This window comes from Apium graveolens, chromosome 9, assembly GCF_009905375.1.
Source record: "Apium graveolens cultivar Ventura chromosome 9, ASM990537v1, whole genome shotgun sequence".
In the NCBI taxonomy this organism is placed as follows: Eukaryota; Viridiplantae; Streptophyta; class Magnoliopsida; order Apiales; family Apiaceae; genus Apium; species Apium graveolens.
Genome location: NC_133655.1, coordinates 58,491,639 through 58,563,727, shown reverse-complemented (window position 1 = coordinate 58,563,727; position 72,089 = coordinate 58,491,639). Strand labels below are relative to the sequence as shown.

Here is a 72,089-nt window from a genome sequence, read left to right as displayed (position 1 = left end):
TTGATGATTCAGTCTTGCTCTTGAATGAAGATTTTCTTTGTTTGGCCTTCTGACAGGAATCATAAAGACCATCAGGAGCAAATACTGACTTTGGCAGTCCTCTCACAAGATTTTTCTTGACCAGTTCATTTATATTGTTGAAATTTAAATGAGAGAGTTTCTTATGCCAATTCCAGCTTTCTTCAATTGATGCTCTACTCATCAGACAGATTGCAGAACCATCAGTACTTGTTGAAAGCTTAGCTTCATAAATGTTACCACGCCTGTATCCTTTCAGAACAACTTTGCCTTTAGATTTACTCACAATTTCACAGTGTTCTTCAAAGAAATCAACATGATAACCTCTGTCACAGATTTGACTTATACTCAGTAGGTTGTGTTTAAGTCCTGAGACCAGAGCTACTTCTTTAATTATGACATTTCCAAAATTGATATTGCCACATCCCATTGTTTTTCCAATGTTACCATCTCCATAAGAAACACTTGGGCCAGCTTTCTACATAAAGTCTGATAGCAGGGCCTTATTTCCAGTCATATGTCCTGAACATCCACTGTCCAGAACTAGAATATTTTTCCTGTTGCCCTGCAATCACAAAGACCACTAATTATTAGTTTTAAGGACCCAGACTTGCTTGGATCCTTTGGCCTTATTAAGTTTGTTAACATTTGCAGCGGATTTAGCATCAGAGTTTATGTTAACATTTTTCTTATCAGAACTTACACTATCAGACTTTGAATCAGAATTTACACTAGAAGGAACAATGGAAACTTTCTTCAAAGAAGGTTTTATTTGATAATAATCATAGTACAAACTATGATATTCCTTACAAGTATAAATGGAATGCCATAAACTACCACAATGAAAACAAGGATTTTGTGGTTTGTATCTAACAGACTGACTCTTAACTCCTGATTTTGAAGGTAAGGAGTTAATATTCTTATTCTTCCTGCAAAAAGAAGCCAGATGGTTAGAACTTCCACAGTTATGACATGTTTTCCTAGGAGCATCAGGAACAGGTTTATAATTATTGCTTTTATTCACACCATCCTTTCCATTCCTATTTTTCCTAGGTGATTTTACCTTGTTTGCATTCTTAACATCTTTCAGCTTATGCTTAAGCTGCTTCTTTGTCATTAAGCCTATGTTCACTTCAGCTGTCTTTTCCTGTTTTAGTTTGTCAGAAGTTAATTCCTTTTTAACTTTTGATTTCTCATTTTTAGACTTTACAGTTACAAACTTAACAGGCTTTAACTTTGGCTTTTGCTTAACAACAGGCTTAATTTCTTCAGTTCCTTTATCATTCTTATCTTCTCCATAACCTAAGCCCTCTTTCCAGTTTCCACTACTTAGCAAATTTTGAGTTGTTTTGCCAGAGTTAGTCCAAGTCCTGATAATCTCTCTTTCCTTTTCTAACTCAGTTTTTAGAGATTCATTCATTTTTAGCACTTCATCCCTAACATAAAAAGCATCATCTCTATCCTTCTGAGTTTGATGGAACATGACTAACTCTTTTTCTAAGAAATCATTTCTTTTCTTAAATACAAGATTTTCAGAAGTTAATCTTTCACATGTTAAAGTTTGATCTCTATAACTAACAAACATGGTTTTAAGATATCTTCTCAACTCATTAATATCATCAGTATGAAAAGCATAAGTAGTCCGAGGTACCTTTATTTCAGCAGCTTCAGAACTGCTTTCAGCACTTTCTTTATCAGCATTTGCCATCAATGCATAGTTTTCCTCACTTTCAGAGTCTGAGGTGTCTGTCCAGCTTTTCTGCTTTATGACAAGAGCCTTGCTTTTGTCACCCTTTACCTTCTTGCAATCAGGAGATATGGGGCCTTTCTCACCACAGTTATAGCATTTAACATTGGTGTAATCTCCTCTATCAGACTTTCCTTCTCTGCCTTCAGATCTTCTGAAATTCTTCTTATCAGAACTTATGCCTTTCCTGTAAAACTTCTTTCCCTTCCTGAACTTCCTGTATGTAATCTTTGTGATTCCTTTCACCATAAGAGCACACAGCTTCATCATCTCCTCATCAGAATCAGTCTCAGGCAAGCTTTCAGAATCTGAGTCATCATCACTTTCAGAACTTGATGACTCAGTTTCAGACTTTATGACAAGAGCTTTACCCTTTTCTTTCCTTGAGGAAGCTGTTTTGGGGAATTCTTCTTCAGCCTTAAGAGCAACTGTCCTTGACTTTCCTCCTTTCCTCTTGCTTCTTTGTTCCATCTCAAGCTCATGAGTCTTGAGCATTCCATAGATTTCGTCAAGAGTTGTTTCATCAAGATTGTAGTTGTCTCTTATTGTCGTTGCCTTCAAATCCCAGCTTTCAGGAAGAGCTAACAGGAACTTAAGGTTTGAATCTTCAAGATCATACTCTTTATCAACCAATGACAAATCATTCAAAAGTTTGACAAATCTATCATATAAATCATTCAATGACTCATTAGTCTTTGAGTCAAAGTGTTCATACTCTTGAGTGAGTATTGTCTTCCTGTTCTTCTTAATTGTGTCAGTTCCCTGACACCTTGTTTCCAGAGCATCTCATATCACCTTAGCAGTCTTGCAGTTGATTACCCTGTTTGACATTACATTATCAATGGCACTATGCAGTAAGTGTCGTACCTTGGCATCCTTAGCAATTGATGCTATATCTTCAGCAGTATAATCACTCTTCTCCTTTGGTACGGTCTTTGCTGCTTCACCTGCAACTGCAACTGCGAGCTTGGTTGGTTTGTGAGGCCCTTCCTTGATTCTATCAAGGTATTCTGGATCTGTTGCTTCCAGGAACATGGTCATCCTTACCTTCCATATGGGATATTCAGATGGTCTCAGTATGGGAACCCTGATAGTCTCATACCGACTTTGAATTTGTGGCTTTGGAGGTTCTTCAGTTTTGGTAGGCTTAGTTGGAGTTTCTGTGTCAGACATGATTGTGTTTGGATCTTTAGCTGTATGTGTGTTAACAGATTAGCTCTGATACCACTTGTTAGGTCACACACACACTGTAGAGGGGGTGAATACAGTGTATAATACAATCAAATCGAACTTTAATATATTAAGTAATAGAAAACAAACTTTATTAAAACAATAAACTCTGTTACAGTATGGAACTGTTACCTCTCAGTGATGAACAAATATCACGAGAGCTGCTAGGGTTACAATGAATAAACTTCTCGAATATATGATAACACTTATAGTGTAAACCCTATGTCTGTGTTTATATACTACACAGTTACAAGATAATTGCTAATTGATATGGAATATAATTCTGCTTCCTAAAATATATCAATCAGATATCTTTTCTTCCAAGTATTCCATTCTTCACGGAATTCCTTCTTCATGCATATCTCTTCTTATGTTTATCTCGATCTTCTTTCCTTTAATCAGCTACTGTCCTTCTCTAATCATCCTTCAGCACTTAAGTTCTGATATCTAACTTCTGATAATTATCTCCTGATAATATAAGTACTGATATCCTTAAGTCCTGACTTCCAGTATAAGTACTGATCAACAGTTAAGTACTGATTTGTCCTGTTAAGTAAGATCTGAAATCTAAACATAAATTATATTAGCCATGACATTATCAAATATATCTAACAACACGCAATCACGTAATCACATAGTCTGTATACAAATAGGGGTAATACGCTTCATATTATATAGTACGTTTCTCGTATTTAAAATAAATTTTTAGAAAATTTTGGCAGCAACTTTTTTGTTTATAAGCCTACCCGTTGATTACAATTGACGCCAATCCCAACTATCACAACAATCCACAATTCGCAACACAAATTTCAAATTCCAAAGTCATTTGCATACGAAACCGGTTATACGAATTATTTTATTTATTTATAAAATTTAGGACTCAGATAACGATCATCACGGTCCACCGTCCGCTCGTAAAAAGTCATCGCGGACGGAGAAAAAATTTCACGGGTACTCGTATAATTCCTGGGTTTCCAATGCGAAACTTCGCTGATTAATTATTATCAATTTCCCGCACGTAACCATAATTCATGTCACGAAATTACTCAAGTAAAATCCTGCAGAAATCAATAAAATTATTATTATAATACTTCAATTCATAATCTGCAAAAACAGGACATGAACGAAACAAATGCCACACAGCCTCAACACGCGCGGACGCGCCGCCCACATACAGACACGACCAACACACACACGCACACACAGAGACGCACACAACACACACACAATCGAGCACAAAGCACACACATATACCAAGTATATACATATGCATATCAACGGAATAAAGGTAGAACCAAGTCAAACCGAGGAACAGTGGCGGCCCACCGGAAAACAAGCCGGAATACAAGCCGGAAAACAGGAACAACGGTGACCGGAAACACCGGGAGGAAGAAGAGGAAAAGAAGAACGCGAACTGAGGAGAAAAAGAGAGAAACAGAGAGGGATTCGAGAGAGAAAACAGAGAGAGGTCAGGATAGAACGAGAGATGAGAGAGGAGAGTGAGATTGTGATGTGTTTGTGTGTGTTAATCAATTGCCACGAAGCTCCCAACCAAGAAATGTGGCACATAAATAATAACCCGGTTACTTACACGCATTTCTGACCCGAATAAAGTAAATTTGATTCATTTTTCTTAATTAAATACCGAGGTGCACATAAAACAATCTCCAAAAATTACGAAAATAGTTTTAAAATGCCATAAATATCCCGAAGTTTATAAAAGCATAAATTTCGTAGTTTTAAAACAATTTTTGAAACACAATTTGTACCTATTTTTAACAATTAAACGAATCGACGCGCGGGTAAAATTAAGCCCAAAAATTTCCAAAATAATTTTAAAATTCTCAGAATATTATAAACATAATAAAATATGAGTTTCATGATTTTTGAAGAATTTTGGATTTAGATATGGATTTTACAAATAAACACAATCAGAAAATCATTTAAATATAAATAATTAATGAAATATTGATTTTTCAATTTTATAAAATCCTAAAAAAATAATTATTGAAATTATAAAATCATAAAACTAATTTTAGAGACAATCCAAATATTTATAGAATTAAAACTGTAGTAAAATCTCTTTTTAAAAGTGAGACAAAACCATATAACTCAATAACAAATCACACAATCCAACCTACATACCAATAGATCACAAATAAATAATAAGAATACCCGGAGGTATAGAAACTTTTCCAAAATATTAGAAAAAATTAAGAAAAATACCTGGAGGTACAGAAAAATTCATAAAAATATTAGAAAAAATTATAAAAAATACCTGGAGGTACAAAAAATTCCTAAAGTATTAGGAAAAATTATAAAAAATACCCGGAGATACGGAATAATTCCTACAATATTAAGAAAAATTATGAAAAATACCCAGAGGTACGGAAAACTTCCTAGAATATTAGGAAAAATTAGGAATTATACTTGGAGGAACAAAAAAATTCTTAAAAAATTAGAAAAAAAGACTTGTGAGTATGAGATAATCCCTGAAAATTAAGGGAAAAATTCCATAAAATTCCTAAAAATAGAAATAAGGTAAGAAAATGAGTATGGGAAATTATGAAAATTCAGAAAATATCCTGAAGCCTCAGATAAGGATAATCACTGTAATAACCCCAATTTTTGGAAATTTTTGAAACCCTTATGAATAGTGTTTTTGCTGAATGAGAAAACTGTTCATGCCACGCTATGTAGGGGTTCTGTTATTGATCTTATGGGATATTATTAGTACTCTATGAAGTATATAAGTATATGTAAAGATCGTCAGAATCCAATTCCGAACACTTTGATTTTTCCCGGAAATCCACTAGATACGGAGAGAATTGAGTATAAGGTAACAGGATAAAAAGGATTTAAATTAAAGGATTATAATAGAGGATCATAAAAAGGAATATAATGTATTGAGAAAGGTTAAGGGAACCTAAGTAATAAGATCCCGGGTATGATCCTTCAAACGATAAACGAGAACGAAAGTTAAGCGAACCGTATAACAGATCAGCGGTCATTAGGCAAACGATTAGGAAGTTAATCAAAGGGATAAGTGGGAATGATGTCATCCAACCAATAGAAAGAGGACAAGGAAGGGAGGATGACATCATGAGGATGATATAAGCATGACATGGGAAGGAAGGAGGTGTGGTTGAATGAGAACCACACAAATTCAAGGGCAAGAAGGTAATTGACTAAAGCAAGCACAAAAACCAAGCAACCAAGCCAAGCAAAAATCATTTTCATCAAAAATCAAAAGCAACCAAGGCTTGTTCATGAAGCTCTCGGGTGGTTTTCTTAAAAAATGAAAGTCCAAGCTCCTCCACTTACTATTTAGCAAGGTAATTATCTAAGCTTCCCCATGGATAGTTACATACTTCCTATAAGTTTAAGCTTCTAATTCCAAGCCAATCTTTTTCTATAAATCATGAAAGAAGATGGTGAATAGTGTTTTCAAGAACTAAAATTTGTGTTCTTGAAGTTTTGTTTAGATTAAGCTTGGATAAGGGCTTTAAAGGTGATTCCAAGCCATTCTCTTGATTCTCCACTCTCCAAGGAAGGTATAAACTACAAACCCTAGCTTTAGTTTTGAGTAATTAGGATTGAATGTGTTTGATATAGCATATGTGAAGCATGATGCTTGAATGGTTGAAGTTTGGTTGAGTTTGTAGAGATTAGTTGGTTTTGTTGCATTGTTGGAGTTGTAAATCTTGGTAATTAGTTAAAGAACCTAAGTAAAGCTTTTAGTTCATGTGAGGAATAAGTATAAATGGTTAATGTGGATTTGTTGGGGTTGTTATTATGAGATAAGGATGGATGTTTGTTGTATGATGGATTTGAGGTTGGATTTGAGGTTGATTTGGAATGGGTTTGAATGGTTTAAACATTGGTAATCGCGTAAACATAGCCGTCGTAACGTCTGATTTTCTTTGGACTGTTTTTGTGCATAACATTAGGACCCGAGAACCCCCTGCTAGATTATGACCACTGCCATGTTTAGATAGCTCATGTTACGAGCTTCGTTTTGATATGTAGTTCATTCGATTCCGATGCACGGTTTAGGAGAAACGACCGTTTCAAGTAACGGCGTTTCGCGAACGAAACTTTTCCCCTCGCCTTACTTTGAAACATGGGTTAAAGACCAAAAAGGACTAATTGATGTATGAAACATTTATGGTAAGTGTGCTAGGCAGTTAGTAAGACACTCGCGAAGGAATCGCTTTAAAACTCATAAAGGTTAAATTATTAAAAATGGTGGAGCCGAGGGTACCCGAGTGGCTTAAGCGAATCAGTGAGCGCAAAACAAGCGTTAGAGTCTAAGTTAGTTAAAGTATAGATTTACAAGTGACTTTGGTTTAATTCCAACTTACTTGTTGTTTATAGGTTACCAGACTCGTCCCGAGCCATTCGTAACCCCAGTCGCTCAGGCAAGTTTTCTACCCGTTATACTGTTGCTGTGATGTAAATATATGTATATGCATTATCTTGTGATATTGCATGATTGTTATTAGCAAATTTTGCGATATATTGGAGCATGCTAATATGGTATATATGCATGTCTGTTTCGTAATCTGGTTATCTATCTGTTGATTTCAATGCTTATAGTTGCATAATACCTATGTTAGAAATAAGCAAGTAGTTGCGTATACCCTTAGTATAGGGGATAAAAGGTGAACATATTTCTAAACCGGGAGTCGATGTTCCCGAGTATATTATATATATATATTTATTTATATATATATATGGATATAGTTTTTAAAACTATTAATCGAATAAGGTTTATTCGATAACTTTAACTTTATTTTATTATTGAATATTATTTTGAATATTCATTCGAGGACTTATGACTCCTTTTACTTTATTAATGAATATTATTTTGAATATTATTCGAAGGCGTATGACTCCTTTTATTTATTTATCTGAATATTATTTGAATATTCATTCGAGGGCTTATGACTCTTTTATATTATTTATTGAATATTATTTGAATATTCATTCGAAGGCTTATGACTCAGTTTATATTATTTAATGAATATTATTTGAATATTCATTTGAGGATCTATGACTCTGATTATTTGCTGAAATATATTCTTTATTTTATTAAAGAATAAGGTGTTAATAATCAAACTTATTTTCGATTATTCAAATAAAGATAATACTTTCATATAAGTATATCTTTGGTTATTTAATACTCGTTTCAAGTATAAGTTTTAAAACTTCTACTTCAATTATTTTTATAAAAGATTATTCTTTATGGGAATATTATTTAAATAATAATATTCAGTCATTTTCTAAATATTCTGGGGACTGATTTACTTCATTAAATCAGCTTTACTCCAAACACTCTTTAAAGTGTTTTCGAGTCTTCAAAATGATTTTTAAAAGTTAGAGCGGATCCCAAAACTCATTTTTATATTTAAGATCTTCCTTTTAAAGGGGATTTAAATACTCGTTCAAAACCTGGGGAATCCGGCTCTGTGGTGTATTTTATATTCGCAACAAGGTTGCAGTTTTGGTAAATGAATTGATTACTTACCCAACGTTCGGGAAGTAAGTCCATCTATTGAGTCGGCATAAGCAACATGGGCTCAGTGGGCGTCCATGATAGTGTAAGTGGCTCAGTGGGAGTCCATCAAATGCATAAGTGGCTGAGTGGCAGTCCAGCATAGGTCCTAATGCGGCCAGGGTGATGACCAGTGGGGAATTCGTCCATCTACTAGTAGAAAAGGTTACTTATGGGTATCTTTGCCTGATCAGCAAGATATCTGGTTTATGCCAAAGGTTTTCTTTTCCTTCCAAATTCATTGGATATTGCAACTCTGTTCATACTTTACATAACAGAGGTTCCAGGAAATGTTTAAGAGATATATATATGTGGATATATATATATCGGGACTAAATAAAGTATCTCGTAACTTTATTTCATTCAATAATATTTCAAAGATTGAATCTATTCAAATCTTGTCTTGTAGTCTCATCTATGTGATGAACTTTTGAAACTGATTATAACTTGAACGGTGGTAGTTCAAGTAGTATTGGGAAAGATATAAGTATATTGGGGTATTTGGTAACCTCATCTTTTAAACTTATATCTAATTAATAATTGTCTTAGGAATGACAAAGATTTTCAGAAAAACGTTGAAACAAGGTTAGATATATGAGATCACCTTGCAACGATATTTTTATACAGTTATACACTGGGACTTTGTGTATATTATGCATGGAAGAGGACTTCCAATATTTTGAAAAATATATATGTATATATACTGAATATTTTGCGACTTCATCACATTAAGATATCAAACTTGGTTCATTTCTTTTGACCAAGACTTTCATGAGTATTATGAGTAGGCTCATATATTGTAAATCATTATACATATTATTTTGGTGGGCTTGCTGCTCACCCTTGCTTTCTTCTTTCATCACACAACATCAGATAGACAAGATGAACCGGACCAAGCTCCCGATTTGCAAGAGGTTAGGAGACGTTCCGCAGTTTTCTAGAAGCACTGATGCCGCCATAGCTGAGGTAGGAACTACCAATAGGCTAGGCTTTCAACTTTTGATGTATCAGATTATGTATATTTATGAATTGTAATAATGGCAAAGAAATGTAAATTTATTCAGAAACCTGTTTAAGGTGTATTGGCATATAATTGTGGAATAAAACGACTTGTGATTATTTTTGGATATTCATCTCTGAGACTATAACTTGTGGTGTGTGTGTTTATTGTGGGGTCACAGTACAGAGTAGTTGATTATTTATTAAGATTGGGTGTTGTTAAGGGAAATGGAACTCGTGACAACCCGGATCCCCGACCCCGGATTTGGGGGTGTTACAGAAATGGTATCAGAGCTAAGCGTTATAAACCTCAGAGATGATGGGACGTTAAGATAATAAGATTCACTAAGATAATAAGAACTCTTGCCAAGTTCATAGTCGGGCTACCTAACGTAGTACTGACAGTTAAAACCCTTATGGGAACCCTTATAAATGTAGCGATAGAAGCGTAGTTCGTTATCGTATATGGTAGCGGGACTCCGAACCCTGAAGTTGAGGAACATCAACGTGATGATGTTTTATTATTTATTGGGGATCAGATTATGGATCCGATAGAGCGTCCTAACGCGGGACCGGATGATGTTGATACTGAGGATGTAGCGGTTGAGGATGTTGTCCTAGAAGGGATAGTTGCTGAGAAGGATCCCATGGAGGATCCTGACAAGAATGAATAAAGGACCACTGATGAATTGATGACCATGGTTAGGTCGACTACCAGAGGTAGGATTGGCCGGTCACTACCGGAGGTTCGTTCAAGTTGTAAAGATAGTAGCCCCTTTAACGCGGCTTACTCGTAAGAATGAGAAGTTTGAATAGACAGAGAAATGCGAGAACAGCTGTTAAGAACTGAAGCAAAGGTTGGTGACGGCCCCTATGTTGGCGTTGCCAGATGGAAAAAGGAGATTTTGTGATTTGGAAGAGACGCTTCGCATAAGGAATTAGGGTGCTTCTTATACAGCACAACAAGATAATCGCGTACATGTCAAGACAATTAAGGTAATATGAAGTTAGATATCCCCGCCCATGAGCTTAGGCTCGTGGCAATAGTTTTACCCTAAAGATTGGAGGCACTACTTGTATGGAGAGAAGTGCGAGAATTACCTAAGCCATAAGTGCTCTAGTACATTTTCACGTAGAAAGAGCTCAACATATGCCAGAGGAGGCAGTTAGAGCTAATCAAGAATAATGATTGGGAGATTCTTTATTATTCGGGGAAAGCCAATGTGGTGGCTGATGCCCTTAGTAAAAAGGAGAGACTCAAGATGATAATGTCTTTGGGAGAGTTTATAAGAGATTTTGGAAATAGTAGTGAAGGTAACCGGAGCCGGTACCGAAAAGCTGTTTGAGATTGCAATAGAGACCGAATTATTGGAAAAGAGCATACGGTGCCAGAGAAAGGTGATGAATGAAGGCAGAGAGCCAACAAATAAATATGAGATTAATACCGAGAAAGATGATAAGGGAATAATGAGGTATTCCTATAGAATTTGGATTCCAAATGTTCAAGAGCTTAAAGATGAGATCTTAGATGAAAGTCATAGTTCAAGGAATAAGATTAAGGGCAAACCCTGAATGTGATAGTCAGGGAGGACGCCATCAAGATAGAAGGAACCCATAACATAATGAAGTGGAAAATGAGGATTTTAACGTATAAGATAACCCCAAGTATGGGGAGTAGGAAGAAATATTTAGACGGAGAAAACAAAAGTCGAGCGAGATAAGGAGACCCGAGACGGTACTCCTATACGGAAATTCATGGACCTGCCTAAAAAGAACTTAGACTATTATCCCTAACCACCACCTTGAGGAAACAATGCGGTAGGAAATTCTTTCATGACCTTTAAGTCGCTAAGCTCTCAGAGTTCCAAGGAACAAGCTGACCCAGTCGAGGCAAGAGCCTGGCTAAAGGAAATAGATGAATCATTTGAGATTCTAAATGATTGACGAACCACAAAAGACTGTTTTGTCACTTACCCTCCCAAGAGAGAGACCACCCGCTGGTGAAAGGCCAAGGAAGGCACGGAGCAAGAGATTATAATAAACTGATTAAAGTTCAGCCAATTGTTTTCGGGAAAGTAATTCCCAAGGTTATGGAATAGTGTAAAAGCTTTAGAGCCAGAACAAAGGCAGACGAGTATGATGAATTATGAATCTAAGTGGTAAAAGTTATCAAGATTCGTTCTGAAGACACGAATCTAGAATGACGGGATGTTTGAAATCAATGCTTATGTTGTGTTGGTTCATGAAATAATGATAAGAGAAGGAAAAAAAAAAGAAAAAAGAAATTGAAGTGGAAAGGAATATAACGGCAATAGAGTTTGAGGTATGATAAGGGAGTTGGGTATGAGGAAACCCTAACGACTCGTAGCAATAGAAATAGGAAAGTATGTAATCGTCAAGATGATGATGATCCACTATGAGTTAAAATTTATGGTTGAAGGCATAAGAGATACATATATTGTACCCCCTTTAAGTTGGGAGGATTCGAGGAAACCTTGAGATAGTTCGAAGGATAAATATTGAGACGCGGATAGACTGAGGAGACAAGGAAGTAAGAAATTAGGAAAATTGGATGAAGGAAGTGACCTTCAAGAATGTGAAGTGTAAGATCGGTGGCTCGATACCCAGAAAGGGAGACGCCAGGTATGAGAGATATCCCAACATTGAGATGACTGTTGAGATAAATAACAAAAGTAAATAAGGAATTATTAAGAAGAGGTTCACGTTGAACATGACCAATATCTTCCAGAACATCCATGTTATCATTACCAAATCAGGAAAGAAAAGCGGATGACCATTGTTATCTTTTGGAGGCCATATGGATTGACCTCAATTTGAATAAGGATGCTATTATGAAGTTAGGTATAGACTATCGAGGTGGGAATGATGAATAAGATAATCTATCAAGGATATATGACTTGATTTATCCATGGAAGGATGCATGTACCTTTTAAAGGTGGAATTAAGAATAGAACATCGGTAACTTAAAATGAATCCTAGGGGAATGCATAAAGGTTGGCATTTCACCCTTAATAGGGACAGTATGAGTTTTGACAGGGTGAATTGGAAAGGATTAAGGTAATAACAACCTTTAAGAATCAGTGGAGAATTTTTTCAGAAGTATATAGACAATGGTTCTAGTAGTAGTAAATGGTATTTTGATATGCCCTGTATCTAAGGAATACAGGAGGAACGATTCAAGGATAACCCTAGAGGTTTTACAAGGAGAAAGGTAATATTCAAAATTTTCAAGAATAGAAATGTTGATAAAGGAAATATGACGTAATTATATTGATGCCAAGTGAGGCACGTGTTAAACCACGAGAAGGTATGGATCGAACCAGTAATGGTCGAAATTGTTCAGGGCAATTAGGACTTAAGATAGAAGATGTTCTAATTATGATTGAGAGTCAGTCATGACAGTGATTAACCTCTAAAGACTGAGGCAATAACTTATGGAAAAAAAATGGTGATATTTTTTTTCCCATCTGATTTTAAGGAAAACATCTTCACTCAAGCAGTGATCGGAAATAAGGTAGAAAATTTATTTGGAGGTGGTTAAAATGACATTGACTGTAAGGAAATTTTACTATCAGGAAAGGCCAAAGAGGTGGCCGACACTTTAAAGGTAAGTGGATAATTATAGGCGCTTGTGCCAAAAAAAAAAAGATACAGTGATGATGGTTAAAAATTTGAAGGTTGAATTATGGTTTGGAAGATTGACATTCCTTCTGATGACTGTGCAATATCCAACCGTAATAGTAGTTGGTAAAGGTTTAATTCGTGTAATCGCCATGAGCGGGCTATCTATCTCAGAAGATACTATCTTGAGATAAGCCAGGACCATAGTTCAAAAAGGACTAAACAAACCTTTGAGTTAAGTCTTCTATTGAAGGTATATGATTAAGAATGGTATTAACCTGCTATCATTGCTTTGATTGAAACTCTTCTGCAATTTTATCTGCTTCATGTCATGAAAGTACGTCAGAGTTTGGAGTGTTCTTCATGAATTGTGATTGGTGGTTATGTTAACTCCTTAGAAGGATTTGATACGACATATATGGACTCCGTATGGTTAGATATTAAGACTTCATGGAAAATGAATGACTACAGTAGGTCAGTGGTGGACCATAGTAAGGCAGCAATGATTCTGCGAGTATTGAGCTGAATACAACCGTGAGAGTTGTATTGGAATGGGTGTTGAGATTGAGTACCACTAATCGGGTCGTGGTAGTGTATAAGTTATCATTGATAGACTAATTAAGTAGAGTATCTACCTAGTGAATAATTATTCTTTCTTATCAATAGAGAGTCGTATTATTATACGAGGAAGGTTGCGGTGCAAGCATGGATTCTAGTAACGATGAGGTCTAGAATGAGATCCCAGATTCGATTTTCGATATCGAGGGAGTTTCAAAGGTGATTGTGTATAAGCTCGAGGAAGAGCATGGGTCCATAGAATGATGGACGGAATAGAAATATTTAGGCATGGGAAATACGATGCTATAATACTTGATGCTGATATAAATACGTTTATGTTTTGTTCTCCTATGACAAACCTCTATAATTCAGAGGTTGGTTCCAAGCCAGATATTTTGTGGCAGTATATATATATATTTTTTTTATATATACAATTCTCTTCAGTTCATTCTTTTCTCTTCTTTTCATTTCATGTAATCTGAGAAGAACAACCCTTCCAGAAGGGGAGGTATTGCCGAATGACTATCTATCTGTGTGATAGAAGCCTAGTAGGATACCATCTATTGTTTAATTGCTTGTCAAGTACTAAAGGCTGGCCACCTTCTGTACTAACTATGCAATATAACAAGTGTTCATGATCATAGTGATCTCTCAACAAATTCCTTTACTTCTATTTGATTGATCAAATTTTGGAAAATAGAAACAACTGAAAAAGGAGTAATAAAGTAGTGGTAGTATGCGGAATGGAAACACATTCGTGATACTAAGGTTGTCGTGGTCATTAAAAGGTTATAGAATGTTAACGAGCAAAAGTATAACTAGTATAATATTAGGAACGGAAGGTTGTAGCGATTACGAACTAGAAAAGAATGGGTATTGAGAAGCAAAAGCTCTAATGCTAAACGCTATAATGAGAGTCTGTGCAATAGACTTGAAAGAATTTGGAATGATCACTTAACGCGGATTTAGTTATATCACGACAATAGATCATATGTCATTATCGAGGTGTCACCTTATGAGATCCTTGAGGGAAGATAATGTCGATCTCCCTTATGTTAGGATGAAGTTGTAGAGCGCAAGATGCTCGGACCCGCAGTAGTCCAAAGGACCAAGGATATGATAGATCTAATCAGAGGACGGCTGGTAGTAGCCCAAGATGGACATGATAAGTATGTTGATTTGACACGAAAGGATAAAGAGTATGAAATAGGGGGCCTAGTAATGTTATAGGTATCCCCTTGGAAACCCTTGAAAAAGGATTGATGAGGTTCGGAAAGAAAGGAAAGCTAAGTCTACAATTTGTTGGACCCTTGGATATATTAAGACGTTTGGGAAGTTAGCATATGAGCTAGCCCTAACCCCGAACATGTAGCAGGTCGTAACCTGTTTCATGTATCAATGTAAGGAAGTGTAATTCAGATGCCAGATAAATAGAGGCATATGAGCGCATAGATATGCAACCCGACGTAACCTATATGGAGCAACCAGGAAGGGTTATAGAGTAAAAAGGAACAAGTGCTTAGGAGAAGGATTATCAAACTAGGCAGAGTTTGATGGTAGAACCACAATGCGGGAAAATTGACTCGAGAGTTAGAAAGTGCAATGCTAAGAGAGTATCCCTATTTATTTTCAATTTGATTCCGGGACGGAATCCTTTTAAGGAGGGGAGACTGTAATAACCCCAATTTTTGGAAATTTTTGAAACCCTTATGAATAGTGTTTTTGCTGAATGAGAAAACTGTTCATGCCACGCTATGTAGGGGTTCTGTTATTGATCTTATGGGATATTATTAGTACTCTATGAAGTATATAAGTGTATGTAAAGATCGTCAGAATCCAATTCCGAACACTTTGATTTTTCCCGGAAATCCACTAGATATGGAGAGAATTGAGTATAAGGTAACAGGATAAAAAGGATTTAAATTAAAGGATTATAATAGAGGATCATAAAAAGGAATATAATGTATTGAGAAAGGTTAAGGGAACCTAAGTAATAAGATCCCGGGTATGATCCTTCAAACGATAAACGAGAACGAAAGTTAAGCGAACCGTATAATAGATCAGCAGTCATTAGGCAAACGATTAGGAAGTTAATCAAAGGGATTAGTGGGAATGATGTCATCCAACCAATAGAAAGAGGACAAGGAAGGGAGGATGACATCATGAGGATGATATAAGCATGACATGGGAAGGAAGGAGGTGTGGTTGAATGAGAACCACACAAATTCAAGGGCAAGAAGGTAATTGACTAAAGCAAGCACAAAAACCAAGCAACCAAGCCAAGCAAAAATCATTTTCATCAAAAATCAAAAGCAACCAAGGCTTGTTCATGAAGCTCTCGGGTGGTTTTCTTAAAAAATGAAAGTCCAAGCTCCTCCACTTACTATTTAGCAAGGTAATTATCTAAGCTTCCCCATGGATAGTTACATACTTCCTATAAGTTTAAGCTTCTAATTCCAAGCCAATCTTTTTCTATAAATCATGAAAGAAGATGGTGAATAGTGTTTTCAAGAACTAAAATTTGTGTTCTTGAAGTTTTGTTTAGATTAAGCTTGGATAAGGGCTTTAAAGGTGATTCCAAGCCATTCTCTTGATTCTCCACTCTCCAAGGAAGGTATAAACTACAAACCCTAGCTTTAGTTTTGAGTAATTAGGATTGAATGTGTTTGATATAGCATATGTGAAGCATGATGCTTGAATGGTTGAAGTTTGGTTGAGTTTGTAGAGATTAGTTGGTTTTGTTGCATTGTTGGAGTTGTAAATCTTGGTAATTAGTTAAAGAACCTAAGTAAAGCTTTTAATTCATGTGAGGAATAAGTATAAATGGTTAATGTGGATTTGTTGGGGTTGTTATGATGAGATAAGGATGGATGTTTGTTGTATGATGGATTTGAGGTTGGATTTGAGGTTGATTTGGAATGGGTTTGAATGGTTTAAACATTGGTAATCGCGTAAACATAGCCGTCGTAACGTCCGATTTTCTTTGGACTGTTTTTGTGCATAACATTAGGACCCGAGAACCCCCTGCTAGATTATGACCACTGCCATGTTTAGATAGCTCATGTTACGAGCTTTGTTTTGATATGTAGTTCGTTCGATTCCGATGCACGGTTTAGGAGAAACGACCGTTTCAAGTAACGGCGTTTCGCGAACGAAACTTTTCCCCTCGCCTTACTTTGAAACATGGGTTAAAGACCAAAAAGGACTAATTGATGTATGAAACATTTATGGTAAGTGTGCTAGGCAGTTAGTAAGACACTCGCGAAGGAATCGCTTTAAAACTCATAAAGGTTAAATTATTAAAAATGGTGGAGCCGAGGGTACCCGAGTGGCTTAAGCGAATCAGTGAGCGCAAAACAAGCGTTAGAGTCTAAGTTAGTTAAAGTATAGATTTACAAGTGACTTTGGTTTAATTCCAACTTACTTGTTGTTTATAGGTTACCAGACTCGTCCCGAGCCATTCGTAACCCCAGTCGCTCAGGCAAGTTTTCTACCCGTTATACTGTTGCTGTGATGTAAATATATGTATATGCATTATCTTGTGATATTGCATGATTGTTATTAGCAAATTTTGCGATATATTGGAGCATGCTAATATGGTATATATGCATGTCTGTTTCGTAATCTGGTTATCTATCTGTTGATTTCAATGCTTATAGTTGCATAATACCTATGTTAGAAATAAGCAAGTAGTTGCGTATACCCTTAGTATAGGGGATAAAAGGTGAACATATTTCTAAACCGGGAGTCGATGTTCCCGAGTATATTATATATATATATTTATTTATATATATATATGGATATAGTTTTTAAAACTATTAATCGAATAAGGTTTATTCGATAACTTTAACTTTATTTTATTATTGAATATTATTTTGAATATTCATTCGAGGACTTATGACTCCTTTTACTTTATTAATGAATATTATTTTGAATATTATTCGAAGGCGTATGACTCCTTTTATTTATTTATCTGAATATTATTTGAATATTCATTCGAGGGCTTATGACTCTTTTATATTATTTATTGAATATTATTTGAATATTCATTCGAAGGCTTATGACTCAGTTTATATTATTTAATGAATATTATTTGAATATTCATTTGAGGATCTATGACTCTGATTATTTGCTGAAATATATTCTTTATTTTATTAAAGAATAAGGTGTTAATAATCAAACTTATTTTCGATTATTCAAATAAAGATAATACTTTCATATAAGTATATCTTTGGTTATTTAATACTCGTTTCAAGTATAAGTTTTAAAACTTCTACTTCAATTATTTTTATAAAAGATTATTCTTTATGGGAATATTATTTAAATAATAATATTCAGTCATTTTCTAAATATTCTGGGGACTGATTTACTTCATTAAATCAGCTTTACTCCAAACACTCTTTAAAGTGTTTTCGAGTCTTCAAAATGATTTTTAAAAGTTAGAGCGGATCCCAAAACTCATTTTTATATTTAAGATCTTCCTTTTAAAGGGGATTTAAATACTCGTTCAAAACCTGGGGAATCCGGCTCTGTGGTGTATTTTATATTCGCAACAAGGTTGCAGTTTTGGTAAATGAATTGATTACTTACCCAACGTTCGGGAAGTAAGTCCATCTATTGAGTCGGCATAAGCAACATGGGCTCAGTGGGCGTCCATGATAGTGTAAGTGGCTCAGTGGGAGTCCATCAAATGCATAAGTGGCTGAGTGGCAGTCCAGCATAGGTCCTAATGCGGCCAGGGTGATGACCAGTGGGGAATTCGTCCATCTACTAGTAGAAAAGGTTACTTATGGGTATCTTTGCCTGATCAGCAAGATATCTGGTTTATGCCAAAGGTTTTCTTTTCCTTCCAAATTCATTGGATATTGCAACTCTGTTCATACTTTACATAACAGAGGTTCCAGGAAATGTTTAAGAGATATATATATGTGGATATATATATATCGGGACTAAATAAAGTATCTCGTAACTTTATTTCATTCAATAATATTTCAAAGATTGAATTTATTCAAATCTTGTCTTGTAGTCTCATCTATGTGATGAACTTTTGAAACTGATTATAACTTGAACGGTGGTAGTTCAAGTAGTATTGGGAAAGATATAAGTATATTGGGGTATTTGGTAACCTCATCTTTTAAACTTATATCTAATTAATAATTGTCTTAGGAATGACAAAGATTTTCAGAAAAAACATTGAAACAAGGTTAGATATATGAGATCACCTTGCAACGATATTTTTATACAGTTATACACTGGGACTTTGTGTATATTATGCATGGAAGAGGACTTCCAATATTTTGAAAAGTATATATGTATATATACTGAATATTTTGCGACTTCATCGCATTAAGATATCAAACTTGGTTCATTTCTTTTGACCAAGACTTTCATGAGTATTATGAGTAGGCTCATATATTGTAAATCATTATACATATTATTTTGGTGGGCTTGCTGCTCACCCTTGCTTTCTTCTTTCATCACACAACATCAGATAGACAAGATGAACCGGACCAAGCTCCCGATTCGCAAGAGGTTAGGAGACGTTCCGCAGTTTTCTAGAAGCACTGATGCCGCCATAGCTGAGGTAGGAACTACCAATAGGCTAGGCTTTCAACTTTTGATGTATCAGATTATGTATATTTATGAATTGTAATAATGGCAAAGAAATGTAAATTTATTCAGAAACCTGTTTAAGGTGTATTGGCATATAATTGTGGAATAAAACGACTTGTGATTATTTTTGGATATTCATCTCTGAGACTATAACTTGTGGTGTGTGTGTTTATTGTGGGGTCACAGTACAGAGTAGTTGATTATTTATTAAGATTGGGTGTTGTTAAGGGAAATGGAACTCGTGACAACCCGGATCCCCGACCCCGGATTTGGGGGTGTTACAATCACTGTAAATGTGTAGGTCGCTCCACATTTTACGCTTAAAACGATACCCTAGATAGGGTAAGATATAACTTAACTTCTATGAAATATCGAGTGTGTTTCCCAGAAGTTGGGGGGAATGATAGGGAATAAAAATGACCCTAATTGCGGAGTTAATGTCGTATTAATTAGACCTGATTTGATCAAAGGGAAATGCCCAGTTAATGAGGCCCAAAATCCTAATTATTTATTAATTTTATAATTAATAAGGGGGCTAATTAAACAACCCAATAAATATGTTCAAATAAGTAACTACTTCTACAAGAAGGAGCCTCCAAGCAACCTAAATTCAGAAGGAAACTAATTCGTGCTTTCTAGGACTCCAAAGTCCAATCAGAGATGAAAATTTGCCCATCAAGTCATCCAATTCTACCCTAATTCCTAGACTCTCAACATCTATATAAAGGGTCTTACCCCTTTAACTTCAGTAGAAGGTTTTGGGACAAGTGCTCCTCCATACGTCACAAAGACGCGAAGGCATCTTACAAGCCACAAGGCCATTACCTAGAACGACATTTTAGACTTAGTCCTCAAAAAACATTAAAGTCACTACGTCATTGGTGAGCTCTCGCTGCCATAGCCCCGATGGCAAGCATTACCAAGAACTACATTTTGGCTTGATCCTTGGCATGCACCAAGGTACTTAGGCATCTTGTGAGGGCATATTCAAGCCACGAAACACAAGCGCATCCATTAAAACTTGAAGCATATCAAAACCTAACATTAAATACACGCAAAAAATAAATACATTTTTTAACCATAACAAGTTCTACCTTATTTGATGGTCGTTCATCTATGAGTGGTATATCTTATTCCGGTTCAGCACAGTTCACAACTTTTTCAATACTTCTGCCAACATATTAAGTCAAGTAATAATAATCTCGAGCAATTACCATCCATATTTGGATCTGATGACGTACCACAATCTCCATTAAATAAGATCAAACTTACCTATGAACCAAATTATTCATTCATAAAAAAATGATTAGGTTTAGTTAACATATCCATAATAATTTAAATAAAGCTTCCTTCTGCTTTGTTTCTCAAGTGATTCTACTATATTGCTCCTTAACGAACTATACTCATTTCCAAAATGGTTACAATGATATGTTCAATCTTTGATGTTGGCTTTGATTCTTTAGTAAAATATAACATTTTCTTATATGCTCTACCGTTTCCATTCTTATACCAAGTCTACCAATACCTTTGGTTGACCCTCAGTATTTACTCTTATTCTCAAAATGAATATCCTATCTTAAGTTATAAGTGTTTCACTCCATTTTTTACTTTAGTTCTGGCACACATGATGTCCATAATCTTGGGTAAACTCATAAAATATCTTTATCATCCTTTTGATTCCACTCCCTTTCCTGGTTAAGTTCTCCATTCTCCTGGCTCATTATTTTACCTTAGCATATGTGAATCTTTCTTCCCAATAATACTGATCGGTTCATCATTAGATAAACCAATTCCGCGGCTAACTCTGGAATGAAAGCTTTCAAAAACTATCAAAGTCCATCTTTTCTTTTTACTAAATTCACAGCTACTTTATTACCCTAGCTCAAATAGCTGCTATTCGCATAACTATCATTTCTAATTTATTCTAACTATTCTTTGTTTCATATTTGACTTCCTCGAGTTGAAGATATATTTCAAACTACTGGGGTCTGTGTAAGTCATATGCCTTTTTTCCTACATAATCAATACCTTCCCTTCTTCAGTTCACATACTATAATTGTCAACTTCTACCATACATCGGACACTTGGATTCACGAGTTTTCTAGTATTTTGGAGTATTTCCCATTACTTTGTCGTTCTATATTGGTATACATTCAAGTCCTTCATGAAATATTATTGTCGATGATAAAATTCATTTGATCATCTAATAACATTCATATTAGTGTAATTACCAATTCCTTCTTTATTCCTTCTCTCTTCTCTGTACTCTATATCCAACCTTTAATTCTTGAAAACATTCTTCTCACTTGCCTGTACCATTATAATTTTATTTCTCTTGTTCATTACAAAAGGGCATATTCATCTAGATAAACTCATGTACAAACTTGCAGTAATATTGCGCTAATTCTACTAAACTTCTGAATTCTACCGTGTCCTTACTTCCTCCAAATTCCTTATTTCTTTGATTTTGGAGCTGAAACATATTTGTACTTAAGATGGTCAGTCTTTCATACTATATGGTATATGACAATTATAAGCGTCAAATTCAACATAACTAACTTACTTGAGTTGGGAAGCCTAACAATTCCTTGAAGAACACGCTCGATATTTATTCGTAATCAAAATTTATTCGATTCTCAAACCCTAATGACAGGTATCTCCCACATGGCAGGGGTATGCTTCGCCTTCTCAACGTATTAATCGCGTGTCTGAAATTAATAAAAATTCCTTCATCTGCTTTTGTTGTCCATTTGCTTTGTCCGGTGTACGCAACTTTACTTTCTTATTTCTATGGTTAATTTATCTAATACGGGTTTCTAACCAATCCATTTCATGCCAAAATCTTAGACTTGAAATATTTCATGTATAACAAATATCCATTTCGGGTTTAATGTCTTTGTCAACCACGTTATCGACATATCCATTATTTTTATGCATAATTGTCCACCATTTCTTGACTTGCAATCATCCCTATACTCAACAGGTAAATTCACCTGCTATACGAGATTATTTCACTTCTTTTAAAATATTCAAAGAGTAGACTTCACACAAGAAGAGAATTTGTGTATATGATTTTGATTGGAAAGCTGTATAAAAAACAACAGTGCAACAAAATAAGTGAAAGAATCCATAAGTCAATAAATCATGTTTAAAAAAGAAAAATAATTGATAACTTAAATATGAATGAAATAACCATATTTGTACTTAAGATGACCAGTATTTCATACTATATGGTATATGGCACATGATTAGGTTGCGTCCCACCAGAATCTAGTATACTCTATAACGCCTGATGCATCTGCTATCCTAGCAATTATAAATTGTAGTATAGTATTACCATAATCAAAATTACCAGAGTAAAGAAGAGAGTACCCAATTTACAGAGAAGTGGATGGAAGAGCATCAAAATTTGTTGTTTTGTTCAAGAAACACCTACCGATGCAATCAAAGAAAAAGTTCCATTCTCTTTTCAGTTTAGTCCTTGCCAGTTTTCCAATGGCTGTGATTCCTCCTTTATAGCCTAAAGTCCTTAGCATATCAAACATCTGCTCAGTGGTATGAGTATCAGGAGCACCATCAAGGGCATGCAATCTCAAGGCTTGAAGCAGAACATCAGCATCAACCTCATACCTGTGGCCCTTATACTAAAAAGAAAAGCCAATATTTGTTGCATTAACCAAAGCTGTATTCCATACCTACATTACAGCCTTGTATGACACCTTGATAGGATTCGTGAGAGCATACCCAATTGGACATTGGAGTAGAAAATCTTGAATATCATGAAAAGATGATGGTAGTTGCTGATCTGTAAGCAGAGCTAAATAATTATTAGTCCCAAATGTATTTCCATGAATGATTGTGGTTTAGCTGAAGAGTGGTGAAACTTCAGACGATGTCATGATGTGTGTAGCTTGTGAGAGAGAATATAAGTGAGATGTATACAGTGAAGCTATGTGTATGATGAATTGTGTCACAGAAGTTCTTGTGGTGTTATAGTTTTGCTACTCTGGAGTATGTAGAACACATTCATATAAAGAAGGTAATTTAGTGAATTTGACTTCGGACAGGTAACAATTACTGAGTAACAGAATTTGATGGTGGAGTAAATTGCGGAAGTAAAGACAAAATACATACAGATATGTCAAGACACAACTGTAGGAATTTGTTTATCAGATAATCCACCATTAACCATTATTTAAGTGAGACACTTAATTGTAGCAATAAAATTACTCAAAAATTAATTATTACTAATAATCTGAATTAGAACATGCTGACCTATCGTCAGTATTTGAGACCTCTTTTCTGTCAGGATTTGAAAAAATCAGGATATGTCGATTCGAATTCAATAATTATTTGTCAAAGCATCACAAATTATTAGCAAACCACAATTTTAATCAAAACAATCATCGAAGTATACATTTTAAGTGGATGCTGTAAAGATTAACAGGCTTCAATGAAGAACATTCGCATGCATACATAGCGAAATAAGCATAGACTAAATATGCAATCAAAAGAAATTTCATTATTATATCAGATTATTACATTTAATGAAATTTGTTGATGACATGCAAAAAAAATTACAAGAACATCCTAGTCTATGATAGAAAAGCAGTCTTCGTCTAAGAAGCCTAAACACAGATGACGGTGAAGAGAAACAGCCGGAGGGTGTTGGCCAGGAAGACGAAGATGACGGTTGATCAGGGCTTCTTCTTCCTACTTTCAACGAAGAGGATAGCAAGACGAATAATTTTCTCTTGCTGTTGAAGAGTGTGGAGGCGAAATCGTCTTTGGAAAAATAGTAGATCATATTTGATGGCGTCTGGAAGTTGAATCCAGATATCGTGTGGAATGTCGTTGATGGGATATGGAGTTGGGATTCCATTTCAAAATATTGTCACAATATTTATGCCATAGCAGTAGAACCAGCTGGAATGTGCCATTATTTTTTAGAAATGAAAATGAAGAGATGTGTTTGAGTTTGGGAAGATGTGATTTGACTGAAAGATGAGTGGTCTTTTAAATAATCGAGAGAGAGAGAGAGGAAATATCAAGAGACCAGGAATTTGATTAATTTTTAACTAAAGAGTTAACTTAATGATCTAATCAAAAAAAATCTGATTTATGCGTGTCTCCCTAGACCAACTAGTAATGATGATAATGATATAATTTTATACATGCATATTTAGTAAATAAATTCACTTAATTTATCATGCATAGAATAAAATACATCAAAAAAATTCCAACAAAATATTGCCAATCATTATTTAGGACATATCAGTACTTGATCATTATTCATCAGAATTTGACCAAGTAAAATTAACAGGAAATTATTTGTCCCAACTAACCATTCCAAGCTCATTGACAAGCTTTGTAAATGTTGTCAGGTAATGGCTTTGTGAAGATGTCAGCCAGCTGCTGATTAGTAGAAACAAAATGGAGCTCAATGGTTCCTTCCATGACATGCTCTGTTATAAAATGATATATGATACTGATATGTTTGGTGAGAAAGTGTTGCACTAGATTCCCTGTCATAGCAATAGCACTTTGATTATCACAGTAAATAGGAATTTTAGAAAATGATAATCCATAGTCCATGAGCTGGTTTCTCATCCATAATAGTTGAGCACAACAACTTCCTGATGCAATATATCCAGCTTTAGCAGTTGAAGTAGAAATGGATTTCCGCTTCTTACTGAACCAGGAGACTAGTCTTCCTCCCAAAAACTGACAACTGCCAGAGGTGCTCTTCCTATCTATTTTACATCCAGCAAATTCAGCATCTGAATATCCACACAGTTCAAAATCAGCTTCCCTTGCATACCATAGACCAAGTGATGTTGTGCCCTTGATGTAATAACTCGAATTTTTGAGACTTTGTAAAAAACGTTTAATGAATAGTAACCCTGACAGACGGGAAAAACTTTTTAGCCCACACTATATTGTGCATGAGAAAATGAGGTTCGAAGTTGATATTATGATTATACGTATCAAATGAGTGTATGTAAACGCTTTTAGTTTTCGAAGAAAATGAACTTTGAAAAATGACCATATTTACGAATCATCGAGGATTACGGGAATCATAATATAATTACAAATTTAAAACCATATGGATTTATATCCAAGGACGATACTTCAAAACATAAAGAATAAATGTGAAAGGATTTACGCCGCGAACCGTTTACGAGAAATTATTACGAAAATATTTAAGCGACCGAACAAACACGTAAATGATTAAATAAACGTATCACAATAACTAACCATGGTAGAAAAGTAACCATGGTTACTTTATCAAATAGTAAGCTAAGGTTATAGGAATGATCATCTAAGGCTAGAGAATAGTAAGCTAAAGACTAAACCACTAGCTTAGCTTGTAATCTAGAAAGGCTAGCAAGATTTTTCCAAGGATTTGCCAATATAAATCTATTATAGGTTATACTAGATAATATACAAGCATATATCACAAACGTTATTCAAGAAGCTCCCAAGAAGCAACATAAAAATCTCTCTCTCCCACTTCTTCTTCTTCATTCGGCCCTAGCAAGAAACAAGAAGAAATCAAATTCAAAACTTCAACCTCTAGTCATGGAAAAATTCCCCCATTAATTCTCAAGATTCATACACCCTAAACTAAGGTAATATAAATTTTTAAGCTTATTTTATCAAGGTTTGATGAGTAAAATAATTTCAAGAAAGATGATAGTGAATAGTGTGAATAGTAACTTTTCTTTGGTTTCTTGATTTTAATGGTTGTTTTAGGTTCCAAAAACCCTACCAAGAACTCCCAAGACTTCACCATCATCAAGAACACATCTCAAGAACTCAAGAAATGTATAAATCTTTGACCCTGCTTACTTAAGATTTAAGTTCAAGAATCTTTTAGAACATAGTTGTAAACCTAGTTTTGGTGAATGTATTGTTGTAATCTTGATGTTTAGTTAAGTAGATTTAAGGTTGATTATTGTTGCCTCAATAACATAATGTTATTGAGAGGAGTTAGTGTGGTGATTATTATATGATGATTGTTGGTGGTAGTATAAAGATTTAAGGCGTAAACGAAACTCGGATCGTAACCGTTATCTCGCTAAAATGAACAAAACGTAATATTAAGTTTCTGCAGAAAGTCCCGAAGATATAAATAGTTTATTGAAAAGTAACACTTTATTATGATAGAAAATGTTATAAGGATTGTTTAGGCGTTTGAATCGCTTGATTCCGATTTACGGATCAAAAGTTATGGCCGTTTTACTAAAAGTGATTTACGCGACAAAAGCTGCTATGAATTACGAGCTTTGGCGACTTAAAAATGTTCATAAATTATGAAACTTTTACAGAGAGTAGTAAATAGAGTTCCTTAAATTCTATAAAAATTTCAAGTGAAAATAATGATTTTTCAATTTTATAAAAATATCAGAGCCAAGACCGCGCGATTAGAAAACCGTAGAATCCATAAGCGGAGCCGACGATGAAAATGAAAACGGACATAAGGTACTTCGAAAAAGGAAGCGACCGTAATGTGAATAAGGACTTAAAGAAATAATAAGGGTAATATAAGTTGAAAGGGTGCATAATAAGTAGCATATGAGTGCGAGTCTCCGTAAATTAGAACGGGACCTAAGAAAATGATTTGTGTTTATGGTTATAGATTTTCGAGCGGAACCTAGAGCATCCTCCAACTCGAGATACCCAGGCAAGTTTACGAACCCAACTCCATTTACTATTGTGTTGTGAAAGAGTTGTTTTATTATCATTGCGTAAATACCATGCATTTCATGATACTAAGTAATTGAGTTTTCGTATAATGTAGCCATGTTGTACGATACGTATATGTCGTAAAATGTTTAACGCCGTCACGAGCGTGACGTATAATTATAAGACCAAGAGTCGGTCAGGATTTTAAAATAAAACCCGGGAATCATTTCGGTGATATTTTAGGACAATTAAAGTGTTGGGTTTCGAGCACATAAACGCAACGGAAACAGTAATTAAAAATGTAAAAAATCAGAATTTTCAAAACCCACCGCAGGATCCATGCGAAAAATATATATTTAATTCGTAGATCAGATTGTTTACCATAAGAAGCTTTACCAATTGGTTGACTAATGAAGATCCAAAGCTTGTTTAATCACCACGCATCCCGCTCTCGCGATCTACGCTCTATCGGTATCCACACGAATGCTTGAACTCAAGGATTGGATGTGTACTAGCACAAACCTGTTTCTTCTTGATCTCTCCATCTTCTCTCTTGGTGGCTAGGGTTTTAGTAAAAGTCTTGCACGCCAAAAAATCAGCCACACAAGAGATATTATATAGAGAGTAGAAAAATGAATTATAACTCTTAACTAATCAGGAGTTATTATTAATTCGAAATTCATATTTGTATTATAATTAAATCTCATTTAATTATTTAACAAATAAATTTCATAATTAATATTAGTAAATTTGAATATCAATATTTATCTAATTAATTAAGTCAAACTTAATTAATATTATAAATAATTCAAATTACTTTAATTTAATTTAAATCCAATTTAAATTAAATAATCATTCAACCATTATTTGTGTGTGACCCTATAGGTTATTATTACGTTGGCACCGAATTTTAAATCTGATTAAAAATCGTAAACAATGAGCGGCATCTAGTAATATATCATTGCTACCCAAGTAATAATAATTAAATCGGTGATCGATTAAACCTTTCTTGAATAATGTACAATGTAATATAATCCCTTTAACCAAATATTATAGATTAACTAGAGGCATGTAATGTGTCATCCTCATCATAGTTTAATCCAAGTTTCCTTGATCAATGAGTAGACTATCATATCAAATCAACATTATAGCGTGTCCACGCATTTTATAGTCTAGCTCACACAAGAGGCCAATAATATCAATCCTAAAAAAGGAGGGTTAAATCCCATCTAGATCATTCATATTTCTCATACGATTCATAATATACCCAATGTCCACTTTTATCATTACCCGGTCAAGGATAACTTTTAATGGAATCAATGTATATTAATTCCCGTATAGAAATATAATGACTTCAGGTCTAAGGACCATTACATCATTATCACTGTGAGAATTACTTATGACACAACGGACATGTAGAATCTCACATTGGGTCTGTCCAGCACCATGCACATATACATTTGTCTGTGTTTTTGACTTTAGTATCACTATACCTATGATCAATGAGATGTGATCATCAGTCAACAAACACACCAGTCTTAATGCATTATTATTGTCCCTTAATAATATTACTCGACTAGGGACCTTTACGAATATTGATACTATTCTCGTAATCTCATTTCTAAGTCACGTACTTAGAGATATAAAATTCTATATCATATTCCAAGGACATTTATTAATCTAACATTTATATCGCAGTAAATTAAGAATTAATAAATTATAAAGAGAATAATCGATAGAACATAAACATTAATAATCCTAATGTCTTAAACTAAAACATCATAGTGTTGTCTCTATGCCACAAACACTAACAATCTCCCACTTGCACTAGAGCTAATCACCCATGTATCTTATACTCATGGAACTAGTATGACCATCGTCCTTCTGTTACGACAAAGCCTTAGTCAGTGGGTCTGCAACACTATCATTACTATGCACTTTACATTTATATCTCCTTGATCATTAATCTAATTAATAAGGTGATATCTCTTAAGGACATGCCTAAATAGTCTCCTTGGTTATTTCAAAATATCAATATATTCGGCTTCCATTATAGAATCATCAATGTTCTTGCTGTGAACTATCCAGCTAACATCACTTATATTTAGACAAAACACAAAACAGACATAAACACGTGATCATCCTTGTCTGTCCAAAAAATTAGGTTCAGAAACTAGTATCAGTGTAACCTTTTACAACCAGTTCCCTATTTTCTCCATACACCATACATAAATCTTTAGTCCTCTTTAAGTACTTAAGAATATTCTTGAAAACTATCAAGTGACCCTCACCTAAATTAGACTGGTATCTGATCGTCATGCTCAAATCATACGAAACATCAGGATAAATACATATCATTGTACACATTATAGATCCAATTGCTGACGCATCTGGAACTTTCTCAAACGGCCCTTATCATCTAATGATTTAGGGGGCAATTATCTTTTCAGATCACTATCCCATGAGACATCGAAATATATCCTTTCTTTTTCTCTTGCATCATAAAATGATGTAATACTTTATCAATGTATGTGCTCCGACTAGGTCGATTAATCATTTCAATCTATCTTTATAGATCTTGATCACTAATATATATTGGTAGCATCGCCTAAGTCTTTTACCGAGAAACTATTTCCTAACCAAGTCTTAACAGCCTGTAGAGAATGTATGTCATTCCATATCTGTTATATGTCATCTACATATAATACTAGGAATGTCACATGGCTCCCACTAACCTTCTTGTAAACACATGGTTCATCTTCATTTTGAATAAAGCCAAACTCTTTGACCGTTTCATCAAAATGAATATTCGTTCTCCTTGAGGCATGCTTCAATCTATAAATAGATAGAAGCAACTTACAAACTATCTTAGCAAACTTTGGATCGAGAAAACCCTCAAGTTGTATCATATTTACATCCTGTTCAAGGCTCCCATATAAGAAAGCAGTTTTGACATCCATTTGCCAAATCTCATAGTCAAAGTAAGCAACTATTGCTAACAAAATCCTGATGGACTTGACCATAGTAACCGATGAAAAGTCTCATCATAGTCTATACCATGAATTTGTTTGAAACTTTTTTTTGCCACTAATCGCGTCTTATAAGTCTGTACTTTACCATCCATGTCAATTTTCTTCTTGAAAACCCACTTGCACCCTATAGGTTTTACCCCTTCGAGTGGATCAACTAAAGTCAGTACTTTATTTTGATACATGGATTCCATCTCGGATTTCATGGCATCTAGCCATCTCTTGGAGTCTGAATTGTTCATAGCATCTTGGTAGTTGAGAGGCTTATTATTATCCGTTAGCATCACATCACCATCTTGAGTCAAAAGAAATTCATAATTTCTCCCGGGCTCATGGTGAATCCTACTAGATCTACGAATAACCTGTGTTTCTTGGACATGATTACTTTCAACATTTTGATGTACATCCTGATCTTATTCCAACTCTGGTTCAATGTTATCATGTGGTTCTCGATCTTCATCGAGATGTATTATCCTCCCACTGATTTTCTTAGAATGTAGTTCTCCCTCAAGAAATACAGCGGCCCGAGCAACAAACACGTTGCTCCCAGAAGGATTATAAAAAACTATACCCTAGTCTCACTTGGGTATCCCACAAAATAGCATCTATCTAATTTTGGTCCAAGCTTGTCAGAGGCTAAACGGTTTACAAACGGTTCACGTCCCCAAATTTTCATAAATGACATGCTTTGACATTTATCAATCTATATCTCATACGGAGTATTTTGAACCACTTTAGTCGAAACTTGGTTAAGTGTATATGCAGTCGTTTCTAGAGCATAACCCTGGAAACTGAATGGAAGATCCGCTTGACTCATCATCAATCGCACTATGTCCAACAAGGTACGATATCTCCTCTCAGAATCTCTATTCCATTGAGGTGTTCCAGAAGGATTAAGTTATGATACACTATCACACTACTTCAAGAAACTCTTGAAATTGAGGTTTAAGTATTCTCCTCCACGATCTGGTCATAAAATTTTATACTTTTCCCTTGTTTTTTTTTCTACTTCGGCTTTATATTCTTTGAACATTTCAAAAGAATCGGATTTGTTCTTCATAAGAACCACATATCCATATATATTGAAATCATCAGTAAATGTTATGAAGTAGTATAAGCCCCCCTTGCCATCATACGCATTCGACCACATACATAATTATGTATAAGTCATAATCGTTCGGTGGCCCTTTCACCGGATCAGGTAAAAGAAGCTTTAGTCATTCTGCCAATGAGACAAAGTTCGCATCTTCCGTATGATTCAAAATCAAACTTATCCAAGTATTGATCTATATATAACTAAGAAATGCGTTTCTCATTAATATGGCTTAATGACAATGCTAGAGGTAATGTTTGATTTGAGTCAACTTAGAACATATAAATTGTTAACTAATTGTGCAACATTATAAGTCTTATCATTGAAATAGAATAAACAACTATTATTTATTTAATTAAAATGAAAACCTTTCTTGTCCTGACAAGAAATTGGCTTAATGTATCCGCTAAAGGCATGCACGTAATAACAATTTATCAAGTTCTCAATCTCGCCTTATGGGCAACATTAGGTATCGAGTTCCTTCAACTAGAGCAACAACTTTTGCTCCAATTCTAACCCTATACCTGAAGCTTGACCATTACTAGTCTTCTTCTTTAGATCTTCCAAATAAGCTCGACAATTGAAATTCCATTCATCTAGTTATTTCCACAGAAATGACAATAATCTCCTTTAGCAACACCACTATTAGGCTTCAAAAACCCTTTGGGATTGGACTTTGGTTTGGCACCAAATAAGATTAAATCTTCACCTTGCCTGTCCACTTTCCTTTCCCATTTGCATTCCATGTGTACATCATCAATATGGACGTAATTCATGCCTTTACCATGTTATTTTCAGCAGTTCTAAACATGCTTAACAACTTAGTGGATGTTCTGTTTATCTCGACCTTGATGCAAGAAAAGAGAGAAAATGAGAGAAATGTAGGTACTGGAGATATAAGGGTTGATGTCATTGTAAGTGAGTTAATGAATGTCCAGGATGCAGACAGGGAGGGACTATCTCAGCAAACTCAAGCTGTTATAGATTCTATCTCCTTGGATGCTGAGACATTTACTCACCCTGTTCCAGCATATCAACTTCTAGCTGGACAAGGCAATGATAATGCAGAAAGAATGCTCAATCCGGTGCACACCACACAATCCATGTAAAGAGCTCAGGATGCCATCACAGCTTTGCCCTCAACAGCTTGTGATGTTGATTATGAGACTGGTGGTTCAAAAGAATTCTTTGGAGGTGAGGGTGGAGATAGTGAAGAAGAGCCATTGGACATAGGGGGAGAAGTAGGCCCTAGTTCCAGATCAAGCATGCCATCATGGGCCTTCTCCAAGAAATATAATGATCACCATTTCAAGACCACATTCATCCAACTTATCAGCCAAACACAGTCTGCACTTCAATCAACCACAAATGCTAGCACCAAGAAGCTTCTACAAGCACATCTTGCTTCTCTCCAACTACAACAAATCTCAGGCTACCAACAAAGTCAAAATGTTTCCCTCATCAAAAATGAAGTTGATCAACTTAAGAAAGACATCTCTGACAAGTTGGAAGCTAGACTTCCAGAGACAACAATGACAGACATCAAAAGACAGCTCAGGAAAAACTCTGATCTTGCAACCAAGGTGGATTCCTTGGACAAAATAATGGTTGCTATGGAAGCTTCTCTTACAGCAATCCATCTACACCAAGCTCAAGAAATAGACTTGCTTCAGAGACTGGTGGCTGCACAGACCTCCTCCTCCTCTACTCAACTGGCTGATAATAAAAAGGGGGAGAAAGAGCGTTATAGGAGTGAGGGGGAGCAAAAAGTGCTTAACATTCAAGTGAGTAAAGCAATTGTTGGCACAATTGCTTTCACAAAGCCACCAGCTAAAGATAGCATTGATCTGATAAATGAAGTAGCAGCCACTTTGAGAGCAACTGAAAAGAAGCAGTTGAGTCCAATCAACTAGGAGAAAATTGATGAGGATATTTAAAAGAAATTTGGTCTAGCAAAGAAGCCAGAAAAACCAGTCATTCATCACTCTCAAGTCAGGCAAATTTCTGTGAATGATATGAGCATGAACTATCTGGAGAGAGGCCAGGCATCCTGCATCAAATCCCCAAAGGCATATCTAATTATGAAGCTAAAGGTGAACTACCCAAAGTCTTCACTCAAGAACCCTTTGGACACAGTGTATGAAACACCAAAGCCTGATGAGAAGAAGTTATTGGCCAGATCTATAGCATTCTACAAAGATCCTGCAGATTCAGTTCTAAAAAGGAGAATTGCCAAGGTTTTCAGAAATGGTAAGGAAATTTGTGTGATGGCTGGACACCCTCAATTTGTTGAAGCAAAAAGGGAAGTAAAGGAAAGATTGAAGCAAGAAAAGAAGCAAGCTGCTCTAGATGCTAAAAAGCTCAAACAAAAGAAGGAGCAAGCTGTTATCTTGGCCAAGTTGCAAACTGTGAAACCCACAAAACAAATTCCTGAACAACCATCTGAAACCACTGAATCTAAAGATCAGAAAATGCAAGAAGCACTTCAAAAGAAAAGAAAATTCAGATACAAGCTTCCTTTTAAGAGAAAATTGTATTTCAGTGATGAGGAGATGAAAGACTACTTTCCCAAAGAGTCTACTTCTACAACAACTCAAACATTCATGCCCTCTATGGCACATGAAGAATTCAAGATAGATCCATCCAAGAATTTCCATGGTGAACCTATCATTCCAAAGGATGAGCCTATAGACTAAGATAGTCTACCAAATCCTGAACTCAATTTACCTCATTTCATGAAGCCAAAGAACAGCCAAGAAAGTGAAGCCCTCAACTCTCAGATCCAAGTCCCTAACCAAAGCTCAAACCACGGTCAACAAGGGAGATATCATGTACATCTGTGACATCAAGGAATTCTCTGATTTAAACCTCTATCTAGATGAACTGGAAGAAGTTAGAGGGATTGATGCTTACAGGAATCTACCTGAAAGGATAGTATTCAAGTACAAGGGAGTAAAAGAGATGACATGGCCACTTCACAAGATTCTTCAAGAGAGCCAATCTATACTGATAAAAGTCAATTCATCTTCAAGAAGAACTTTGGATTCAATGTGACAGCGAGAAGACCATAGAAGTTGACATGGGAATTTTGTAATTGAAAGACAGATGATTAACACTACCACAGTTAACACTGATTTTTTAGGAGCAATTTTATCAGGTGTGTAGTTGTTATGTTTGTTAATTCCTACTTTCCCATTTCTATTATTTTTCTTTTTAGCCTCTGTTTTAACCTCTATCTTTTCTAATCTGTCATTCAATTATTTGATGGGCAGATGACCAATATTCACTTTCTTCTCCTTCTTCACTTGACTTGATTCTCCAGAAATAAAGTTTTTGGAAATTGATCCATATTTTTCATTTAACTTGGCAAGTTTGGCTTTACTCACAGGTTTGCTCACAGCCGACGGATGAGGATTTATATCACTCGACGAATAATCTTTTTGATTATCCGACGGATGACTCTCATCATCCGTCGAGTCTACATCTGTTAGCAATCCTTCAACCAAATTGGATTCCAACTTCTCTTTACTTTTCTTCCAGGCTGCATCACAAAATGACTCAATTCCTTGAACTTTGGTGATTTGAGCATGGAAATCTCTAGATGATTTCCATGCCTTGATCACTTCTTGTTCACGATCAAGCTGCTTCTTTAAAATTTCTTCTTTCTTCAAGGACTCAGTTAATTCCTCCTTAGAAATCTTACACTCAATTCTTAATTTCTCAAATTCAATGAACTGAGACTCTATCACATTGTTCCTCTCACTTAAAAATAAATTGTTTTCTTTAATTTTAGCATTTTCTTTGGTGAGAGACTTAAGAGTAACACGCAAGTGATATAATTCTGTGAACGTATCATCAATTGCATCATTACACTCATCTTTAGTTAAATGTGCTAGGTTTGTTGTGATTACCTGATTACTTGAAGAACTTGTTTCTGTCTCATTAGACTTGGCCATCAGGGCTAGGTTAACATAGCTTGTATCTTCATCTTCATCTAGTCCAGTAGCTACCCAGTTATTTTCTTGTGTTATGAAAGCCTTTTCCTTTTGCTTGAGCAACTCAAAATACTTCTGTTTATAATCAACAGGCTCAAAATTTTTCTTGGAATCTGACTTTCTGCATTCATTTGCAAAATGACCAGCTAAGCCACATTTGAAATATTTGAATTTTGATTTATCCACCATGTTTCTATTTGGCTTAGAAGCTCCAAAGTTCTTTTTGAACTTGAGCTTGGAAAACCTCATGGATAAGAATGCTAAGTGTTCATCAATATCATCCATGTCATCTTGACTCAATGGATCTTCATTATCAGCTACCAACCCTTTTCCCTTACTTTCACAGACCTTTGATGTAGATTCAACAGCTTCCATCTTCATCTCCTTCTCTTTCTCTAACTCAGTAACCAGTGCAATGGACCCTCATTTCTTCCTCCCTTTCTCCATTCTTTCATCTTGCTCTATTTCAAGCTCATAAGTCTTTAGAATGTCATAGAGTCTCTCTAGTGTAAACCCCTTGTATTCTTGTGAATTTCTCAAGGAGACTGTCATTGGTTTCCATTCTTTTGGAAGGGATCTCAGGAATTTGAGGTTAGAATCTTTGGTTTGATAGACTCTTCCATGCAGCTTCAGAGCATTTAGTAGCTTTTGAAATCTACTAAAGATATCAGTGAGAGTTTCACCTTCTTCATAGTGGAAATGCTCATATTGTTGAATTAGTAACTGCATCTTATTTTTTCTAACTTGTTCAGTGTCATCACATATTATTTGAATGGTATCCCAAACTTCCTTGGTTGTCTTGCAGTTAATGATGTTATCAAACATGTCACCATCAACTCCATTGAACAGAATATTCATGACCTTCTTATCTTTCCTGACTTGTTCAATATTAGGATTTGACCATTCATGCCTTGGCTTGGGAATTGATGGCTCATTTCCAGTTGTAGCTCTCATTGGTACATGAGGACCTCTCTCTATGCAATCCACATAGGCCTCATCTTGAGAAAGTAAATGAAGATGCATCTTTACCTTCCAGTGATGGTAATTATCTTTGTCCAGAAAAGGAATCTTGACTCCAACATCCTTCTTGTTCATCTTGCTATTTGTTGTGATCTTTAAATTCTTTGTGCTTCAAGAGCTAGCTCTAATACCAATTGTTAGTCCCTAACAATGCAGCAAGAATTACAGAAGGGGGGTTGAATGTAATTATAGTAAACTTTTTCTTAAACTATAAAATGTTCTAACTCAAACTATATATATAAGTGTTTTGATTTACAAGGTGCGGAATCACAAGTTAAATAAATTAAAAACACAAAGTAATAAAAACACAAGTTTTTAAAACTTTCTATATATATATATATATATCGAATTAAGAACTCTGTGAAGAACAAATTGTCTCAAAGCTGCTTAACAAGTGAACAAACAAACTACAGAGAAATTCTTAACAGTTATAGCTTTTCATATTTCTCTTCTAAAAGTTTTTGCTTGGTTGTTTGTTCTACTAGCTACACTTGGTTTATATACCACCAAGTTTACATGGTAATAATACAGGATAATAAAACAAAACTATCAAGTCAAACTCCATGCTGCTTCACTACTCTATTCCAGCATCTTTGAAAATCTTCTTAACTTGCATGGAAATGGTAATGCTCCTTTGTTCTTCATTTCCTGTTAAACAGGCTGCCACATTCCTTTTGCAAACACCCAACGCATGTGACCGTGTTGTCACTGTCAACAAACATTTGAATTGATGATCCGTCGGGTACACGCTTGTCATCCATCAGGTAGCTTTGTTGATCATCAGTCGGGTAACTATTTGACACTTGACTTCATTTCACTTATGCAGAATTACAAGATATCTTATATTTACAATTAATCAACATATTCTGCAAATCTAATAAGAGTCAATCATGAATTATATGCTATTACATAATCTATACAAAATTGTTTGCAGAAATGAGTTACAATACTTATTATTAAATAAGCTACTCACTCGATGGATGTCAAATCATCATCCGTCGGGACTATATTTGAGTCATCCATCGATACTATATTTGATCATCCGTCGAGTGCTACATTTTTCACTAAGTTACAACTACTAAGGTGTTTTGTTAATGTAATCATCAAGTTCACAATATTTTCGCAACAATTTTCATGTCCTAATTACGAATTATTGATTCATTGATCAGTTATATAAGATTGCAATTACAGTTGATTGAGTGTTTTTATTATAATAAGTCAAATATACATATTTTTCATAACAACAATGAATCATTACATTGTACCTGAGAAATATACTCAATGATTATAGTTTTGATGAAAAACCACTTTTGCAGATGTCGTATTACTTTTTCTTAGTGAAATAGTTTTAACATTCAAAAATATAAATTATCAGTTTGAAATTAAAAGATCATAATTTATTATTTTCCTTATGTTAATTATCAGTTTGAAATTGAAACTAATATATATATATATATATATTTACGAAAAAAATTATATTTAGTCGACTGGAATTGTATAATATCGACACTTTTCCATTTTAATTTACGTTTCAATAAATTCAAACAGTAAAATTCTCGCTATCATCCTAACTACTTTAACTATCATATTATTGAATATCAAAATATTATCTTTTTATAATGCCAAAACGTAGCGTGTTAATTGACTAGTTATATATAAATTCATGATATGCTAAAATTATTTACATACGAAATCTAACTAAATGAGATTTTGAAATAAATGTTCGATCTAACGCATTTTCGGAAAAAAATTAGAGTAATTTAATTGAAAAAAATTATTTAATTATTAAAGATTTGGATAATTGTAAGAGGATTTAGGGAAATATTATAGTCATTATAAGTCATTATATTATTATTAAATTTTAATTATAATTTTTAATTTCAATTTTCTTAAAGTAAATAATTTTTTATTAATTTTCACCGTTTGACCAAATTCACAATTTTTGACCTAAATTAATCAATTTTTGATCAAATTAACCGTATTTTCTAAAAAAAATAACTTTGATACAACTTTTTCATTAATTAGGATAAGACATGTGTAATTAATAAACGGATTATCCTAACACCGGATAATATACAAAATATTTGTACGTATGTCACAGAAAAAGGGAGGTAAATAAATTAAAGAAAAAGCTGAAATTACAAAGTGTACCTTGAACTAAAGTTGTCGTTTTCTGTAACACTCTCCATCCACATCCATTTTGCAGGTCATTTTAATTTATACACACACACACACTCTATGTGTTCTCCCATCTCTCCCAAACCCTAACTCTGTCATAAACCCTATCCATCACCACTTCTATTCCCAAATTTCCTTAATTTTCAGGTAATATGTATAATATTCTGTATAATTTTCTTTATTTTTGTGTATAATTTCATAATATGTTTGTGTGCGCGAGAGAGAGAGGGAGAGAGAGAGAGATTGGTTAACTGACTGATATATTATTTGTGAGTTAATTCTTAATGTGTGTGTCCGAGAGGGAGGGAGGGAGGGAGGGAGAGAGAGAGAGACTGATTTATCATATATTTAAATTTATGTCTATTTTTAATTTTTGTTTGTATAATATTTATGTGTTTGTGCGGATTATTCAGTTTAGGGCTTTATATACACGCGTTTATGTATGTCCTTTTTTATTGATGATTTGTGTGTCATTTTGAGAAATTAGGAGGAGATATTATTTAAGGAAATGGACGCACTGCGGGTTCCGAGGTCAGTTGAGGAGGTTTTCGGTGATTTCAAAGGCCGGAGAGCTGGTTTGATCAAAGCTCTCACTACTGGTATATACATTTCTATGTGTATATATGTCCTGTGTTATTTTTAGCTAATCTTGAGTGTGTCATGAGTCTCACTGAGTTATTATATGTATATATCTGTGTATTTATGTATTTTTGTTGTGTGATTTATTGCAGATATGCAAAACTTTTACGAGGAGTGTGATCCTGGTAAGTTATTTATATCGGTTGAGTATGTTATTTTACGGTTTTTTGATATGTAATTTTATGTTTTTTATTTGGAAGTTTGTTTGTTTTTTTAGATATTTGCAGCAGTTGGATATTATTTAATGGATGTTTTTGCTTGTTGTGAAATGCTGTTATGAGTAGTTATTAGTGCTTTAAATAGGCTTGGAATTCAGTGTGTTACGTAGTAGGAGCTCTTGATGTTTGTTAGTGTGTGCAGTGTGTGCAGTGTGCTTACGTGTCTCTAATTTCTCTAAATTGTTTGGAGGCGTTTGGATGGACCATGGGAATGGAAATCGGGAATGGGAATGGAGGGTATGGAAATGAGGGTTAATGAGAATGGGAATGAAATGAAAACCCAAGGGGTATGGTGGGTTTGATTTACCCACCAAGAAGGAATGAAGTTCCCATTTCCCACCACTAAATTGGTAATCCAAACACTATAACTTGGGTTTAAGGTTCCGATTCCCGTTAACCGGGCACATTAACCATCAACCAAACACCCCCTTTGTTTTTTTAAATGTTGTGGAATAAAATAGATTGACAAGTATGAGTGATGTGTTTCTCTGTTAAAATGTTACCGAACGGAGTATTTATGTCATTTTTGTATATAGAGTTTCCGGTTGCCGCTTATTACTTATGAGTGATATGCTATTTTTCTTGCTCTGACTGATTAAGTTTATGTTCTTGGTTTGGCTTGTATGTTGCTGCATTGGAAGTAGTTTCAGGCTATTGATAAAGAGTGATAGTTCACTTGGTTTCTTTTGACTGTTTAGTACCCATTTTCTTCGTTTGGCTGTTTGGTAACTAGTGCGTAAAGAATTATAGCCATTGTTGGTGATCAAACTTTTAAGTAATTTTGAATTTTGTTTACGAAACTGGTTATTGAATAATGTGTTTCAGCATGAGCTTGATTAAGTGTGGGAACAATCTGCCGACATATAATTATGCCCTGGTATCTGCTAACCTTGACTAGTAAATTTGTAAAGAAAATGTATTTATCTGCCGGTTATTCGAGCTAAAACTGATAATAATAAAGGATGGGTATACTCAAGCAATTTAACACAATAGTTATATAATTGCCTATATGGGGGGTTACACCTGTTCAGAAATCTATTGACCAAGCAGGATTCTGATCATTATGCCTATTTGTATAATGGTATTACATAAAGCAATAAATTCTGTCATGGCTCTCAAAGCCTTTTGTCGTGATTGAACTCGCTGGTCCATACTTTTGCTGTATCAGAATTGTTCATGATATAGCTATCTGTTATAAAATAGCCATTATTCATATGTAAATTTTCAGTTTGTTTGAATATTCTTTCACTTTGTAACGTTCGAGTTTGCAATTGCTATAATTGTATATTGTTGAGCAGGAACCTTTTACTATTTCTTAGTTTTGCCTTTTGCACTTTGCAATTGTATACTTAGAGCCCGTTTAGGCGAGCTTAAGAAAAGCTATTTCAATGTAAAGTTGCTTAAAGGGAGAAGTTAAATTTGTACTTCAAATATTATCTTTTTGGATAATTTGATTGTTATTGCATAACTTACGAGTCAATAAAATATAGAAAAATATAAATTAAATTAATAAGAGGTAGCTTAAAGTTTTCAAAAAATTTCAACTTAAGACCCCAACTTCAAATTAAGCCAAACAGGCTCCTAATGTTGTGTAGTAACAACAAAGAATGACTGCTATGTGCGAGTTGTACTTGGAAGCATTTCTTTGTTTTGCTTGGCAGGAGTGAGAAATTATGTGATCGTATGCTTTTAATATCAGTTTTCTCCTTATTTTCTTGCAAGTGAGAGTCATAGGTATAAGATTTAGATGCTGTAGGATAATCTGTTGATATTGGTTGTTACACATAATTTTTTTATGAAGACCAGAGATTTAATAGTATTATAACTGGCAATACATGAAAAGTAACTTGAATACATTGCGGATAATGATGTTAGTCCTCTGTGTTGCTTCTCGAATGTTGAATGTAGATATTAATATTAGAGTGTTTTATATAAGTTTTTTTTCTCTCTTTGTTCTCCTGCCTCCCTGAGATACTTATGTTTGCATCTTCAGAGAAAGAAAATTTGTGTTTGTATGGCCTTCCAAATGAGAAATGGGAAGTAAATCTGCCTGTCGAAGAGGTGCCTCCTGAAATACCAGAGCCAGCTTTAGGCATTAATTTCGCAAGGGATGGGATGCAAGAGAAGGACTGGATATCACTTGTTGCAGTTCATAGTGATTCGTGGTTGATTTCTGTCGCATTTTATTTTGGTGCTCGTTTTGGTTTTGGCAAAAATGACAGGTAAATATAATATGTTTTAGAACTCAAAACATCATAAAGAACTCTCGTTATTTATTTTTATCAACTTTTTCCGTTCAATGCTGCAATGCGATATATATTTAACGTTCACCTTTACAATGGGTATTGGGTAATGCTGACATTCACACTTTAACTGCTGCAATTATATTTCTGTAGTGCCATCTTAGTTATATATATATATATGTATATATATATTATATATATTGTAAATCTTGCACATGGGTTTGTATCACTTTGCGCTGTCACAACATTTTGTACATTGCATGAATTTTAATGTCTATTTTTCCTTTGGTTACCTGTGGAACTAACTTCTCGCACATCTTTGATATGTTTGTTGTGGTGTTTATGAATATCTGCTTTTGTGGTATTTAAGTTACAATCTGAACCTGTTTTTTATTTTAAATGATACCCTCTCTGGTCTTTATATAGCAAATAAAATGTTAACCGGTAGCATTTAACAACATATCAATAGTCAATAGACTCAATACAGTCATGAGTTCACAAGTGGCAGAACGCCATGTATTTGGGCTGAAGTATCATGTATTATAACTTATACAGTCACTTACTCACTTTTTATATCAAATGTGAATGTGATTATATTCTGCAATATATCTAGCTTATCACTGAGGCTTATTCATTGTTTCTGGTGCTCTATCTATGAATTTCCTGATATCCTATAGGTGCTTCTAAAACTTGATTTTGGCCTTTGTCAATCCTCATCTGTTAGATCTTTAAGTTGATACCTTTTAACCTCATGTCTTGTGTTTTTATTTCTCATTTCTTATCTTTCAAATCTGAATTGTTTGAATATGTGCAAAGGAGCTCCAGTCATGCGCAAGATACTTCTTTAAAATACTTTTGATGTATAGTCTAAATATTCCAATTTAATCAAGTGAACCCAGACTTTATTTCTGTCAGCACAAACATTCACATTTTCTGGGCCATATTTCGCATTGTGAATAAACAAAGGTAGATTGAATATTGCAGTGTGGTCTCTGAAGGGTGTATATTATCTCATGTACTTTGTTTGCTAACAATGAAGAATATCTTTTTCTTCATCATGGGAACATAAATATACATCCTCATGTTTCTATGTTTGAACTGGAGAATGAGAATAAGTCTTTGAAGCATGTCAGTTTTCATTTGAGCCAAGTTTTGGAATTTGCAGGAAGAGGCTTTTCCAGATGATGAATGAGCTGCCAACTGTATATGAAGTTGTAACAGGCAGTGCTAAACAGTCAAAGGACTCTGCTCGAAGTAGTGGAAACAAAAGCAAACCTAATGGGAACAAGGCAATAAACTTTTTCTTAACTCAAGACTTCTAATTACTTTTGTTATAGACTTATATCTTTTTGTTCATTCTTTGGCAGTCTCGAACATTTGAATCTCATCCAAAAGCAAAGATGACTCCTCCACCCAATGAAGCGGGCGAGAGTGATGGGGATGAGGAAGAAGAACAGGGAACAACTTGTGGTGCTTGTGGAGATAATTATGCGGCTGATGAATTCTGGATTTGCTGTGATGTGTGTGAAAGATGGTTTCATGGGAAATGTGTAAAAATCACTCCTGCCAAGGCTGAACATATCAAGCAGTACAAATGCCCTACTTGCAGTTCCAAGAGGGCCCGAGTCCAAATGTAGGATACCAAATTGGTGAGAACATCTTAATTAAATAGGGGAGAATTGAAGTTGCAAAAAGATGGCAGTGGATTAATTTAAGAGGCTCTTACTATGTAAGTTACCAATTAGAACATCTGCTGGTGAAGTTTCAGATGTAAGTCTCTTTTGTTTTTTCTTAGATTTTTGCTAGAAAAACTGCTGTCATTCTGTGATGATATTATGGAGGTTTAGTTAATTTCTCTAACGGTGCAAATTGAATTTGACTATCTTCACATACTAGAAATGGGCATTCGGCCTCGACTGGATAAAGTTCATATTCCTGTGGTGTTTTAGCTTTTGTCTTTACTATGGACTGGGCAGATACGGGTAGGAACATTCTGGTGACTGATTTTAGTATTTCCTCAAGTGAGTTAATTACATTTGCATGAGGTGCCTATTGTCTTATCAGTGTAATATGTGACATTACTTGCCTGCACAGTGGTAACTTGGAGCATCTCTAAGAGAAGCTCTTGAGTCGTATATTTTATTAGCCGCTGGCAAAATTGGGAGACTTCATTTCGCTCCTTGATGAGTAGTAGTATGTACAAGTCTCTTCCCTTGCATCTGAGGGACCTCTATCCACTCCGAATTTCAATTTCCATTTGTAAAAAGTACTGCTATCTCTCTCAGCTTCCTATTGTATTATATCCAAATTTACAGTATAACATCAGTATCAACTGATCAGGATTTTTTTTCCAACTTTTACAGGTTAATTTTGTTTTCACCAAATATTTTTGAAAATTACCAATCCAAGTGTATTATTGTGTGTCCATTTAGAAGGAGAGACTTTGTTTGCACGCTGTGTTTTCTTATGCATGTGTTATTGCCCGATTTAAGCTGTATACCTATGTTGGTTGTAACGTACTTACATTTATTGATCATTTAATGGCTACTCAGTAACTCCTCCCTGTTAGTAAAAGTCATTAAATTTAATTTAATTTAAGCTATATACCTCACATGTTAAGTACTAAAATTTATAATTTTGGTGTATTTTGATTGGTGTGGGTATTGTGAACACCATTATAAAGGAGTGTAAGTCAATCAAAATAAGATAAACTTATAAAATTTTGTGGTTTTGTGGTTAGCATGTGTCCATAACCACATCAACTGTTTAATTAATTTGATAGTTAATACTCCCTACCCAATTTAATTGTCCTGTTTTGACTTCTAATAAAATATTTAAAAAAATTATATCATTAAAAATTATGACTAATCTACTTTATTATATAATTTTCAGTTTTTTAATATAATAAACAAATGAGTTTTAATCATTGGTCAAAGTTTGGTTTGACTATTGAAAATCAAATGCGACAACTAAAATAGAATAAAAGGGTACCTCCGTTATTATTAGTACTAATTTTAGCTGAATTTTGAAGTAGTTTATGATTTGATAATTATCTATGTAATGAATATTGTATTATATATGATTCTACTGTACCTACAGAGGGAGTTATTTATAATGGTTTCTTGTTGGTATGCCGTGTCATTTTGACTCCCTCGTGGGTGTCTCATCAAAAAAAATTCCTTCCATAAGATTTTTATTTTGTTTTAAATTGTGTTTTAAGCATATTAATATTTTCAAAATTTAATTTTCTTTGTTGCTTTTTATTTACTTTAATAGTAATGAGATTTTTCTTTCTTTTTACATTTTTTGGGTGCTAAGCGAATAAAATTAAAATTTTTTGTTTTAGTATTGTTTCTACGTTAGAGCGTAGTATTTTCGGCATTTGGGGAGGCCTTTTTCAGACACTCAAGTTTTATAATCTAAATTTTCGGGACATTTATGCATGCTCTTTAATTAGATAATAAGACTTTTTTTCTTGATTTAAAAGAAACTAAACCTCTTATTCTGGATTTTTTCGACATTGTATTTTTATACGATTGAGATGTGAAATGTATACTCGGACAAAAAGAAAAAAGAAATCTGGCCATGCAATTTACGTAAAGACAAGAATCAGTCTGATTTCCTATTCCAGACAAGTTTTTGAATCCATTGCCAAATTTATCCACATTTGATTTTGTTAATGATAGGGGAATAAAATAAACCATAATTACTTCATTAATATTACATTAATTATATATAGGACTGCAAGGCCCGTTAAAGAAAACCATATGTATGACATTCAGACCACTGATCAGACCCAAGAAGGTTAACACACTGATCAGACCCAAGAAGGTTAATACATTGATCAGACCTGATGGAACAAAGAAGGGGCAATAACCTTAATTATTAATTAATTTCATAATTAATTAATATGAGATAAATCAGCTGATTTGTAAAGTCCAAATAAGGGCACAATTCCTTGAAGATTAACCTCAAGAAATTTCATACGATAACGAATCAGTTTCCTACTTCTTAAGACTCCAAAATCCATTCCAATTCAGAGACTTGTCCACCAAGTATTCTAATCCTAATATAAATCTAAGGCATCTATATAAGGGGTCTCACCCCACAAATCAGAACTACGTTTTTTGACTTGATATTTGACAATCAGCAAGGTACGTAGGCATCTTGTTAAAGGCAGATCGAGTCACGAAACACAAGAGCAGTCAAATCGAGTTTCGAAACTCACGAACCCTAGTAGTAAATACAACAATTAAATATACCCTAAGTTTTTATCCATAACAGTTAACCCAAGTTAAACATTCGGTATGTACATTTTCTTTTCTCGGAAATATATGTGACCTCTGTTAACTTTTTAGGTTAAAAAAGTATCTTAAGTAAATATATGAGGGTAAAATTGTAAATATGATGGTGAGTTTTGAATTTACCATGTGACGACTGAGAATTTTGCGACGTAATTAAGTCAATAAAGTATGCTTTATGTGATGTGATTATAATTATGTGAATAAGTGTTGGTTAATTGTCTTTACTGTATATTAGAATCTAGGAGCGTAAATAGAAGCGTTCCAATTTAAAGAGTCAGCTTAGGAGTGAAGCTGTGTTGTCGGGCCATCAAGAAGAACGGAACCCGTCCTAAAAAGGGATTAAGGTATTTAAAATGTGAACTTTATGTTATTATGTGAAATGAAATGCTTGAGTAAAGTAATGCGTTCTAATGACGTGTCGGTCGATAACGATATTGTGAAGCGTAATTGAAACGCTGAGCGTCGGGCCGTCAGGCTAAACGTGACCCGGTACGCGTAGAAAGGAATAAAATTAAAGAAGGACAAATTTTATGATCAGACATGAGTTGTGATGTGTTCGTATGTGTGCTTGCTTGTCTGTATGCATGATTACGTGATCTGTTGACATTTTTATGGATTTAAGGGAACTATTTGATTTAAATAAGGTTTATTTAACCTTCGCACATTTTTATAAAATTATATGAGTAAGATAAAGGCATGAGATTTGTTCTGTTATCTTCGTAATGAAAGAGATATGTCCTAAGTCCAATCATGTATGAAGATTTAAGAATAACTTTTATTTAATCTATATTGATTTCATTGATATTAATAAAAGACTTGTTTTGTTTTTATTGCGGGCTCTATCTATTTAAATGTTTAAATAAGATATACCACAGTTTAGAGTAAAGCTTTTTATGGATTGTGATGAGATCATAATAATGAGACCTAAAAGATGATAACTCTAAACTTAAATAGTTCCTGGTCGTAGGATTAATAACTGGTAATTAATAATCCGTAAAGATTGGTACATACTATGCTTGCTTCATTATGAAGGATGTCTGTTCTCATAGACATTTGTGTGGTGACACTATAGCTAGTATGTAGGTGCTTATTATAGAATAAGTTCACTGAACATGACTCACACAGCTGAACAACTGATGGAGTTCACTCACGTGTCAGCAGTTGTTCACATAGTGATAGTTGTACAAGTATCCTTAGACTTGAGGTCATCATAGTCATCTTGTGTACACTGAACTATGCTTTGGTTTAGTTCTTAGTCTCAAGGGACAATTATAAGGGCTCTAATGGGTATAGGAATTTGTATACGAAGATAGTGTATGATCAATAAAGGATCTACCCCTTCCAGTGTAGGAAGAGAATGTTCAATGCTGATCCACTTATGTTAGTTCAGGAATCTCTGGCCAGAGTGAATGAAATTAGAAAGGAGTTTCTAATTTACATTAAATAGAACTAAGCATAGTGAATGGGAAAGCAAGTGATTAAATAAGATAGGCTTGACACAAGTTCCATGCCTTGTATTTAATCGTGACAGTGCAGGGTAGAAGGAATTAATTGTACGGTAACTACTCAGTGAATAGGTTCTTGGTATTCTAAGCAGTGAATTCATATTATCCGGATAGTCGCGATATGCTGAGAAGTATCCCTCACGATGTAGAATAAATATGATTAATTAATTAATCATATTTAATGAATTAGAGAATTTATATAAATAATGATAAAATAGTTTTATTATTATTTATTTCTACTACCGGCTTAATATTGAACCTACAGTGTCACACCATAAAAGAGAATGATTTAATGGTGGAGAAATTAATTAATAATGGCTGATAATTATTTATTTATGAAATAAATAATTAATTGGCAAATTTAATAATTGATTAAATGAGATTTTATTGATTATAAATTAATTAAGAAAAAGTTTTTAATATTATTAATTAAGAATTTAATTTTTGGAAATTAAATCAAGTGAGAGAATTATTTCTAAAGTGTTTAGAAAAAGGATTAATAATTAAAAGGTGTTTTAATTATTAGTGAGAATAATAAAGGGTTAATAATAATAATATTTTATGGGAAAATTTTCAGCTGAAAATTTTGCCTATAAATATACTATTATAGACCCTATTTTTGCCTCAACCAAAAAGATTTACAAAACCCTAATTCTCTCCATCTCCTCCTCCTTCATTACACCGTTTTCTTGGTGGATACTGGTGAAATGCTTCACACTTGAGGAGCAGCTGCTAAGGATCTCTGTTCATCATTTTTGGATCACCATTAAAGACCTCCATCTTTCCATTAACGTAAAGCTTCTTAAGGTAAACATACTGAACTACGAATTAAATATTATTTTTTGCATGGATCCTGCGGAGGGTTTCGTTGTTTTTAAGATTTAAATTTACGTTTTCGTTGCATTTATGTGCTAAAAACCCTTCAATGGCATCAGAGCTACTTGCGAAAAGTTTTTAATTCGTTTATGTGTTTAACTGTTTTCGATATATGAGCATGTACGTGATTCTCCATGATTTGATGTTGATATAATATGCTTATATATGTATGGTTTTGAATATATGATATTCATGTAAGTTGTATAATCACAAGATGATTATGTAATCTGTATATATACTGATATACACATGATTTATATTTGTTCTAATTATGAGAATCATATTAGATACGGATTCTGAATTGGTTGCTGCAGATTTGCTGAAATCTGGGTCCGGTGTCCGATTTACGCAAACGAATACCCTATTCCATAGGTAAACGAGCGTCTGAACAAAACTGACAGCAAAAGCTATCAACGGCTCGTCTGTAAGGCATTTGACGTCGTTTACTGCCCGTAAACAGTGATTCTTGTTTTTCTGATTTGATTCTGATTTTTCTGATTTTTGTCATATTTTCTTTTTATGATTAGATCATGGATAATATGATATGTTAAGATCAGATTATGTGTTTTAACATTCTTTTATGTGTTGTATGAGCATGGTGGATGGTTATGGTCTTTCGACCTTAGTGTAATGGTTTTGGTTTTGGTTTTAAATACGACTTGCATGTCGTTAATCTTTGTAATCATAAATCTCGAATGTAACTCGAGTTATTCTTGTAAGTTCATTAGATTAGTTTTACTTTCAATCATGGAATGGAGGTGATACAAAGAAGAAGACGAGGCATACAAGAAGTCTAAACAAAGAAGAAGACTTATGTAATAAGTAGTTGTATTTATTTTCATCACCATATTAGATTGACCTTGATCTTTATCATGAGCTTGATAAAGATCACATAGGATGGGGCCATAACCAAACACATTTACTTTATTGTACTTTACATTTACTTGTTTATTTAATTTTATATATGAGATATATGCATATGTTTACCATGCGATGATAGATCTAGGTGAACTTAAATCAATATAAGGCGTGCTCTAGAAAATCTAGAACATGAATCGTTTCTTGCCTTAAAAATAAATATTATGAATACGATCATGAGATTCTTGTGTTTATGAAATACGTAATTGAATATGAATTTTTAATATTGAGAGAAAGGATGATTCTGTCAACAACAGATTTCTATCTGTAAGAAAGGGTTATTAAGTGATGCCTCTTGACAATGCTCCACCCGATCTGGGAATCATCTGATTATCGATTATTGATTTGAAATATTTAATTTAAAAGGAAGAATCTCTTTATAATATGATTATGATTGTAACGTAATATAATCCCTCTAAAATTAAATAATATCAAGTAGTAATTGGCCAATGACACAACGGGCTTGTGTTGGTCATAGCCTTCCAACATGGTAGAAAGTGGTTCTTATTTTTTAATCATTGTCGTTTCGTGCTACAGTCGAGGGCTTTGATTTTGAAATAAGAAATACTTGTCTATTACATAGAGATGTGTACATTGAATTAGAATCTAAAGGTCGGTACGTGCTACAGCCGTGGGCCGTTGGAGACTGATTCGATTGTACGAAATGTTGGGTTAGACTTGACTTAGAATATTGAGTTTGTCGTGCCACAGCCGTGACTCAATTATTCAAGAGGCTAAACTTATATTAGGGAATAACATAAGATGTAATTGACAAGAGTTGTCTGCCTATTGAACATCACATGACGTTTCGTGCCACAGCCGAGGTTGTGTGATGGAATGTAGGATCCCTATTCCCACTAGCATTATGAATGCTTAATTTTCACTTAGGGGGTTTAAAAAATTAGATAAACTAGTGGGAGACACTTATGAATAAAGACCCGATTCATATAGTGTTTTGAAATGAAATTGAATATTTGCTAAGTGTTGTTATGTGTTTATCATTTATAGATTTACTATATTCGTCATGTCTTTTGCACTATCACTCCGGAGCATACTAGATGCTCACAAGTTGACTGGTCCTAATTTAGCTGTTTATTTTCACTATTTCTACTTGGGTATTAGATTCCGCCTGTGGTTCTCATATTTTGCAATTCGTTGCAAGGACTAAAGGGAAGTAGGACTCTTGAAAAAGATGAGGTGATTCTACGTATGGGCAATGAAGCAAGGGTTGCGGCCATATTTGTAGGATCATTTAGTTTACATATGCCTACGGGCAAGACTATTATTTTGAATAATTGTTATTACGTTCCCTCTATTGTGAGGAATATTTTTTCTATTCCTATGTTGGATGTGGATGGTTTTTCATTTATTATTAAGAATAATGAATGTTCTATCCTTAAAGATAATGTTTTTTTTGGACGTGGCATTTTAAATAATGGTCTGTATGTATATGACGTAGAGCATGATTTACTTCAGATTGAACAAACTAATAAAAGAAAACGAGATGATGAAAATCTGACCTATTTATGGCACTGTAGGCTAGGTCATATTAGTGAAAATAGACTGCGGACAATGCATAAGGAAGGGTTACTTGACCCCTTTGATTTTGAATCATATCCTACATGCGAGTCTTGTCTATTGGGTAAAATGACCAAATCTCCATTTAGTGGACATGGAGAGAGGGCTGTAGATTTGCTAGGATTGGTACACACAGATGTATGTGGACCAATGCCTACGCAAGCCATGAGTGGATTTTCGTACTTCATTACTTTCATAGATGATAGATCTAGATTCAGATATGTGTATTTGATGAAAAACAAGTCTGAAGCCTTTGAAAAGTTCAAAGAATATAAACATGAAGTGGAGAAACAAACCAAACATAGTATTATAACTTTTCGATCAGATTGAGGTGGTGAATACTTGAATGGAGAGTTTCTAGATTATCTCAAAGAAAATGGTATAGTCACCCAATGGACTCCTCCATATACTCCACAGTTAAATGGGGTATCTGAAAGGAGAAATCGAACTTTGTTAGACATGGTTCGGTCCATGATGAGCTATGCGAATCTTCCAGTATTCCTATGGGGTTATGCATTGGAAACCTCAGCATATTTACTGAATAAGGTGCCTTCCAAATCTGTTCCTCAAACACCATATGAGATACGGAAAGAAAGGAAACCGAGTCTTAAACACGTTAAGATTTGGGGATGTCCAGCTTATGTCAAGAAAGTTGACCCAGATAAGCTGGAATCCCGATCCGTAAAATGTAATTTTGTGGGATATCCTAAAGAGACTTTGGGGTATTACTTTTACACCGATCATCGGGTGTTTGTCTCCAGACATGCTACCTTTTTGGAAAAGGAGTTTATCCTTGAAGGAAACAATGGGAGCAAAATTGAACTTGATGAAGTTCAAGAAGCACAAACTACTACGGATCAAGTGGAAACACCTGTTCAGACTGAACAACCTTCTGTGGAACAGCCCATTCGTAGGACAGGGAGAGTGTCTCGCCAACCTGGGAGGTATTATGGCCTTGTCATTAAGAATGACAATGAGTTGTCAATCATTGATGATGACAATCCTGTGACCTATAATGAGGCTATGAGTAGTGTTGACTCAGAGAAATGGTATAGTACCATGAAATCCAAAATAGAATCTATGTATACCAACCAAGTATGGACTCTGGTTGAGGCGCCTGAAGGTGTTAAGCCTATTGGGTGTAAGTGGGTATACAAAAGAAAGATTGGAGCATATGGCCAGGTGGAGACCTATAAGGCCAGGCTCGTGGAAAAAGGATTCAAACAAAGGCAAGGGATTGACTTTGATGAAACTTTTTCGCCTATAGGCCTGTTAAAATCAATTCGGATTTTGCTTGCGATTGCTGCTTACTACGACTATGAGATCTGGAAAATGGACTTGAAAACGGCCTTCCTCAATGGGGAACTTGAGGAGGAAGTGTATATGACACAGCCAGAGGGTTTTCTTTCCAAGGGAAATGAACACCTAGTGTGTAAGCTGCTGCGAACCATATATGGTTTAAGGCAAGCTTCTCGTAGATGGAACTTCCGTTTTGATGAGACAATCAAAGAGTTTGGTTTTATCAAAAACATAGATGAACCATGTGTCTACAAGAAGGTTAGTGGGAGCGCGATAACATTTCTTGTATTGTATGTGGATGACATACTTATTATAGGAAATGATATATCGATGCTACAATCAGTCAAAGTATGGCTATCAAAGAACTTCACCATAAAGGACTTGGGAGAAACATCCTACATTCTCCGTATGAAGATATATAGAGATAGATCTAGAAGAATGATAGGTCTTACCCAGGGTACATACATCCAGAAAGTGCTTAAAAGGTTTAGCATGGAGAACTCCAAAAGAGGTCTCATAACGATGAGCCATGGAGTGTCCCTTTCCGAAAAAAATGTATGAGTAAGATTCCTTATGCTTCAGCAATAGGATCTATCATGTACGCGATGGTGTAAACAAGGCCTGATGTTGCTTATTCAATTAGTGTGACGAGCAGATATCAGTCCAATCTAGGTGAAGACCACTGGAAAGTAGTGAAAAACATCCTTAAGTCCTTGCGAAGGACTCAGGACATTTTTCTTGTTTTTGGTGGTGAATCTAAGTTGAAAATAGAGGAGATGTCAACGTCGAGAGAGTTGACACACATAACAATGTAGCAGACGCACTCACAAAGCCACTTTCTCAGAGTCACTTTGATCGTCATAAAGACAAGATGGGTATTAGATACTAGAGTGATTGGCTTTAGTACAAGTGGGAGATTGAAAGAGATATGTCCTAAGTCCAATCATGTATGAGGATTTAGGAATAACTTTTATGTAATCTGTTTTGATTTCATTGATATTAATAAAAGATTGTTTTGTTTTTATTACGGGCTCTATCTATTTAAATGTTTAAATAAGATATACCACAGTTTAGAGTAAAGCTTTTTATGGATTGTGATAAGATCATAATAATGAGACCTAAAAGATGATAACTCCAAACTTAAATAGTTCCTGGTCGTAGGATTACTAACTGGTAATTAATAATCCGCAAAGATCGGTACATACTATGCTTGTTTCATTATGAAGGATGTCTGTTCTCATAGACATTTGTGTGGTGACACTATAGCTAGTATGTAGGTGCTTATTATAGAATAAGTTCACTGAACTCACACAGCTGAACAACTGATGGAGTTCACTCACGTGTCAGCAGTTGTTCACATAGTGATAATTGTACAAGTTTCCTTAGACTTGAGGTCATCATAGTCATCTTGTGTACACTGAACTATGCTTTGGTTTAGTTCTTAGTCTCAAGGGACAATTATAAGGGCTCTACTGGATATAGGAATTTGTACACGAAGATAGTGTATGATCAATAAAGGATCTACCCCTTCCAGTATAGGAAGAGAATGTTCAATGCTGATCCACTTATGTTAGTTCAGGAATCTCTGGCCAGAGTGAATGAAATTAGAAAGGAGTTTCTAATTTACATTAAATAGAACTAAGCATAGTGAATGGGAAAACAAGTGATTAAATAAGATAGGTTTGACACAAGTTCCATGCCTTGTATTTAATCGTGACATTGCAGGGTAGAAGGAATTAATTGTACGATAACTACTCACTGAATAGGTTCTTGGTATTCTAAGCAGTGAATTCGTATTATCCGGATAGTCGCGATATGCTGAGAAGTATCCCTCACGATGTAGAATAAATATGATTAATTAATTAATCTTATTTAATGAATTAGAGAATTTATATAAATAATGATAAAATAGTTTTATTATTATTTATTTCTACTGACTTAATATTGAACCTACAGGGTCACACCATAAAAGAGAATGATTTAATGGGGGAGAAATTAATTAATAATGGCTGATAATTATTTATTTATGAATTAAATAATTAATTGGCAAATTTAATAATTGATTAAATGAGATTTAATTGATTATAAATTAATAAAGAAAAAGTTCTTAATATTATTAATTAAGAATTTAATTTTTGGAAATTAAATCAAGTGAGAGAATTATTTCTAAAGTGTTTAGAAAAAGGATTAATAATTAAAAGGAGTTTTAATTATTAGTGAGAATAATAAAGGGTTAATAATAATAAAATTTTATGGGAAAATTTTCAGCTGAAAATTTTGCCTATAAATATACTATTATAGACCCTATTTTTGCCTCAACCAAAAAGATTTACAAAACCCTAATTCTCTCCATCTTCTCCTCCTTCATTACATCGTTTTCTTGGTGGATACCGGTGGAGTGCTTCACACTTGAGGAACAGCTGCTAAGGATCTCCGTTCATTATTTTTGGATCGCCATTAAAGACCTCCATCTTTCCATTAACGTAAAGCTTCTTAAGGTAAACATACTGAACTACGAATTAAATACTATTTTTTGCATGGATCCTGCGGAGTGTTTCATTTTTTTTAAGATTTAAATTTACGTTTTCGTTGCGTTTATGTGCTAAAAACCCTTCACGTAATAGTCCTAGAGACTTTCTAAAAATGATGGATGGATTTATTTGGTGATCGTTGCACTATAAATTGATTTTTATGTGATAAAATGCTATTATTAGCACAAACTTATGAAAATCATATAAAATCAACCGTTCGCTCAAAAGTTTATTATGAGTAATGGTTGGAAAGCTATTTCGAGATCTACGTCTTAAAATTGTCATTTGCAATAATTTTTGACTTTCCGAGAGGGATAAATTCAATATTTGATTTCTATCTTATTTAAGTAAAAAGAAAGGATTAATCAAACAAAAAGGGATTTAGTAGATTACTAAAATACCCTTGGCCCTAATACAAATATAAGCTCACTCTTCCCCCCCTCTTTCTTCTTTCTTTTCCCGTGAGCATCCTCCCCCTCTCCCTCACTTTCTTTCTTCCTCTCTCTCGAACACTCTCTCTCTCTCGGCTCTCTCCCCATCTCTCTTCTCTCTCTTGCATACAACACCGAATACTCACTCAAATTCAAAGATATTACCATCTATAGCTTCTATTTTCGATTCGGAGCGTGAGGGCATTCAGGCTAGGAAAGGGAATGGTATACTAGGTGGCAGTAGTTCAACCTTAAGGAAAGCGAATTCAGGCAAGTAACTCTCATTACTTGTGTAAATGGCTATAGAGAGGTTATTGTTCATACCATGTAGAGTATTGAACTGTTAAAATAATGAACCCCTATTAATGATTCGAGATACCCTGTCTTGATCTTGTTAAACTGTTATTGACAAGCTTATTGATTCAACCCTTTGGTAACCTGTCTTTCCTGTTCAAATTAATTGTCATACTATGAACTGTTATAAACCCTATAATTACCTTTACGAACCCCTTGTAATGATACCATATTCCTCGATCACCATATTTCCTATTGATCCTTGAAACAGATATTGATTCTTCTAACTTAAGTACCTTGATATCATTGATTCAAGATCCCTAGAATTGCTCTTTCCTATCCTTGATTCATTTCCTTAACTTTGATTTCTTGAAATTGAATCTAAGAATGAGTTTCAACTTGAAAGAGTCCGAATGATTTCATATTCTTGGTAATGATAAAATGAATTTAGAAAACCTACTTTTTCCAACTCAAGGTTTTCCAAACGAATTCCTGATGGATTAGATTGGACGTAAGAGGCTAGTGGGACTAGTCCAGTCATTGTAAGAGGCTAGCGGGGCTAGTCCAGTTTGAGGCTGAAATTATGCCGTATCGTACCTTAATGACCGGATGGAGGTCGGTACGGGCTGATCACCCGTATTATAATGAAATGAAAGATAAAGTGGTCCAATCAAGGGTTCTATATTGATTTTAAAAATGAATGGAAACTTCCTACTCAGTAATGAATTCTTTGAAAATAAAAATGGTTTATATTGCGTTGAAAAGAGTTGATTATGATATTGTAAAGCTTAAAGCTCGTGAACCCTGATTTTAATCTGTTGATCATATAATTGATTTCATATAATGAAAATATTGTCGCTTTCCTCTCTGAAAGATCTGTTTTGATCCTTTAATGATTTGTGGTGAGTGTCGGCTTTCACCCTGCTTTGAGCCTTATTCCATGAAAGCCCCACACTTTTCCTTCATAACCCTTCCTTAACCTGAAAGATGGAAATCTGCCACCTAGAACTGATAAAGTAGAATGCCCTGAGTTTAGTAAAGTAAATTATGGATTTCATATCATAGAACTGCTTTATAGTTACTTGCTGAGTTTTATACTCATATGTTTTGTTTTAATCTAACCTTGACAGTTAAGCAAGAAGATGGCCAGGCTTAAGCGCACTGCTCATAAGAGCGTACCTGGTGGTCCCTATCGTGTTGAGGGCTTCCAGTTGCCAGAGCAGGTAGAGATGTTTTTGAGTGAGAAAGCGCTTAGCCAGAAGGTTGTAAAGATACAATGGGTTATCTTTCGGTTCCAAGTCGGGTTCGACTATGTATATTTTATATTATTTTGGGGTTGTAAGTTATATTTTATGGTTGGTAGTTGTAATCTTGTCTCATACTTTTTCCTGTTTGATCTTGTTGGTAGTTAATCGGGGTTTATGTTTATATAATTATTAGATTAAAGGTGTATGGGTCCTCATTTCCTAACCCCGAGATTGAGGGCATCACAAGTTGGTATTAGAGCTACAAGATCTAGTCCTTGAGACAAGTTAGGAATAAAAAGGGTATTGTGGATATATATTTATATTGCGAGAGAGTTCGACTCATGTAGAGTTGAGTTAGACTATTAGGTATAGTCTAAGGAAAATGTGTATTAATTAAAGTGGAAACTAGAATTAGGGTGTGAGTTAGCTGAAAGCTTTATTTAACCGTAACGTTGTTTCTTGGTTGCTGTTTTGTGTTTTCTCTCAGGATCCCAGTAGTGGTAGTGATTCAGATTCCGAGATTAGTTTGACTGGTACCCCAGTGGACCCCATTCCACCCTCATCAGAGGAGCCTGTGTATGTTAGTTCAGACCCAGAGGAGGATCCCTCTGAGAGTAGTGAGATTCCCATGCAGATTTCACCCTTGAGGCCAGATTAAGAGACCCCAACCCCTGAGCCAGAGTCTGGGATGCCTAAGACTGTACCTGTCAGTGTTGGTGGCAAGTTAGCCCAGGACCGAGACTTTGTTTACTCAGTTGGTGGAGCAGGTTTCCCGGAGGAGATTGGATGAGGGACCATCCACTAGTGATGCTGATGCTGAGGCCCGGAGGCTGTATAAGATCATTTGTTGGATGTTGGTTGTGTTGAGAGAGATTCTGGATGACTAGCTGTTAGGCGGGACTGTTGGTTGAGCCCATAGTTGTTGTTTTTTTTCCCAGCGCCAGTAGGCTTTGGGATACTTGGTCAGATGCCGGGATCCCTTTTTCATTTTTTATGTTGTATTTCGGAACTTTGTGGTAGTAGTAGTTGTTAGAAGTTAGGGGTAGATAGGGGATATTTTCCAGTTTTTCCTCTATTTAAGCCTGCTATATTATTGTACCTTATTTCAGAACTTGTGGTAACCAGACTTTTCTTTATGTACCCCTTTGTTTAAATAAATCCATTATCTTGTTTTCCATTGTGCAACCTAAAGATCTGCATAAACTGTTCTAAATACCATGTTTTCGTATAACCATGTTTAAAACTCGTAATACCCTATTCTATGCCATGATAAAACAACACTGATATGAGAATTATGTAGTAATAGGATTGCATGTGCAAAATTGGGAAAATCTTAAAACCCGCAAAAGGAGATTTTATAGTAAAATGTTGTTATATATGCCATACTATCATATTGCTAAATAATTGCTTAATCAGGTTTGAAAGAAATGGCCAATTCACCAGATCACCAAGAAGAAGAAATTCCAACCTAAGACCCAGAAGTAAACGCAGAAACCACCATGATGAGCAGACTTGCTCAGCTTTTGCAACAACTCGTGGCCCCTAAAGTCGGAAACTTCAAACACTTTCAATCTGTTCATCCCCCGAATTCTTAGGTTTGCCAGACCCGATTAAAGCACAGTCATGGTTAAGAGAAATGGAAAAAGCTTTTGAGTTAGCAGAAGTTAAGGATGACAAGAAAGCTCAGTATGCGAGATATTACCTTAAAGATGAAGCGAGTTTCTGGTGGGAGTCTTCGAAAGAGTTATTGGAAGGAAAGGACTTAACATGGGAGAAGTTCACTGAGATATTTCTGGAAAAATATTCGCCGAGCTATATGCAAGATCAGTTGGAGATGAAATTTTTGGACCTGAGGTAAGAAGATATGTCGGTAGCGGAGTATGAAGTGAAAATTTCGGAGCTGTCTAGGTTTGTACATGAGTATGTAAATACGGAGGCAAAGAAGGCTAAGAGGTTCCAACAGGGACTTAAGCCATGGATTAGGAGTCAAGTAGCGTTGTTGGAGATCAAGAATTATGATGCCTTGGTACATAAGGCAATGATAGTAGAAGGAGAGCGTGAAGCTGCGAGGAGAGAAAATGAAGGAAGGAAAAGGAAATTTGAAAGCTCAGAGCAAGAGCAAGGAAGCTTGAAGTTGAGAGGAAAGTTTGGAAGGAATGGTGGAGGTCAGCACCAAAAGTTTCAGAAGTTTAAACCCGGTAACAGAGCTCAGAAAAACCGTTTCCAGAAAGCAGGACAACCGGGGAAGGATAACAGACCTCATATTCAAGAATGCAAGAATTGTGGGAAGAGACACCAGAGAAGGTGTAATAAGTTGGACGTGACATGTTTCAAGTGCAACCAGAAAGGGCATTATTCTTCAGAGTGTCCAAATGGAGCAAGGAAGCCTGACTTGGCTTGTTTCAGGTGTGGAAAGATGGGCCATGTGGCCAGGAATTGCAAGGAGCCTGTTCAAAAGGCCAATGTTCTTAGGATTGCTGGACTGCCGTCTCTCCCAGCACCGTCAGCTCAACCCAGAGCTAGGACTTTTAATATGACAATGAAAGATGTGGTGCAAGATGTGGACATGGTAGCAGGTATGCTTGTTATTAACTCAGTAGAAGTAAAAGTATTGATGGATTCTGGAGCAACTAGATCTTTTATCTATGAAAGTATTCTTGATAAGTTAAATTGTGTTGCGTACCCTCTGGAACATAATTTTATTATAGAGGTAGGAAATCAAGAGAAAGTTATTGTTAATAAGATTTGTCCCGATTGTGATGTGGTAATAGAAGGTCGACACTTTTCTGCTGACTTAATTCCCTTTAAGTTAGGAGAATTTGAGGTTATACTAGGAATGGATTGGTTGTCAAACTATGAGGCGAAAATAGAATGTAAAAGTAAGAAGGTGAAGTTAAGGACCAAGGATGGTGAGGAAGTGATATTCAAAGGAAAGAGGCAAGAGAAGAAATTCCTAACGGCTATCGAGACAAGGAGATTATTACGTCAAGGATGCGAAGTTTATTTGGCTCATGTTATGGATGTGGAGAAAGAATCCGTGAGGATCGAAGATATCCCAATAGTAAGAGATTTTCCAGATGTATTTCCTGATGAATTTCCTGGACTACCTCCAGATAGAGAGATCGAGTTTATGATTGATTTGGCTCCTGGAACAGAACCAGTATCGAAAGCTCCCTATCGTATGGCGCCAGTCGAGATGGAGGAATTGGCAGTACAGTTGCAAGAATTGTTGGATAAAGGAGTAATTCGGCCGAGTGTATCCCTGTGGGGCGCACCGGTGTTGTTTGTAAAAAAAGGATGGAAGTATGAGATTGTGCATTGATTATCGTGAATTGAATAAGTTGACGATGAAGAATAAGTACCCTCTACCGCGAATCGATGACTTATTTGATCAGTTAAAATGAGCGTCGTGTTTCTCCAAGATTGATTTAAGATCTGGGTATCATCAATTAAAGATTAAAGCGGAAGATATACCCAAGACAGCGTTTCGAACGAGATATGAACACTACGAGTTTTTGGTAATGGCGTTTGGCTCGACGAACGCGCCAGCCGCATTTATGGATCTTATGAACAAAATGTTCAAGCAATATTTGGATAAGTTCGTTATTGTGTTCATGGACGATATACTGATTTACTCCAAGACGGAAGAAGATCATAAGGAGCATTTGAGGATTTCCTTGGAAATTCTGAGGAAAGAGAGACTGTACGCTAAGTTTTTGAAGTGTGAATTTTGGTTAAAGGAAGTGCAATTTCTTGGTCATATAGTTAATAAAGAAGGAATCAAAGTAGACCCAGCCAAGATAGAAGCTGTAATAAATTAGGAAAGACCCAAGACTCCTACGAAAGTCAGAAGTTTTCTGGGATTAGCCGGAAACTACAGAAGGTTTGTGCAAGATTTCTCTAAGATTGCTGTCCCATTAACGAAGTTGACAAGAAAGAACGAGAAGTTTATATGGACGGAAAAGTGCGAGGAAAGCTTTCAAGAGTTAAAGAAGAGGCTGGTAACCGCCCCAGTGTTGGTGTTACCGGATGAAAAAGGAGAATTTGTGATATTCAATGATGCTTCATATAAAGGACTTGGATGTGTATTAATGCAACACGGGAAGGTAATAGCATATGCATCAAGACAACTCAAGCCGCACGAGCAAAAGTATCCAACACATGATTTGGAATTGGCAGCAATTGTGTTTGCCCTTAAGATTTGGAGACATTATTTATACGGGGAAAAGTGCGAGATTTTTACAGACCATAAAAGTTTAAAGTATATCTTCACTCAAAAGGAATTGAATATGAGATAGAGAAGATGGTTAGGGTTGATCAAAGATTATGATTGTGCGATAAACTATCATCCTGGAAAGGTAAATGTGGTAGCAGACGCTCTAAGTCGCAAGAAAAGGTTGAATATGTTAACGTCGTCGGAAAATTTGGTCAAGGATTTTGAAAAGATGGAAATAGAAATATAGACTCCAGAATTTGGAGGTGAAGCTATATGTGCGATGTTATTTCAACCCAAAATTTTGGAAAAGATTCGATGCTATCAAGAGCAAGTGATGAATCACGAAAATGATAAGTTGTCAGGAGAAGAAGTCAAAGCTCAAAAAGATGAAAAAGGAATATATCGTGTTAACTCACGTATTTGGATACCTAATGTCGTGGAACTAAAGCACTAGATTTTGCAAGAAGCGCATAACTCGAGATTTTCAATTCACCTTGGAAGTACGAAAATGTACCAGGATTTAAAAGAAAGCTATTGGTGGCCAAACATGAAAAAGAAAATTGCGGAATGGATAAGTAAGTGTTATACGTGTCATAGAGTCAAAGCGGAACATCAGAGGCCAAGAAGATTGCTTCAACCACTGGATATACCAGAATGGAAATGGGAACATATCGCGATGGATTTCATGGTAAAATTACCTAAAACCAAGTCTGATCATGATGCGATTTGGTTGGTAATTGATCGATTGACGAAGTCAACACATTTCTTGCCGATAAATGAAAGGTTTTCATTGGAAAGGTTGGTCAAATTGTATTTGGATGAGATTGTGATGCGTCACGGAGTTCCTATATCTATCGTGTCTGATAGAGATCCAAGGTTTAACTCAAGATTTTGGAGACAATTACATTATCATTTGGGAACTAAGCTGAAAATGAGTATGGCATATCATCCGCAGACTGGCAGACAAAGTGAAAGGATAATTCAGATAATTGAAGATATGTTGCGAACCTGCACAATAGATCTTAAAGGAAACTGGGACGATCATTTGCCGTTAATTGAGTTTTCCTATAACAACAGTTATCACGCGAGTATTGGCATGCCGCCTTATGAAGCGTTGTATGGAAGAAAATGTAGGTCCCCTACATATTGGGACGAGGTTGGTGAGCGCAAATTAATTGGCCTAGAGCTAGTTCAACAAACGAAGGAAAAGGTAGAAATGATTCGAAAAAGATTAATTGCAGCTCAAGATCGACAAGCAAAGTACGCAAATCAAGAATGAAGAGATGTGCAATTTGAATCTGGAGACAAAGTCTTGTTAAAGATATCTCCTTGAAAAGGTTTAACCCGATTCAAAAAGAAAGGGAAGTTGAGTCTTAGGTATATTGGACCATTTGAAGTACTACGACGAGTTGGGAATGTGGCATATGAATTAGCGCTACCTCCGCAAATACAACATCTACACAATGTATTTCATGTTTCTCTTCTGAAGAAGTATAATGCTGATGCGAGCCATGTCATCGAATTGGAACCAGTGGAAATTCAACCGGATTTGTCTTAAGTGGAACAACCAGTTCGAATCTTAGACCGAAAGGAGAGGACACTTAGAAATAAAGTTGTACCTCTAGTTTGAGTATTGTGGAGAAATTCATTAGTTTAAAAATCAACTTGGGAATTAGAAAGTGAAATGCAAGAAAAGTATCCCCATCTATTTGCTTAGACTAGATTCTGGGGACAGAATCCTTTTAAGAAGGGTAGATTGTGACGACTGAGAATTTTGCGACGAAATTAAGTCAATAAAGTATGCTTTATGTGATGTGATTATAATTATGTGAATGAGTGTTGGTTAATTGTCTTTACTGTATATTAGAATCTAGGAGCGTAAATAGAAGCGTTCCAATTTAAAGAGTCAGCTTAGGAGTTAAGCTGTGTTGTCGGGCCGTCAAGTAGAATGGAACCCGTCCTAAAAAGGGATTAAGTTATTTAAAATATGAAATATATGTTATTATATGAAATGAAATGCTTGAGTAAAGTAATGCGTTCTAATGACGTGTTGGTCGATAACGATATTGTGAAGCGTAATTGAAACGCTGAGTGTTGGTCCGTCAGGCTGAACGTGACCCGATACGCGTAGAAAGGAATAAAATTAAAGAAGGACAAATTTTATGATCAGACATGAGTTGTGATGTGTTCGTATGTGTGCTTGCTTGTCTGTATGCATGATTACGTGATCTGTTGACATTTTTATAGATTTAAGGGAATTATTTGATTTAAATAAGGTTTATTTAACCTTCGCACATTTTTATAAAATTATCTGAGTAAGATAAAGGCATGAGATTTGTTCAGTTATCTTCATAATAGTCCTAGAGACTTTTTAAAAATGATGGACATATTTATTTGGTGATCGTTGCATTATAAATTGATTTTTATGTGATAAAATGCTATTATTAGCACAAACTTGTGAAAATCATATAAAATCAGCCGTTCGCTCAAAAGTTTATTTTGAGTAATGGTTGGAAAGCTAATTTCGAGATCTACGTCTTCAAATTATCATTTGCAATAATTTTTCACTTTCCGAGAGGGATATATTCACTATTCGATTTTTATCTTATTTAAGTAAAAAGAAAGGATTAATCAAACAAAAAGGGATTTAGTTGATTAGTAAAATACCCTAGGCCCTAATACAAATATAAGCTCACTCTTCCCCCCCTTCTTTCTTCTTTCTTTTCCCGTGAGCATCCTCCCCCTCTCCCTCCCTCACATTCTTTCTTCCTCTCTCTCGAACACTCTCTCTCTCGGCTCTCTCCCCATCTCTCTTCTCTCTCTTGCATGGAACACCGAATACTCACTCAAATTCAAAGATATCACCATTTATAACTTCTATTTTCGATTCGGAGCGTGAGGGCATTCAGGCTAGGAAAGGGAAGGGTATACTAGGTGGCAGTAGTTCAACCTTCAGGAAAGCGAATTCAGGCAAGTAACTCTCATTACTTGTGTAAATGGTTATAGAGAGGTTATTGTTCATACCATGTAGAGTATTGAACTGTTAAAATAATGAACCCCTGTTAATGATTCGATACTTTTTAAACTGTTATTTACAAGCTTATTGATTCAACCCTTTGGTAACCTGTCTTTCCTGTTCAAATTAATTGTCATACTATGAATTGTTATAAACCCTATAATTACCTTTACGAACCCCTTGTAATGATACCATATTCCTTGATCACCATATTTCCTATTGATCCTTGAAACAAATATTGATTCTTCTAACTTAAGTACCTTGATATCATTGATTCAAGATCCCTAGAATTGCTCTTTCCTATCCTTGATTCATTTCCTTAACTTTGATTTCTTGAAATTGAATCTAAGAATGAGTTTCGACTTGAAATATTCCGAATGATTTCATATTCTTGGTAATGATAAAATAAATTTAGAAAACCTACTTTTTCCAACTCAAGGTTTTCCAAATGACTTCCTGATGGATTGGATTGGACGTAAGAGGCTAGTGGGACTAGTCCAGTTATTGTAAGAGGCTAGCGGGGCTAGTCCAGTTTAAATCTGAAATTATGCCGTATGGTACCTTAATGACCGGATGGAGGTCGGTACGGGCTGATCACCCGTATTATAATGAAATGAAAGATAAAGTGGTCCAATTAAGGGTTCTATATTGATTTTAAAAAGGAATGGAAACTTCCTACTCAGTAATGAATTCTTTGAAAATGAAAATTGTTTATATTGCGTTGAAAAGAGTTGATTGTGATATTGTAAAGCTTAAAGCTCGTGAACCCTGATTTTAATTTGTTGATCATATAATTGATTCCATATAATGAAAATATTGTCACTTTCCTTTCTGAAAGATATGTTTTGATCCTTTAATGATTTGTGGTGAATGTCGGCTTTCACCCTGCTTTGAGCCTTGTTCCATGAAAGCCCCACACTTTTCCTTCATAACCCTTCCTTAACCTGAAAGATTGAAATCTGCCACCTAGAACTGATAAAGTAGAATGCCCTGAGTTTGGTAAAGTAAATTATGGATTTCATATCATATAACTGCTTTATAGTTAGTTGCTGAGTTTTATACTCATATGTTTTATTTTAATCTAACCTTGACAGTTAAGCAAGAAGATGGTCAGGCTTAGGCGCACTGCTCGTAAGAGCGTACCTGGTGGTCCCTATCGTGTTGAGGGCCTCCAGTTTCCAGAGCAGGTAGAGATGTAATTGAGTGAGAAAGCGCTTAGCGAGAAGGTTGTAAAGATACAATGGGTTATCTATCGGTTCCAAGTCGGGATCGACTATGTATATTTTATATTATTTTGGGGTTGTAAGTTATATTTTATGGTTGTTAGTTATAATCTTGTCTCATACTTTATCCTGTTTGATCCTGTTGGTAGTTAATCGGGGTTTATGTTTATATAATTATTAGATTAAAGGTGTGTGGGTCCTCATTTCCTGACCCCGAGATTGAGGGCGTCACATACCAAACTGGCACTAATATTTTTTTTACAAAATCTTTGTAACTTTAGGTAAATTCTTGAGGTCTCGAGTTAAAATATCAAACCACCATTTACTTCAGAGAAGCTGACACAACTTATAATGGATGTAGTCCAAACAAAAAACACAAACAAAAACTAAAGGGGAATATTATAATGAGCATGCCATTAGTATACATACAATAAGCTTGATTTTGATATATCTTAGACATAATTAAGACTTATAATTCAAATAATATTTTATTGATATGATGCTTATGCTTAATCACAACTTTAGAATACATAATAATTAGTATAAAATCAGTTTATATACTCATCACATAAAAGTATCATCAAACCCTCTATATCAACTTAGAATCTAATTAATTAAAAAAACGTAAGGGGCTATGGATGAAGTACTGAATGGATCAACATTTTTCTTTTTTAGTTTTGAATTAAATAGTCATATTTCACTAATATAAACGATGGTCCAAAACATTCTGAATATCACACAAGATATCACCTCCATGACCTATTATCTTCTGACTTTGACCTGCTTCATACCGTGACGACATCTTAAAAATCTGAGTGATGAAGAGATGCTTTAGAAACTTAATTGCAGTCTACTTCAAACATCCACTATACCATAGATTGGCTTACGCAATCAAACTTGATAATTTTTTCTAAAAATCGTTGCTATTACTTGCCAAGTTTTGGTATATATATATATTGTAATACTTTTGGAAATTGTTACAATTGCATTGATGAAGTGTTGCAAAACATAAAATTTGATATATATCGCAACGACTATTTAAAAGTAATAATAAAAAATTCAATAAACAATAACACTTCAACTTACAACAAACATAAAAACAGAGAAATCAAAATGAGAGGTGAAAGTCGAAAGGAAAGAAAAACGAAGATCGGAGTCCGAAAAACTATGCAAGCTCGAAGAAGACAAAGGCTCAAATTCGACGATTCAAGATACAAGAAGATTGAAGTTCGAAGAAGGCAGGCTCTTCTCTAAATCGATGTTTAAGCTTCGTACCTTAACAAATTCTTCAAATTAATTATGGTGTTTTGATTTGGGGTAAGTTATTTTGAGTTTAAATTTGCTGTTTAATTAAGGATCCAGATGTTCTTAGTTATTTTTGTGTTAATTTGGGATAAAATTATCGTGTATCAATTTAGGGTTCTTATGTACGCTCAAAATTGGGGGATTTCATTTGTAAGATCTTTTTATATATTTTTTTGTATTTTGGGTACTTAACATAAATATAACAAGTATATACAATTTAGGAAGTTAATGATATATTAAAGAATTCTAGATATGAAATTGTGTTTGATGAGGGGAAATTAGTTAAAGAATTTGATCAGTGGAATGCTCTGCTTCATCGTGTTTGGGATGATGGTTGCTGGAATCCTCCTCTTCAGCTTCAGGTTTATAATCTCAATTCTCTGACATATTTTTAACATCGATAAATTCATAAAATGTTATCGACTTTATGTTATGTGACTTATTCGCTGTTTTACTTTAGCTTAGTGTTATTTAACTAATGTCGTTTTAATCCTATATGAGTTAATATATACTAACATATTTAGCTAGAAAAAAAGTCGATATAATATTCTCGGGTATGGAGTTGACTGTGTGAATAAGTTTGTGTTCTGTGGAATGTAATTGTTTACAGTAAAGTTTTACTTGATATTAGAAAATAAGTGATTAACTTTTTATTTTTGTTAAGTGGGTTATTAGGTATATATATTATGAGAATCAACAACTTTGCTGGTTTGAAAGTTGAGGTCTATGTGTACTTGTATAGTTGTTTATTTAATTATTTATTTAAACTGCGTTATGGTATGGTTATTAGTACTATGGCCTAACAATAAATTTTGTGTGTATTTATATATGAATAGTGTTTTCTAATATCTATAAATCTAATGTACATATTACCTTTGATGACAAAATAGCATCGTGTTTTTTTGGCACGATCTTTAGGATAATTATGGATGCTTGATGTTGCAATATAATTCTGGTACTTTCCTTTTATTAGCCTTCTAATGAAAGTGTTATATTGTGTTTTTATTTTTTTGACTAGAGGATCAACAGCGGATTCGTACCAGGGTTCTGAGCCCGAGCCCCAAGCATTACCAGAATCAAGATTTTTGCTAGAATATACGTACAAAGTTTATTACCAGAATCCTTTTTATTCTAATCTTAATTGCAACCGATACAGTGTTCAAGTATAACACTATATAAAAATCCGGTTCCTCAATAATTAAGTATTTCATGTTTAATATTTTGTTGTTTTACTGTAGGTTTTTCTTGTTGGGATTCGTGACACAAATGCAGCGGAAAAATCAAAAATAAATATGAAAAACGAAACCCCAAACGCAGGATCCATGCGAAATAATACATTTAATTCGGAGATTAGATGTTTACCTTAAATAAAGCTTTTCTTCTGATTGTAGTGGAAGATCTGATTTTGATGAATCACAGCAGCCCTCCTTGCAAAGATCTGCTCTCCAAGGTATCCACACGAACGTCCGATCATCCAATAATCACCGGAGCCGGCACTAGCCGAGTTGGTTGCCTCTTCCTCTCTCTCTTTCTCTCTAGCCTCTCTAAGATGTAGAGCAAGTAGGATTTTTCTTAAAAAATGATGTAACTTCTTAACCCTAAAAATATACATCTTATGTCGAACCATATGGAACTTTGCTCATATGGCCCTTATCATCTAATGATCTAGGGCAGTTGTGTTTTGAGAACAATATCCCATGAGACATCGGGAAATATCTTCTTTTTGCATCTTGCATCCCAAAATGATGCAATACTTTATAAATGTATGTACTCTAACTTAGGCCGATTAATTTCCTTGATCTATCTATATAGATCTTGATCCCTAATATATAGGTAGCATCGCCTAAGTCCTTCATCGAGAAACTATTTCCCAACCAAGTCTTAACAGCCTATAGATAAGGTATGTTATTCCCTATTACTGTCATCTACATATAGTACTAGGAATGCCACATGTCTCCCACTAACCTTCTTGTAAACACATGGTTCATCTTCATTTTGAATAAAGCCAAATTCTTTGATTGTTTCATCAAAATGATGATTCCATCTCCTTGAGGCTTGCTTCAATCCATAAATAGATCGAAGCAACTTACAAACCATCTTAGCAAATTTGGGATGCACAAAACCCTCAGGTTGTATCATGTATACATCCTCTTCAAGGCTCCCATTTAAGAAAGCGGTTTTGTCATCCATTTACCAAATCTCATAGTCGTAGTAAGCAGCTATTGCTAGCAAAATCCTGATGGAATTGACCATAAAAACTGATGAAAAGGTCTCATCATAGTTTATACCATGAATTTGTTTGAAATCTTTTGCCACTAGTCGCGCTTTATAGGTCTGTACTTTACCATCTATGTCAGTTTTTTCTTGAAACCCCACTTGCACCCTATAGGTTTTACTCCTTCAGGTGGATCAACTAAAGTCCATACTTTATTTTGATACATGGATTCCATTTCGAATTTCATGGCCTCTAACCATCTCTCGGAGTCTGGACTGTTCGTAGCATCTTGGTAGGTAAGAGGCTCATCATTATCTATGAGCATTACATCATCATCTTCGATCAAGAGAAATCTATAATATCTCTCCGGCTTATGACAAGCCCTACTAGATCTTCGAACAACCTGTGTTTTCGGAGCAAGAACATCTTGATGTACTTCCTGCCCACTTTCCCATTCCGGTTCAATGTTATTTTTTCCAACTTGATCTTCATCGAGATCAATAGTCCTCCCACTGATTTTCTTGGAAAGTAACTCTCTTTCGAGAAATACAGCGATTCGAGCAACAAACACTTTGTTCTTGGTAGGATTATAGAAACTATGCCCTTTAGTTTCTTCAGGATATCCTATAAAATAACATTTATCCGATTTTGGTCCCAGCTTGTCAGACACCAAGCATTTCACAAATGCTTCGCATCCTCATACATTCATAAACGACATGCTTTGACCTTTCTCAGTCCATATCTCATATGAAATCTTTTAAACCGATTTAGTTGGAACTCGGTTTTGTGTATATGCAGCCGTTTCTAGAGCATTACCCCAGAAACTTATTGGAAGATCTCCTAGACTCATCATCGATCGCACCATGTCCAACAAGGTACGATTTCTCCTCTTAGAAACTCCATTCCATTGAGGCGTTCCAGGAGGATTAAGTTGTGATACGATACCACACTCCTTCAAGAAACCTTTAAACTCGAGGCTTAAGTATTCTCCTCCATGATCTGATCGTAGAACTTTTATTCTTTCCCCTGTTTGTTTTTCCACTTCAGCCTTGTATTCTTTGAACTTTTCAAAAGAATCAAATTTGTTCTTCAAAAGATACACATATCCATATCTACTGAAATCATCAAAAAATGTAATGAAGTAGTAAAAGCCACCTCTTGCCATCGTACGTATTGGACCACATACATCACTATGTATAAGTCCTAATCATTTGGTGGCCCTTTCACCTTGTTCGGTAAAAGGAGCTTTAGCCATTTTGCTAATGAGACAAGATTTACATTCTTCGTATGATTCAAAATCAAACTTATCCAAGTAACCATCTTTATGTAATTTTAAAATGCGTTTCTCATTTATGTGACCTAAACGACAATGCCAAAGGTATGTTTGATTTCAGTCTTGCATCTTAATACGTTTATTATCATTATTTATGTTATAGAGAAGAGTATCTAAATCAAGAACATATAAACCATTAAATAAACGTGCAACCCCATAGGTAACATTATTGAACGAAAAGGAACAACTATTATTCTGAATCAAAAATGAAAAACCTTTCTTGTCCAAACAAGAAACCAAAATTGTAATAACCCCAATTTTTGGAAATTTTTGAAACCCTTATGAATAGTGTTTTTGCTGAATGAGAAAACTTTTCATGCCGCACTATGTAGGGGTTCTGTTATGGATATTCTGAGATTTTATTAGTACTCTATATGGTATATAAGTGTATGTAAAGATCGTCAGAATCTAATTCCGAACACTTTGATTTTTCCCGAAAATCTACCAGATACAGAAAGAATTGAGTATAAGGTAACAGAATAAAAAGGATTTAAATTCAAGGATTATAAGAGAGGATCATGAAAGGAATATAATGTATTGAGAAAGGTTAAAGAAACCTAAGTAATAAGATCCCGGGTATGATCCCTCAAACGATAAACGAAAACGAAAGTTAAGCGAACCGTATAACAGATCAGCAGTCATTAGGCAAGCAATTAGGAGTTAATCAAGGAGGTTAGGGATGATGATGTCATCAAACCAACAAGGTGTGGACAAGTGGAAGCATTATGACATGTGCAAGATGACATAAGCATGACAAGGGTTTTTGTTTTGTTGGTTGATTTTGGGCCATGTAAAATTTAACATGGTAAAAAGCTAAAACATTTTCCAAGGCCAAAAAGGAGAAGCAACCAAGCAAATATCATAAAACACAAAAATTAGAAGTTGACTTTCCCATTTCAAGAAGAAAGCTCTCGGCTAAAACAAACCCAGCAACTTCAAACTGCCATATCTCCTTCAATACTCACTCAAATGTTGTGTTCTATAGCTCGTTGGAAAGGTATTGAGATGTCCTACAACTCTTGTGCACAAGTATATTCCAAATAAGCATGGTAAGACCCTCATTTTTACAGTTCTTTAAATCGGACTTTTAGAAACTTCAAAGCCTAACTTTGTGTTCTTGATTTCTTTGGAAAGATCAAGCTTGTAGGAGGCTCCCTAAGGCTTCCTAGCAACTTAACACCTCCCAAGGAAGGTATAAATCTTCACACCCTTTAGTAATAAGTTTGAATGTTGAAGTTTGGAGATGGTTTGGATGGATGAGTAGTAATTTGAATAATAAGCATGATTCGAGCTTAATTGTTAAGTAGTTTAGTTGAATTTGGAGATGTTATAATATATGATTGGATTGAGATCCTTGAGCTTATTATGACTGAAATCAGTAGCATTGATGTGTATCTTGAGTTGTTGTTGATTGGTAGTTGGATTGATATGATTTGGAATGGTAAAAATTTGGGAAATCGCGTAAATATAGCCGTCATAATGTCCGGTTTACTTTAGACTGCTTTTGTTCATAACATTAGGACCCGAGAACTCCCTGCTAGGTTTTGACCATTGCCATTTTTAGATAGTTCATGTTACGAGCTTCGTTTTGATATATGGTTCGTTTGATTCCGATGTACGGTTTAGGAGAAAGGGCCGTTTTAAGTAACGACGTTTCGCGAATGAAACATTACCCCTCGCCTTACTTTGAAATATAGGGTAAAGACCTTAAATGACTAATTGGAGTACGAAACATTTATGTAAAGTGTAATAGGCAGTTGGTAAGACACTCGCGAAGGAATCGCCTTAAAACTCGTAATGATTTAATATATTAAAAATGGTGGAGCCGAGGGTACTCGAACGACTTAAGAGAATCAGTAAGCGCAAAGCGAGCATTAGAGACTAATTTGGTTAAAGTATAGATTTACAAGTGACTTCAGTTTAATTCCAACTTATATGTTGTTTATAGGTTACCAGACTCATCCCGAGCCATTTGTAACCCCCAGTCGCTCAGGCAAGTTTTCTACCCGTTATACTGTTGTTGTGATGTATATGTGTATATGCATGATCTTGTGATAAATGCATATTTGTTATTAGCAAATTCTTGCGATATATTATAGCATGTGATATGGTATATATGCATGCCTGTTTCGTATTCTTGATTTATATATCTGTTGGTTCAAATGCTTATTCGTTGCATAATACCTATGCTAGAGATAAGCGGTATTTGCGTATACCCTTAGTATAGGGGATCAAAAGGTGAACTTTTTCTAAAACCGGGAGGCGAGGCTCCCGAGTATAATATATATTTATATATATATATATATTGATATAGTTTTTAAAACTATTAA

General features: G+C 34.9%; 1 protein-coding gene across 2 annotated transcripts; it reads left to right on the top strand.

Annotated features, from left to right (window-relative positions):
• The first annotated feature begins 38,352 nt into the window (after window positions 1-38,352).
• On the top strand, window positions 38,353-43,402 carry LOC141684468 (PHD finger protein ALFIN-LIKE 6-like). 2 transcript variants are annotated; one of them, XR_012560642.1, is made up of 7 exons: window positions 38,353-38,515; window positions 38,856-38,967; window positions 39,100-39,132; window positions 41,219-41,447; window positions 42,634-42,757; window positions 42,836-43,238; window positions 43,365-43,402. XR_012560642.1 is itself a non-coding variant. In XM_074489458.1 (6 exons), the coding sequence occupies exons 2-6, from the start codon at window positions 38,877-38,879 to the stop codon at window positions 43,103-43,105; spliced, it is 747 nt and encodes a 248-aa protein (XP_074345559.1). In that variant the 5' UTR covers window positions 38,353-38,515; window positions 38,856-38,876; the 3' UTR covers window positions 43,106-43,402. The 2 variants fall into 2 exon arrangements, 1 of the variants encoding a protein (XP_074345559.1); XM_074489458.1 differs by having other exon boundaries at window positions 42,836-43,402.
• The last annotated feature ends 28,687 nt before the right edge of the window (window positions 43,403-72,089 follow it).

Bases quoted from the DNA above. Each gene is read 5' to 3' on its own strand.
- LOC141684468 (XM_074489458.1), top strand. From the start codon at position 38,877: ATGGACGCACTGCGGGTTCCGAGGTCAGTTGAGGAGGTTTTCGGTGAT. The intron at 38,968-39,099 runs GTATATACATTT...GATTTATTGCAG, and splicing joins GATCAAAGCTCTCACTACTG to ATATGCAAAACTTTTACGAG. The intron at 39,133-41,218 runs GTAAGTTATTTA...TTGCATCTTCAG, and splicing joins TTACGAGGAGTGTGATCCTG to AGAAAGAAAATTTGTGTTTG.